This window comes from Salmo trutta, chromosome 12 (genome assembly GCF_901001165.1).
Source record: "Salmo trutta chromosome 12, fSalTru1.1, whole genome shotgun sequence".
NCBI lineage: Eukaryota > Metazoa > Chordata > Actinopteri > Salmoniformes > Salmonidae > Salmo > Salmo trutta.
Window position 1 is genome coordinate 73,299,835 of NC_042968.1, and position 72,089 is coordinate 73,371,923.

Below are 72,089 nucleotides of genomic sequence, written 5' to 3' on the forward strand. Positions count from 1 at the left end.
GAGATGATGAGACAGCAGAAGAGGTCATGCTGGGAGAAACAATTTGTCATGTGGTGTGGTAGAGCCAGGGTGTCACACGGAGTGGGATCTAGCACCTCTGTCTATTGGTCCGTGCTCCTGTGTCTCCCAGATTACTGCTGTGCTGGGTGCTATCTCTGTGGAGGGACTGTTCACTCCTCCCTGTCGAGCCGCTGGCATGTTTCCGACCGTTACAGTGTGGGGCAGCCATGATAAGACTATCACCCACCCACCATTGCCCGGCTTGCCCAGCAAGGCCTGCTGCATGGCCCCAGATTTCACCCTCTCTCTTTCCACCTCTTTCTCTCTCTCTTTTTAATTTTCACTCTCTTTCCTTGTTGACCCTGCTCAGTCCTTCTCACTCCTTTTTCATCTTCTCTCTCCTCTTCTCTCTCTCTCAATGCATCATGTGCAGTCAGAAGCCCATGCCTTGCAGCTGATTGTGTGGCGGTTGGAAAGGCAAAGCCATTTTTGGATGACGAACTGCCTCAGAGCTGCAGCGAAGATGGCTGCTGCCATTATTGTCATTCTGATCCACTACACTCTTCTCTCTGCTAACTGTCATTCAAATGGTATCACCAGCCCGCCACTGTCATGTGATCAGAGACCTACTTCCTGTGTCTAGGCAAATGGAAGAAAGCTGCCTCAGTTTGACTTCTTCTTTAGTCCACTAGTCCAGTAGCATTGAGATTCAAGGCTAAACATAAACATGTAAAAGTCAAATAAATTTAGCAAAAGGATGATATGAATGTTGTATTAGCAAAAGTAGAAAAAAATCAAGCTTCATGCCTCTTCAATGTTTTACCTCTTCAGCTTTCCCAGCTGGGTTCTGGAGAAGAGCATGACTTTACCTCTAATTTGATGCTTTACACAAACAAATAATCTACTCCCTGGATTTAAATAATGATTGCCTTTTATCTTCTCTTTGGTAATCTGTGTGTGTTAGACTTGGCCTGGTCACTCCTCTCCTTCTCTATGTCTCTTTTCTATCTCATACCATCCGGTACCTGGCTCTGAGGTCATAAACATGGATGATAGGGTTCTTTGTCCTTCAGTTGATTTGGAGTGGGGCAGTTCATGTAGTTGGGATGTGTAACTATTTAAAAATATATATACTGCTCAAAAAAATAAAGGGAACACTTAAACAACACAATGTAACTCCAAGTCAATCACACTTCTGTGAAATCAAACTGTCCACTTAGGAAACAACACTGATTGACAATACATTTCACATGCTGTTGTGCAAATGGAATAGACAACAGGTGGAAATTATAGGCAATTAGCAAGACACCCCCAATAAAGGAGTGGTTCTGCAGGTGGTAACCACAGACCACTTCTCAGTTCCTATGCTTCCTGGCTGATGTTTTGGTCACTTTTGAATGCTGGCGGTGCTTTCACTCTAGTGGTAGCATGAGACGGAATCTACAACCCACACAAGTGGCTCAGGTAGTGCAGCTCACCCAGGATGGCCCATCAATGCGAACTGTGGCAAGAAGGTTTGCTGTGTCTCAGCGTGTCCAGAGCATGGAGACAGGCCAGTACATCAGGAGACGTGGAGAAGGCCGTAGGAGGGCAACAACCCAGCAGCAGGACCGCTACCTCTGCCTTTGTGCAAGGAGGAGCAGGAGGAGCACTGCCAGAGCCCTGCAAAATGACCTCCAGCAGGCCACAAATGTGCATGTGTCTGCTCAAACGGTCAGAAACAGACTCCATGAGAGTGGTATGAGGGCCCGACGTCCACAGGTGGGGGTTGTGCTTACAGCCCAACACCGTGCAGGACGTTTGGCATTTGCCAGAGAACACCAAGATTGGCAAATTGGCCACTGGTGCCCTGTGCTCTTCACAGATGAAAGCAGGTTCACACTGAGCACATGTGACAGACGTGACAGTCTGGAGACGCCGTGGAGAACGTTCTGCTGCCTGCAACATCCTCCAGCATGACCGGTTTGGCGGTGGGTCAGTCATGGTGTGGGGTGGCATTTCTTTGGGGGGCCGCACAGCCCTCCATGTGCTCGCCAGAGGTAGCCTGACTGCCATTAGGTACCGAGATGAGATCCTCAGACCCCTTGTGAGACCATATGCTGGTGCGGTTGGCCCTGGGTTCCTCCTAATGCAAGACAATGCTAGACCTCATGTGGCTGGAGTGTGTCAGCAGTTCATGCAAGAGGAAGGCATTGATGCTATGGACTGGCCCGCCCGTTCCCCAGACCTGAATCCAATTGAGCACATCTGGGACATCATGTCTCGCTCCATCCACCAACGCCACGTTGCACCACAGACTGTCCAGGAGTTGGCGGATGCTTTAGTCCAGGTCTGGGAGGAGATCCCTCAGGAGACCATCCGCCACCTCATCAGGAGCATGCCCAGGTGTTGTAGGGAGGTCATACAGGCACGTGGAGGCCACACACACTACTGAGCCTCATTTTGACTTGTTTTAAGGACATTACATCAAAGTTGGATCAGCCTGTAGAGTGGTTTTCCACTTTAATTTTGAGTGTGACTCCAAATCCAGACCTCCATGGGTTGATAAATTGGATTTCCATTGATTATTTTTGTGTGATTTTGTTGTCAGCACATTCAACTATGTAAAGAAAAAAGTATTTAATAAGATTATTTCATTCATTCAGATCTAGGATGTGTTATTTTAGTGTTCCCTTTATTTGAGCAGTGTATATATTGTCAATTCATACTTTCCATGGCCTTTCTATGTCAAGCATTGCTAACTGTAAATATGATACTATATGTCTGTACATCGATGTTATGGCTTCCATTGCTTGAAACAGAGTAAATACTCAGTGTGTGCTAATTAAAGTACTACATAAAATAGTACATATTTCTTAAGATAGAGCAGCCCATGGGAGATATCCGTTCTTCAACATGTCTCCCCTAGCTTTTAGCCTTGGGCTGGCACACCTTTCCACCTTCCAACCCTTTACCAGGGCACAGACCAGGGATATTTTGCATACTCATTTGCAAGACAAATTCAATTCATTTCTGGCCTACTCTCTATGCGCGCGCGCGTGTGTGTGTGTGTGTGTGTGTGTGTGTGTGTGTGTGTGTGTGTGTGTGTGAGTGCTTGGTGTGGTTAGGTTAAGAGTGTGTGTTAAGAGTGTGTGCAGATGTGTGCCATGATTTTCTTGTGCTCTACAGGGTCTTGGCTGGGTGGAACAGATTTTGAGTTTTTTTCTTGTTTTCTGTTAATATGTTTGTCAGTGTTAAGTCGGTTTCTGGTATCTGATTCCTCCATAAACTTGCTGGAAAGGCAGTTTAGACAAATTAGTGCTGCACAATTGAAAAGAAAGCAGTTTGCTTTGTTGATTTCACCTTTTGTTTCATTATCTTGCAGTTGAAAAAATTCAATCAAATGAGGGGAAAATAATTTGTCTTGATTTAGCTTAAGTTTGTTGTTGAGCTGGAAGTGTTTAAGATGTTAATTTTAGCTTTACTTTGAGTGGACAGTTTAACATTGAAGTTCCAGAGAAACATACAGTTTAGTTCTTTGAAGGATTAGGATGCCACTGCACCCCAGGCCGGCACAGGAGATGCAAATGAAGAGGGGGAGGAGAGAGAGCATAAAAGCATACAATAATTAATATATGCTATTGAGACGTTACTATATTGTGTTGTTTTAATTAAAACCCTGCGTTGTGTTGTACTAAATGATAAAAATCACAGACACACCTGTATGCTAATGTTGAAAAGGGAAGTTCAGCTCAGGTGCATGTGGGTGGACCTGGTCCCCTAATTTCCCCAGTTTCCCCCAGGCTACAGTCTGGGCCCCACCCCTCCAATGCAGGACCCATGTCCTGTTTGTTTAGGCCCGTTCGTCCTGCTCCTCTCTCTGCCATTGGCTGCCTGTGCAGCATTTTGATTTGCTCTGTATCCTCACACCAGGATGCAACCCTAACTGTTTCTCCTGAGCACAACGGACCCTATTGCCTGGGTTATATAAACACTCATTTGCATGGCACCACAGATTTGTTTACCAACTGTACCAGACAGTGGACAGGCTGTATGTTTCATTCCGCACCTAGACACTGATTTCTGTAACAACCCCGCAACATATACTCATACTGCTGTTGTGACCATGTATGGGTGTTGTATTTTTCACCCACTGAAATTCCTTTCCTGCCAATTTCTCTGTGTGTGTTAACTTGGTGGTTAAACTCAGGTTGAAATCAGTTTTTTAGGCAAATCTGGAACCCTCCAACAAGGATTTCTGGAACACCAGGGAATTTATTGAAAGTTCATGGAATGCTGCTACCCTGTAGCATAAAGTGGGAATTTAATATATTTTTGTTAGAAATTAGCAAACAGTTGTGGACAGTGGTAGATCTAAAACCTCAAAACCTGATTTAACCCATACTTGTACTTGGCCAGCTACTTATACAGTATTTGATGACAGATTTTACTAAGAAAGGGTCTGATTTGACTGTAACAGCTTAAATGGCCTAACTGGATTTGGTGTTTGAGGAAGGTGTTGTGTCTTCATGAAAAGTGCAATGTGTATGTCAACGCAAACCCGTCAGAATGGATGGGTGTGGTACAGTATGGGGACAGGCTGTTTGAGTACACCATCCTCTGTCTGTCTGTTGTCATACAGTATATCCAATATCATAACACAGAGGGAATACACTTCTTCTTCCCACTTGAAGACCAACAGTGTGACTAACTAGAGATTAAGCTGAATGTGCAGACCTTTGCTTACGGGTGTGAAGAACTGCATCATACATGGGGAAGGCCTAAGCAGTTTGTATATTAGTGATTGAGATTTTGGAAGGATTGGGGGGATTGATCCTCCCTCTCCGCTCTTTAGTGAGCATGATGGCATGCATGGGCAGTCCATTCCTCTGTGTGACATTTGAAAACCTGGTGGACTTGAGATTTGCATGGTTTTCCAGGTATAGATTTGAATTAAGTCTGACACTATCTCTGACTGGTCATGCTAGAGATTTCAGCCCCAGATAACATGAGCTCAGCCTTGCAGAGGACTGCTACAGAGCCAGTACAGATGCACAATCGAGAGCATCCTGTCGGGCTGTATCACCGCCTGGTACGGCAGCTGCTCCGCCCATAACCGGAAGGCTCTCCAGAGGGTAGTGAGGTCTGCACAACGCATCACCGGGTGCAAACTACCTGCCCTCCAGGACACCTACACCACCTGATGTCATAGGAAGGCCAAAAAGATCATCAAGGACAGCAACCACCCGAGCCACTGCCTTTTCACCCCGCTAACATCCAGAAGGCAAGGTCAGTACAGGTGCATCAAAGCTGGAACCGAGAGACTGAAAAACAGCTTCTATCTCAAGGCCATCAGACTGTTAAACAGCCATCACTAACATTGAGTGGCTGCTGCCAACATACTGACTCAACTCAAGCCACTTTAATAATGGGAAAATTGATGTAATCAATTTATCACTTGCCACTTTATATTATTTATATTAGATAATGTTTACATAACCTACATTATTCATCTCATATGTATATATTGTACGCCATACCATCTACTGTATCTTGCCATCTTGATGTAATTAGATGTATCACTGGCCATTTTAAACAATGCCACTTTATATAATGTTTTCATAACCTACATTACTCATCTCATATGTATATACTGTACTCTATACCATCTACTGCATCTTGCCATCCTGATGTAATGTATCACTAGCCACCTTAAACAATGCTGCTTTATATGTTTTCATACCCTACAATACTCATCTCATATGTATATACTGTACTCCATACCATCTATTACATCTTGCCTATGCTGTTCGGCCATCACTCATTTATATATTTTTATGTACATATTCGTATTCATTCCTTTACACTTGTGTGTACAAGGTAGTTGTTGTGGAATTGGTAGATTACTTGTTAGATATTACTGCATGGCCGGAACTAGAAGCACAAGCATTTCGCTACACTTGCATTAACACCTGCTAACCATGTGTATGTGACAAATAAATTTGATTTGAGTTGGAAGACAGTCTGCATGCAATATGCGCCATGAGTAAACGGTCACACATAAAGGCTTACCATGAGCCATCTCATCTTACTAAGCTAACATACTGCTTGTATTTGACCTTTTGACAGTTTTCTTTCTTCTTCTTCACAATGTTTGTCAACTAGTCACATGACAGTGAATGTATGATTATGTTAAATATGGGCGGAGTGTGAGTTGTCTTTTCTCCGCAAACCACAATGATTACGAGGATTATAATAAAATCTCACCGTTATTTGGAGAGCATTTGTTCATTCATACCATTGCTTCCTTTTATTTGACATAAGATTCATTTATAACTATAGTTTGAATGGCACACGCACTCTTTGTGAACATATAAAGCTTTTTCTTAAATACATTATGCAACAAAATCATGAGACCTATCTCTCTTCACATTTTACTTTAAAGGCCTCTGTCATAAGTATACAACATCATAATGCACCCAAAAGATGCATATCAGTTGAAATAGATTTTATTCCAAAGGGCTGTTCCTCCTTAAGTGATAGCAAATACTTTATGAAAAATGTATCTTCATAACTTTCCTTGTCTAATTTCTGCTGGTTAGGTGCTGGCTAGCTGCTGGCTCTGATTAACTTAAAAATGCCTTTTCACTCTCAGGATAAGATTCAATACGATATGTGTAAAGCAAATTATTGTGTCTGTAGTGGCCATTTTGTGTCATGATGTACCATGATGCTCACCACTAAGGGACATGTTTGGTCTTTCTTTCTCTTTCTTTGCTATGATGTTTTGCTAAGGCACTCTTTCCTCTTCTTCTCTATCCATTGTTCTCAACCTCGTCACTTCAGGCCATGCTGGCTCTCGTGGTGTCTGCGGAGGTCCACCTTGCGTTGGAAGCCCTTGACACAGATCTCACAGCCGAAGGGCTTGAAGCCTGTGTGTTTACGACTGTGTGTGATGAGGTTGGAGCTCTGGCTGAACGCCTTGCCACACACCTGGCATTTGTGGGGCTTCTCACCTAAATAGACACATACAAAGACATGTTAAACTGTGGCATTATCAAATCTATCAGAATCAAATATCACAGTTTCATTTTGTATTGATGCGCTTGCTGTACATGAAGTATAAAAAGTATGAAAACAGATAACATGTAACGCATGAGGTATATCTGTGCTGTAAAGTCAGTATCAGTGACTGGGAGGAAAGAATCGTGCCATTGTTAAGATTTGTCAAACATTCATTGGAGACGTATTCCACCTGCACAGAGTTCCTTTCACAGAGGCCTTGGCGAAGTAGGAAAACCAGATATGCAAATCAGATGGACATTTGTTTAAGTTCATTTTTCTGATTCATCGGCAGTTATATTACTCTAGGAAACAATTCATGTTAACACCACCAAGAAAGCAGAGAACTACAGTGTGAGGCAATCACTAACGTTGCTTTTTAGTTTTCTGAGAAATTACAATACAATCAAATCACTGGTTGGATCCCTAACTTTGGTGCTCTGTGGATGCTCTTCTCTCCTCACCTGTGTGGATGTAGGTGTGTTTCTTCATGTCCGACTTCTGGTGGAACCTCTTTCCACAGTACTGACAGGGGTAGGGCCTGGTGTCGGAGTGGATGAGTAGATGGGTGGAGAGGGTGGAGGAGCGCTTGAATGTCTTTCCACACATCTTGCATTCAAAACTTCTTTCCTTTGTTTAAGGAAAGATGTACTTAATTTATCATCTCATCTCAAATATCATTGTCATGAAAGTATGTACCTTAGGCTACTTTTCTATGGAAGTATACACATAACTTAGGGCAATTTGGACAATGTGCCAGAGTACACATCTCTGGTTGTCTGTCTTGTCTCCTTAACCATCTCCAACAGGACACTGTGCATTGTGGGTACCTGTGAGTGAACGTTCATGTGTTGCTCCAGACTGACAGCATGGCCAAAGGTTTTCCTGCAGATGCTGCAACCGAATGGTCTGGTCCCACTGTGGGAGCGTCTGACATGCACCTCCAAACCATGAGGGGTTGAGAACACCTGCCGTGGCAGAGGAGGACAGGGAAGTTATCAACTAGCTAGGAGGAGCTTATCATGAAGTCACAATGTCAATGTGTAGTCTTTTAAACAAGTGTTCTGGCAGTCTAATTCTGTATAGGCCCATTAGTTATTGTCAGTTACACAGTGTAAAGAGAAAGCTATGACGCCACTCCTGCATATGTACCTTGTCACAGGTGATGCAGTGATAAGTTCCCGAGGTGGGGTAGTAGTGTGTGCTGCAGTCCAGAGGTTGCTGGGGCTCAGGGCTGTGGCTGACTTTAGCCCGAAACAGGCTGCTGGAGTGCTGCAGGAGGGAGGGGGGGAAGCCCATCGGACAAAGGTCATAGGGCACAGGTACAGAGTCCCAGGTGTAGGAGGGAATGTAGTATGCAGGGAGCTCTGCCATGTTAGCCTCTGAGGGTAGAAGTAATAAGAAAATTGACTCAATGAACACTTCCTCTGAAAAAACCTTTTGAATCATATGTTGTCCCATTTAGTACCAATAAGGTTCTATTATATTCTATTCCCAATGATTTTTGTCTCTTCACAACATCCCTGCCCAGTTGGAGGGTCTCTCACCTGATAAGTAGTATGGTGGTAGAGCAGGGGTAACAGAGTGTCCTGTTGGGTCAGGGTGAAAGGGGACTGGCCGTTCAGGCTCCTGTTCATTTTTCATGTAAGAATAGGGGTCAGGATGAGTGGGCTGACCCAGTGACTGAGGCCTGACTGGAGACTCTGGCCTCTTTGGTTCTGACAAGATCAAATCAAAAATAATGTTTTTTGTCACATGGACCGAATACAACAGGTATGGAGCCCTTTTCCAACAATGGAGAGTTAAAAAGTAATAAAATATTTTTTTATATATGAAAAACGTTTATCTGTGAAAATGTACATAAATGTACAGGTAACTGCGAAAATAAAGGAAACACTTGAGTAAATGATGAATAGAAGGTATATTAAAAGCAGGTTCTTCCACACAGATGTGGCTGTGGTTCCGGAGTTAATTGAGCAATTAAAACATTCCATTATGCTTAGGTTCATGTATAAAAATACACAGTTTCCCATTATGCTTAGGTTCATGTATAAAAATACACAGTTTCCCATTATGCTTAGGTTCATGTATAAAAATACACAGTTTCCCATTATGCTTAGGTTCATGTATAAAAATACACAGTTTCCCATTATGCTTAGGTTCATGTATAAAAATACACAGTTTCCCATTATGCTTAGGTTCATGTATAAAAATACACAGTTTCCCATTATGCTTAGGTTCATGTATAAAAATACACAGTTTCCCATTATGCTTAGGTTCATGTATAAAAATACACGGTTTCCCATTATGCTTAGGTTCATGTATAGAAATACACCGTTTCCCATTATGCTTAGGTTCATGTATAAAAATACACAGTTTCCCATTATGCTTAGGTTCATGTATAAAAATACACACAGTTTCCCATTATGCTTAGGTTCATGTATAAAAATACACAGTTTCCCATTATGCTTAGGTTCATGTATAAAAATACACGGTTTCCCATTATGCTTAGGTTCATGTATAAAAATACACAGTTTCCCATTATGCTTAGGTTCATGTATAAAAATACACAGTTTCCCATTATGCTTAGGTTCATGTAAAAAAATCCCAGTTTCCCATTATGTTGGCTATCATGGCTAGAAGAAGACATCTCAGTGGGCATGTCCTAATACCCATACTAGCATACTAAATAGTATGCAATAAAATACATTTTATAGTGTGCGAAATTTAGAAAATAGTATTCCCAATGCATCATCTAATGCGCGATTGCGTTGACTCCCGCCATTCGTTCATTTTGGTACAGTGCATCAATTTATCTGATTATCAGCAATTGTCAAACAGTTGAGTTGGAAAAGACAAGTGAATTAAATTAGATCAAACACCGAAATGAGTATGCAGGTTAATAAATCCTGTTAAGGATAGGGGGCAGTATTTTCACGGCCGGATGAAAAACGTACCCAAATTAAACTGGTTACTACTCTTGCCCAGAAACTAGAATATGCATATTATTAGTAGATTTGGATAGAAAACACTCTGAAGTTTCTAAAACTGTTTGAATGGTGTCTGTGAGTATAACAGAACTCATATGGCAGGCAAAAACCTGAGAGAAATTCAACCAGGAAGTGGAGGATCTGAGAATTGTAGTTCTTCTTTCTAGTCCCTTTCGAAACTACAGTATCTTTGGGGTCACGTTGCACTTCCTAAGGCTTCCATTGGCTGTCAAAAGCCTTCAGAAAGTTGTTTGAGCATTCTCCTGTCACTGGGCAGAGTATAGTAGCTCATTCACTGAGTGGACTGCCTGGGGACAAAGAGATTGGATATGTGCGGTCCCGAGAGCACGCTGTTACTTATTTTTCTCCTTGAATGAATACGCAATTGTCCGGTTGGAATATTATCGCAATTTTACATTAAAAATACCATAAAGATTGATTTTAAACAGCGTTTGACATGCTTCTAAGTACGGTAATGGAACATTTTGACTTTTTGTGTCTCGAATTGCGCTCGCGTGTTTGCCTTTGGACAGTGACCTGAACGCACAAACAAAATGGAGGTATTTGGACATAAATATGGATTATTTTGAACAAAAACAACATTTCTTGTGGAAGTAGCAGTCCTGGGAGTGCATTCTGACATAGATCAGCAAAGGTAAGAGCATATTTATAATACTAATTCTGAGTTTAGGTGACCCCGAACATGGCGGGTGTCTGTGTAGCTTGCTGTGATGGCGAGCTATGTACTCAGAATATTGAAAAATGTGCTTTCTCCGTAAAGCTATTTTACAATCTGACACAGCGGTTATAAAGGGGTACTGTATCGATAATTCTTAAAATAATTGTTATGTATTTTGTCAACGTTTATGATGAGTATTTTTGTAAATTCACCGGAAGTTTTTGGTGGGAATACATTTTCTGAATATCACGCGCCAATGTAAAATGCTGTTTTTGGATATAAATATGAACTTTATCGAACAAAACATACATGTATTGTGTAACATGATGTCCTAGGAGTGTCATCTGATGAAGATCGTCAAAGGTTAGTGCTTCAATGTGGTTGGATTAAGGAGAAGTGTATCTTTAAAATGGTGTAAAATAGTCGTATGTTTGAGAAATTGAAATTATTAGATTTTGAGGTTTTGTATTTCGCGCCATGCTGTTCCATTGGATATTGGCTAGGCGTTCCGCTAGCGGAACGTCTGTCTTCAACAGGTATGTACACTGAACATACCTGTCTTCAACAGGTATGTACACTGAACTAAAATATAAACGCAGCATGTAAAGTGTTGGTCCCATTCTGATTGGTGGGTGGGCCCGGCTGTCCCGGTGGGTGGGCCCGGCTGTCAAGTGGGTGGGCCTATGCCCTCTCAGGCCCACCCATGGCTGCACCCCTGCCCAGTCATGTGAATTCCATAGATTAGGGCCTAATACATGTATTTCAATGAACTGATTTCCTTATATGAACTGTAACTCAGTAAAGCATTTGGAAATGTTGCGTTTATATTTTTCTTCAGTATAGTACACTAGTATGGGTATTCGGACACGGCAAATTCATTTGAAACAGGGGTCTCAAAGGGTTTAAAGTGTGTGTGTGTGTGTGTCACCAGATCTCAAGCTAATGGAACACTATGGGAGATTCTGAAGTGGCGCCTGAGACAGAGTTTTCCACCACCAACAAAACACAAAATGATGGTATTTCTCGTGAAAGAATGGTGTCGCATCCCTCCAATAGAGATCCAGACACGTGTACAATCTATGCCAAAGAGCATTGAAGCTGTTCTGGCGGTTCGTGGTGGCCCAACTCCCCATTAAAACGCTTTATGTTGTGTTTCCTTTATTTTGGCAGTTACCTGTACAGCGCATACTCTGACGGCTATTCTTCCGAATAATTTATCTTTTGCATATCCGTGAAACCAGCCCTAACCGCTCAGTTTCAATGGGCGAATTCAGATGAATTCAAAGAATTCAGTGAAATGTGAACGCACTGACAAACCCGACCATCAATAACAGTCGGAGCATATTTCCCTTGCTTTGGACGATACTTCGTCTAATAGTCCAACAGGTGTAGCCTCTGTCCTCAATTGTATTTCTTTTCTATGATGATGTTTAACATACATTTATAAAAGTCCCACTACATGCTGCAACTCATCATTATGGATTCACTTTCCTCAAGTCAAATAAATGTCATTTGTTTTTCATTTTTTTGCAATAGCCTATATTAGCGCAGATAATAAAGAAAATTACTGACGTCTGTGATCCAGAGGGGTGTGAATAAAGGAAATGTAAACTTGTCATTGTCAATTGATGAATTATAAACTGGCAATGCATGAAATAACTGGCAAATCATTATACACTTCTCATTATACACTTGTAAAAGTATTGATGTGTCTCCATGACAATCTTGACATTCTAACTAACCTGTAAATACAGGGTCCCTTGTGCACCTCTTGTTTTTCACCAAAAAGGATCGTGGCATGACGACGCTGTTGGAAAAAATAATTATGGCAAATGCTTATAGGCAACTCAAAATAGTTGAGGTATTATGCAGGACTAGGCCTAACATGTTATAATGCAGTTTACGAGTCTGTGAACTTTCAACATTTTTAGGTGGGCTGATATAGCATTTCTGAAGGAGCGAGTTTGAGCGAGGGAAACAATGGGCTAAATAAATTATGATATGTTTAGGTAGGTTGTTTGACTTTATGCTAACACTAATGTTTTAAATGTAGGCTAAATAAACTGTAGTCCTACATGAATTGTACATTTAAAATAACCAAGCCATACCAACTAATTCCCAGAATATGCCACAAATAAATATGCTGTCAAGTCCAGTACAACAGAATGATCAATCAGTATTGGAGTTACCTATTTAAGTATGTAGGCTTATCATGAAATAACGCTGTAAAAGACTGAAAAAAAGCATATGATAGGCCTGTGATGTTTAAAATAATAATAATACATTACTGACTTGGATAGGCTAATTGTAAAATGCATTAATGTATTTATAACCTAAATGAATCTATCGTAATTTTCTTTATTCGAATTATCAATACAAATTGACATAAATTATGCTACGGGAAAAAATCGTTATATAATATGCACTTGCTGCACTTACCGTTAGTTTATAACAAGTAGGCTAGGTAGGATAGCGGTCGTATTACTGTATATTGGCAATGGCTTGCTTACTTATTAAAACAATATCCAATCAGTCGAAATAAAAATAATTCCTAAAATCCTTTCGCAAAACTCATAATCCAAACCACTGTAAGACATCGCACTTTTTGCTGTTTCTTTTGCTCCCCTCCCTGATTTTCAATCAGATAGTGTTGTGTTGGAATCTGACTGTGGTTTCAACCAATGAGAGCCCCAACTCACAGGTGGACATTTGCGTAGAAAAACATACGAACGTAGACACAGCTCCTCGAACTGTTACAAACGATTTTAAGTTTCAAAGAGTTCACAAATAAATTGAAATAATTATTGAACATCATGTGTCTCACGTGATTATATTTTGTTTGGCATATAATGGTTTTCAAATTGGAAGGAACAAAGGTAATTTCACCAATTACAGAATAATTTACAACTATTAAAATTGATTAGAGAAACAAAAATAAATCCAATCCAAAAGTTTCACTCATTAGCCTACAACTTGCAATATTTGATTTACAAGATTTACAGTAGTCGTTACATTCTCTGTGTTGTGAAAATAAAATTGCCAATACATAGTCTTGGGTGACTAAGATTTAAATAAGCAAAACTAGACACTAGCTCCTCCATAGATACACACACCAAACCAGTCTCCGATTATTCATGTTTACACAGTCTTGTTTGCACTGGACTGTATTTTGTGTACCTGTCCATCAGTTACTGACATAGCCTAGATTTTTTTTCTCATAATTTTTGTCAGACAGTAGGTCTACTCTATCCAAACTGTGATAAATATGTATCTTAATGGATCAGTGCGTTGAAAAATGTACGAACATATTATTTTGAATAAAACAAATACAATTAAGTTATTTTGTGTTACAATAACAGTAAAACAATGAATGTCATCTTTGTAAACTACACTAATATACTGAATCTTGCCAAGACGAGTATTTTAAGGGCATGAACTGACACCGTAATGAAGTGCAGAGGCACACTTGCGACATCACGTGGCAGTTTCTTGTCAATACATTTTTCTTATGCAGTAGCCTCACATAGAGAATTACACAGATATCATGTTTGTTTTTGTCCCACTATGGCGTCTGTGAGCGCACGGGGAGCGCCATTGAGGGAATCTCCTTGTCGAAGTAGTCAATTTTCTGCTACTTCTGAGTTGGCAAATAAACTGAAAGAGTGCCTAGTGTTTGCTGACTAGTATAATTAATTGGCTGATCCCTCCTAATGACCCGGATGGAATCATGTGATCCTGCCTTAACCCAAAGGAAGTCCCACCCAGTTGACTACTTTAAAATGCTTGAAGCCCTCAATGGCGACGTCCATTCCAGAATAGGTTTTATCCATCTAAAGCCCTCTATCTAACTCTATAGAGCCTTAACAAGTCCCTAGTCTAGCGTCTAGATCACCAGTGGTGGTAGTTTGTTAGCTTTCATTCTTGAAAGAACAGCCAGCTGCCACCCGATATAAGCCCATGCAGGGTAAATGCACTCTGCGAATTCCGATATAGGTCAAGGTTTAATTAGAGCAACCACTCAACTTCAGGAGACAAATTAAATATAAGGAGAAATAACATCAGCAGAGCTATGGCACCAAACTCTAGACTGAAGAGCTATTGATTATTAATCATATATGATATATGTGGAATACACAGTGCAACGAAATGCTTACCTGCATCTTTACCTCTTGACAATGCAACAACAGTAGAATAGTAGGCTAATTAAGTGAATAAAAAAGTACAACATTTTTTTATGCTCAATGGATAGAAATAGGATTAAAATGAGCTCAAATATAATACAAGAAGGCACTCAAATGAATTGAAGTAAGATATTTACACATGCCAAGGAATTGTGCAATAGATTGTGCAATATTAAATAGACATAGTGTTGTAAAATAAATAGGTGTCCAGTTGCAGCATTCATGTGGTATGTGTGTGTTCGTGCTTATGTGTGAGGGAGTGCATGTGTGTAAAATGCAGGGAGTCAGTGCAAGAGACTGTTGTGCCTGTGGTCAGTCCTGGTTCAACAGCAACTGCTATCAAAATAAAAGTCATCCAATTACAGCTTACATTTGTCCTGTTACACATAATTGTGTAGTGTAAATGTCTTTCTTGCATATCCAAACTCCCCCAGAGATACCCACAGAGAGTGGGGTCACAGCCAGGGTCCCCATTGTCCACCGCCCCTGGAGCAATTGGGGTTTGATGCCTTGCTCAAGGGCACAGTGACAGATTTTTTTCACCTTGTCAGCGCCAGGATTTGAACCAGCAACCTTTTGGTTACTTGCCCAATGGTTACAAGAAAAACTTTCTAACCTCAAGAAAATGTTTGTGGTTGCTTATGTTTTTCCTATATCACACACATATGTATTATACATATCCCAGTGGGGTCAAAGCCAGGGTCTACCTGAAGCAATTTGGGTTAAGTGCGTTGCTCAAAGGGCCAAGAGCAGCTCAACAGATTTTTCACCTTGTCGGCTAGGATATTGCAAACTAGCAACCTTTCGATCACTGGCCCAACGCTCTAACTGCTACCTGTCATCTCATACTGCCATTGTTCGTTCCATAACACGTGTAGACTGCAGCAACCCTAATAGGTAAACAGGACTGTGTATTTTATCCCTTGCCTACTTTGCACTTTTCAGGACACAATTTAGTTAATAAAATGAAGTGTCTATAAAAAGCTAGTAGAAAGAGGCTAGAAAGAGGGGAGGCATGGTTTACGGGCGGCAGGTAGCCTAGTTGTTAGAGCGTTGTGCCAGTAACTGAAAAGTTCCTGGATCGAATCCCAGAGCTGACAAGATAAAAATCTGTCCTTCTGCCACTGAACAAGGCAGTTAACCCACTGTTTTCTGGTAGGCTGTCTTTGTAAATAAGAATTTGTTCTTAACTGACTTGCCTAGTTAAATATAAACATAAAACCATGTCTTCTCTCTTTCCAGCTATTTTTGGGTTGTGAAATAGGGGCCCCTTGTGAAATAGGTTGGGAACTCCTGAATTAGATTGATGTTCACAAATTTTTCTTAATCATATCTTTAGTAACTGTAGTCAAGGAAATCATATTGATGGGCCCCTAAAAGTAGTTAAACTACTTTGAGTGGAATGCTTGGTTTATGTTGGGTAATGTTTGATCTGTATAAATATGCCTATGTAGGCTAATAACACCATCAGCTAACATTTAGAAAATATTTCTGTGTTGCATAATTCAATTTGTGAGGTGAGAATGGGATATGATATTGGAGTTATTCAATATAGTGCTCCAGATAATGTGTCCATTATGTTGAGCGCATGCGCTCACTACATGAGTCACGCGAAAACGCATTACTTTTTAAACTCATCCCTCCACCTGAGAAAAACAATGCTTAATTTCTCGTAGAGTGAGGAAATTAGTAGTTTGGTGCACTAAAATATGATTACAGCAGAATGGAACAATTTGAATAAGCGTAGCTGTAGCGTTATTTAGATAAATAGACTAGGCAGTATGCAACTGCAGAGTCTGAATGTCTCAGGGATTACTTTGCGTGCGAGTCAGCGGAGGCTGCTTGCAGAGGAAGGGGCTGTGAGGTGTTCAAGATGGCGGCGCCCTGTGGAGTGCAGCGTCTCTGACAGGTAAACAGGTCCATGTATTGAGGTACTTAAATATATAATGGTGAATTTCAGATGTTAAAATGTCATTAATATAAGGCGTGGGCATTATGTGTTTCTGATGCTCTTTCATGACTGTCAAATGCACGTTTTGTTTCCCTTCGCCGTAGCTGTTTATAATGACTTGTTTTTTTGGACTCTCAGCTAACGTTAATTCTATTTCTGTAGACGCTGACAATAATGGTTTGAGTCATAACTAGCTAGCTACTTTCATGACCATGCATCTGTTGAAATAGTTTTCAGCTTGTCAAGATTAACTAATGTAAGATACTCGGATACAACAATCCGAGCCCTGTCCATTGTTCCCCCTGAGTTGTTTACGACAGTAAGTAGTCGTTCCAGATAACGTTAGCTAGCTACAGTAGTCTGCTTGTTGGCGACACATCTAGCTAGCGTTTAGCCAATAATTCTCAACTCCTCGATACTGTAGTTGAGAATTCTTGGCTCGTTTGCGTTTGACTGCATAGTGATTTTACATGGTCAGTTACAGGTGAATGATGTAACGTTCGCAAGCTAGCTATATTTGTTGTATTCAGCTGCAACTTCTTGCAATGTTGCAGCTGCTTTCTGCATCACATTTTGAGCAAAGCTTGAGGCGTAGGCGTCATAGGTACTAATTTAGCTAGCTAACGTTATATCTCATTGCATTTAATATTACAGCTACAGTACATTCCTACTTGTAGGCATATTCTGTTGTATAACTAGATGGCCATAGGTAATTCATCACATGCAACCGTAAATAAAAATGAATAACATTATCATAGTGTATTTGGTATCTAGCTACTGTACTATTTTAAATTATGATACAAGTTGCATTACTAGGCTAGATGGGGTGTCCCTTTGCAGTTGGCTATTTAGTGCAATAGACTAACTCATTATCCTCCCTCCTGAGCACTAGCATCGAATAGCCCCTGCGATATGCAACTTTTCAGGGAAGTCAGGAACCAATATACAGTTAGGAAAGCTAAGGCTAGCTTTTTCAAACAGAAATTTGCATCCTGCAGCACTAATTCCAAAAAGTTTTGGGACACTGTAAAGTCCACCCCGCATCAACTGGCCCAAGCCCCCCCAGCTTCTCCTTCACCCAAATCCAGACAGCTGATGTTCTAAAAAAGCGGGAAAATCTGGATCCCTACAAATCAGCTGGGCTAGACAATCTGGACCCTCTCTTCCTAAAATTATCCGCTGCCATTGTTTGTCTGTTCAACCTCTCTTTCGTATCGTCTGAGATTCCTAAAGATTGGAAAGCAGCAGCGGTCATCCAACTCTTCAAAGGGATTGACACTCTAGACCCAAACTGTTACAGACCTATATCGATCCTGCCCTGCCTTTCTAAAGTCTTTGAAAGCCAAGTGAACAAACAGATCACTGACCATTTCAAATCTCATCTTACCTTCTCCGCTATGCAAATCCAGTTTCCGAGCTGGTCACGGGTGCTCCTCGGCCACCCTCAAGGTCCAAAACGATATCATAACTGCCATCGATAAAAGAGAGTACTGTGCAGCCGTCTTCATCGACCTGGCCAAGGCTTTCGACTCGGTCAATCACCGTATTCTTATCGGCAGACTCAATAGCCTTGATTTCTCAAATGACTGCCTCGCCTGGATCACTAACTACTTCTCAACTCGAGTTCAGTGTGTCAAATCGGAGGGTCTGTTGTCCGGATCTCTGGCAGTCTCTATGGGGGTACCACAGGGTTCAATTCTCAGGCCGACTCTTTTCTCTGTATATATCAATGATGTCGCTCTTAATGCGGGTGATTCCTTGATCCACCTCTATGCAGACGACACCATTCTGTTTACATCTGGCCCTTCTTTGGACACTGTTAACAAACCTCCAAATGAGCTACAATGCCATACAACACTCCTTCCGTGGCCTCCAACTGCTCTTAAACGCTAGTAAAACGAAATGCAAGCTCTTCAACCGATCGCTGCCTGCACCCGCCCGACTAGCATCACTACTCTGGACGGTTCTGACTTAGAATATGTGAACAACTACAAATACCTAGGTGACTGGTTAGACTGTAAACTCTCCTTCCAGACTCACATTAAGCATCTCCAATCAAAAATTAAATATAGAATAGGCTTCCTATTTCGCAACAAAGCATCCTTCACTCATGCTGCCAAACACACCCTTGTAAAACTGACTATCCTACCGATCCTCAACTTCGGCGATGTCATTTACAAAATAGCCTCCAACACTCTACTCAGCAAACTGGATGCAGTCTATCACTGTGCCATCTGTTTTGTCACCAAAGCCCCAGATACCACCCACCACTGCGACCTGTATGCTCTCGTTGGCTGGTCCTCGCTACATATTCGTCGCCAAACCCACTGGCTCCAGGTCATCTAAGTCTTTGCTAGGTAAAGCTCCGCCTTATCTCAGCTCACTGGTCATTATAGCAACACCCACCCGTAGCACGCGCTCCAGCAGGTATATTTCACTGGTCATCCCTAAAGCCAACACCTCCTTTGGCTGCTTTTCCTTCCAGTTCTCTGCTGCCAATGACTGGAACGAATTGCAAAAATCACTCAAGTTGAAGACTTCTATCTCCCTCACTAACTTTAAGCTTCAGCTGCCAGAGCAGCTTACCGATGGCTGTGTACAGCTGCAGCAAATCTGTAAATAGCCCAACCAACTACCTACCTCATCCCCATATTTGTTTTAGATTTTCTGCTCTTTTGCACACCGGTATTTTTACTTGCACATCCTCATCTGCACATATCACTCCAGTGTAAATTGGTAAATTGTAATTACTTTGCCACTATGGCCTATTTATTGCTTTACCTCCTTACATCATTTGCACACACTGTATACAGATGTTTCTATTGTGTTATTGACTGTATGTTTGTTTATCCCATGTGTAACTCTGTTTTTGTCGCACTGCTTTGCTTTATCTTGGTCAGGTCGCAGTTGTAAATGAGAACTTGTTCTCAACTGGCCTACCTGGTTAAATAAAGGTGAATTGTTTTTTAAATCGGGTCCATTGTTGCAGGTTGTGGAGAGAACTAGGGAACAATGACAGTATTATTATAAAATCCTAGTCCAGTTGAGTCCATAGATCTAGCCTAAGGCTTCAAATGGATTTTGTTTGTGAAATGATTTGTGAGAGAATGAGGGTGGTGCTTAACGGCTTGCACACAGCCAAATGTAATTTCCAGTGTTTACATGGAAGTGCATGGGGCTGCATAAAGGCTCTTTGTGTTCTCCTGACTGCTCCAGAGCTGCTGCTTCTTGAGGTCACTCTGAGGGTTGTTCCTGGTTGTGCCACTGACTGTGGCCCTGGTCCTGCAAGTTTGAAAACACCCTAATTCAATTCAACACACCCGTTAGGCTCCCGAGTGGCGCAGCATCTCAGTGCTAGAGGCGTCACTACAGACACCCTGGTTCGAATCCAGGCTGTATCACAACCAGCCATGATTGGGAGTCCCATAGGGCGGTGCACAATTGGCCCTGCGTTGTCCGGGTTTGGCCGGTGTAGGCCAACATTGTAAATAATCATTTGTTCTCAATTGACTTGCCTAGTTAAATAAAGTAAAACAAAAAAAAATATTAAAACCCTAGACCAATGCTAAGACCAAGGAGCTAATTGATACCTTGGGAGACTAGTGAGGGAGAGCCTCAGAGTAGTCTATAGGCTAACAGTTGTGCCTGCCTGTCAACCTTTCTTCTCAGCAGGGCCACGCACTGACACCATAAAGATTAAAACGGGAGTAGCCTAGTTTCAAGATGGAGTGTCAGAAATAGGCTAGGCCTATAGCCTTCCCCCTCTAAGGTAATGCTGTCATTGGAATGGGAGTAGGAGTTAAGAAAACAATAACATGCTTGCTGTTTCTCTCCAACATATAGGAAGAAGGGGATACCTAGTCATTTGTACAACTGAAATGTGTCTTCCGCATTTAACCCAACCCCTCTGAATCAGAGAGGTGCGGTGGCTGCCTTAATCCACATCTTCAGCGCCTGGGGAACAGTGGGTTAACTGCCTTGCTCAGGGGCAGAACGACAGATTTTTACCTTGTCAGCTCGGGGATTCGATCCAGCAACCTTTTAGGTTACTGGCCCAACGCTCCTACCCACCAGGGACCATGGGTGATTGACATCCGGGTGATATTGACCTGCCTATCATAATTATTTATGCCCACTTGTCAGCTGGAGATTTGGATGCCTCCTTTGGCCTCTTTTCATTTGAAAGGTTGAGTCGCTGAGACGGAGAGGGATTCTGTGAACACTCAGAATATGACAAACCACTGTTGGCTGGAGAGGATCATTTTCTGTCTTGTATTAAGCATGGTTGTGGGCACAGAGATTGTGTTTTTGTCTGTTCTATTGGGCCAAGTGTGGTCAGAGAAATTAATTTGAATTTGTCAGTGTTTCACTGCTTTCAAACTATTGTGCTAGATTTCTCATGGCTATATTAAAAGCACACTGTGTACCTATTGGTGGCCTTATTTATACCCTTAGCAATTAGGAGCTGCATTGTAACAAGCCTAATCATAGCCTACTGTAGCTGATACATATTGGTAAGTTCCATTAATAACATTGCTAATTTCCTACATTTTGTCTGTGCACTGTATGACTTTTTTTTTAGATTAGGCTTTACGAGGGTCATAATCATATGTTAATACAACTGATGCTTTTCTAGAATCCCAGCGGTGTTAAGTTGTATCTAATAACCTACATATCACTGAAGTTCTCTGACTTGTGTTGAGTCAGGTTTGACCCTGTTGCTTGCCCTGTCCTGTAGTGGTGCCTGGAGACTGTATTGGCCGGAGGCTCAGGGAGCCCTCCAGGCAGGGCAGCAGGACACTGAGAGACACGACTGGGACACCACTGTCACCATGGCGAGAGAGCAGCCCAACATAGGGGACCTTCTCCCTCTCCTGGAGTCCTCCGACATCCACCAACTAGAGGAGATTAAAGGCCTTATCAATGAGCATCTCAGCACTGGTGAGAACTTGGCTTTTTAATAAGTTGTTTTTGCCATTTCAATTATGCAGCCATATTGTGGACCATAATGTGGATGTTGGGACTATGTTAATTATTCCCTCCTCTCTGTGTAGAGCGAGGGGCCGTGCTGCTGAATGGACTGGTGGACTACTTCCTGGAGACTAATTCGGCCCAGGCCATTCATATTCTCTCCTCAGTCAGAGAGCCACATGATAAGGTGAGATCTGCCGAACCCCACCATCACCTTATATTGCAAGAGACTGTAACCCCATTTTTCATCAATGTTAATTCAATAACTTATACTCATGCATTGTGAAACAATGAATACATATGATTGTCTTATAGCTCATTGTTTTTCATTTACCCACCACAGCACCTACTGGACAAGATGAACGAGTGTATGACCAAACAGGCCTGCCGGCTGCCTACCCTCACCCTGCTAGGCCACGTGGTCCGCAAGCAGCCTTCCTGGATCCACAAGATCGCCCGCTACCCACTGCTTCTCTCACTGCTTAAATGCCTCAAGGTAAGAGGGAAAGATGGGCTATTAGCCACAGAGGTCTCCTATATAGACAGCTTTTGTTTAAAAAAAATAATACTTGGAAACACAAGTTTATTAAATCATGTGTCCTGGACATCTTTCCTATGTATGCTAATGTTGACTGTTTTTCTTCCCGTTGTGTACAGACGGATTTAGACGTGATGGTCCTCATAACTGGAGTCCTGGTGTTGATCACTCTGCTCCCCATGATCCCCCAGGCTGGCAAACAACACCTGTATGAGTTCTTTGACATCTTTGGTCGCCTGGCTTCCTGGAACCTGAAGAACCCAGGTAATCCCTGAGAAAAGTCTCCGAGGAGCTATTTTATTAAGATGGAAGACAATAAAAATATTGGGAATGGTTGAGAGCCAGGCATGGTTTAAGATGGACTGTTTTTGTTCACACTGCCTCTGACCTGACATAATGTTCCTCTTGCTTCCCCCAGGGCACATCTCCGAGGTGTTCCTCATTCACCTGCACGCCAGTATCTACTCGCTCTTCCACCGTCTCTACGGCATGTACCCATGCAACTTTGTGTCCTACCTGCGCTCCCACTACAACATGAAGGAGAACGTGGACACCTTTGAGGAAGTGGTGAAGGTGAGAGACTTGAGATTTTGCATTTGAGCAATCTTTAATTTAGATTTTTATTCTATTGATTTTGGCTTCAGGAAGATGTTCTACCCATAGAAATTGATCTAATCCTTTGTGCTTTCCCCAATTTTTTTTATGTGTTTTTTTGCAGCCAATGCTGGAACATGTCCGTATACATCCAGAACTAGTGACTGGAACGAAAGACCATGAGCTTGATCCCACCAGGTCAGTCAATCACAGCTCTCCAGCTTCACTTGTTTATGCACCATATTCTGTCAACCAATAAAAGAGCTTATCTGCTGACAAATTAGAGATTATTATTATTACATAGTTTTCCTCAATGTGATTGACCATGCTGGACCTCTGCAGGTGGAAGAAGTTTGAGATTCATGACATCGTTATAGAGTGTGCCAAAGTGTCTCTGGACCCCAAGGAGGCGTCGTGTGAGGAGGGCTATGCGACCATGCCCGGGAACTTCTACCCCCACCCGGAGCTCCGCCCACAAGAGTCCGTATCCAGCCCCTACACAGACTTCCACAGCAGCTACGGTGAGAACACACCCCCTCCCTCACCTCCCATTGGTGGATAGGAATGTCATAAGTTTGATTGGTGTTCTCACTGTTCATGTCTAAAATGTGTTCTGTTTTTTTTCACTGAGTCACGTGAATTCTCAGACTATCAATCATCTGAAATGTGTCTGTTTGGCTGCCAGACGCGTTTGTTGGATTGTAATTATGACTTGTGATGATGGTGTTGTTGATAACAATGGTGAATGAATGGAAGATTTAACACATGGATATGGGTGTCAGTGAGTCAGACTGATTTGATTATTTTCCTCTCCACCCCACAGGAAGCTCCTCTTCAACACCTTTCTCTACCCCCCGCCAGCCACTGCCACCTCCCCTGGCCCCTCTCCCGGGGACGCAGTCCTTGTATCGCAGCCCCCAGACCTCCAGAAGTCAGGTAACACAGTCACACAGCATTTCTGTTGCACAACATTTCACTGCACTGACCTATGGTAATTGTGTCCAGATTAGTCCCTAGATGGAAACAGGGTTTGTTGAAGAGTGGGCAGCCACTGCTATCTACTGCTTCTTCTCTATTCACTTCTTGTTTTGCAGAGTTTGTTTACACTTCATATATTGGCTGTGTCAGATGCTGGTTAGTCAATTGTCCCTGATCCCCCTCCTCCTATCCGGGCCGATGAATCGCCCCCTTTATTTCAGAGATGAGTGGTGGGAGGGAGTGCTTCAGAGTGGGGGGGGGGGGGGGGTGCTTTGAATCATCGGCGCAGGCGGTGGTGTCAGGCCTTAGAAAGCAGAAAACACGCCCCCGCCCTGTCACTCCACTGTGGTTTGTCACAGGGGCTGGTTGCCCTGGCGACACTGTCTGTCCCTCTCTTTGTGAGCCGCCCATGCAGGGGGTTCTGGTGTTGTTCAGCACTCTGGGTCTGTCTGAGGATTCTTCGGTAGGAAACTGAGATCCTGGAAAACACTAGCCTAATTTCCAGATACAATTTTATAGTATATTACATCTGTTATTTATCAAACATTTAAGCGTAATTATCACTTAACCTGTAACATTGTGAATGTCTTCCTATAGAACTCTAGCTGTGAACTCGACTCCACCTGTGGTGTACAGGAACTTTGGAGTCCCTCCTCCCTGTGTGGCATGGCCACTCCCCCTTCCTCTAGGGGCATGTCACCCAACCAAGAGCTCTCCCATAGTGCCTCTCACCTCCCAGGCCACCGCGTCCACAGCACATCAGGTGACAAGGGATCATTCAACTATTACAACATAGTCAGGTCCATCATTATTTGCACCCTTGATGAAGAGGAGCAAAAAATACTTACAAAATAGCTCAGTATTTGTATTATTTATGTACTTTTTTGGTTTAACGAGTAATAATAAAAAAGATATGGGTCGAAATGATTGCCTCTCCTGCTTTCAGTAATCTAGCACCCTCCCCTTGCAATACATGTTTTATTAGATTGGAGAACACATTGGGAGGGATATTAGACTGTTCCTCCATACAGAATCTTTCCAGATCTTTGATATCCTTCGTCTGCTCTTATGGACTGCCCTCTTCAATTCAAACCACAGGTTTTAAATGGGTTTCAAGTCCGGAGACTGAGATGGCCATTGTTGATTTTTGTGGACAGTTAACCATTTCTTTGGATTTTGATTAGTGCTTGGGATGATTGTCTTGTTGAAAGATTCACTTGCGGCCAAGTGTCATCTTCCTGGCAGAGGCAACCAGGTTTTTGGCTACATGGTAAAGTTCATAATGCTGTTGACCTTAATAAGGGGCCCCCCCAGGACCAATGGTCTAATATCCCTCCCAATGTGTTCTCAAATCTCATAAGATTTTAGAAAATGGCTGTCTTTACCCTCGCAGGGTGTATTGAAAACGGGTGCCAATAAGTTTGACCCTTATCTTTTTTTGATAGTAATTGTTAAACAAAATATTTCTCTGAGCAGTTGTGTTAGCATAAAATATAATTTTCCCCTTTTTTTTGCATACAAAATAGCTCAGTATTTATTTTTTGCTCATCTTTATCAGGTCGATAACTAATGGTTCCCTTGACTGAATTAAGTGTTGTGGGATTGAATAAACAATATTGATTTGTATGATGTAACATGCTGTAGAAAATGATCCTAACATGCGTCTTTACACGTATGATCTGTCTTCAACTTTTCTGTTTACACTATTTGTATTGATTAAGGATCCCCATTAGTTCCTGCCAAGGCAGCACCTACTCATCCTGGGATCCTGCAACATTAAGGCAGTTATACAGTTTAAAATATTATGACATTTCATAACTTTACCCAATACATTTAATGTGTTCCCTCAGGCCACTACTATAGGGTGGCAGGTAGCCTAGTGGTTAGAGCATTGGACTAGTAACCGAAAGGTTGCAAGATCAGCTCGGGGATTCGACAAGATAAAAATTGGTCGTTCTGCCCCTGAACAAGGCAGTTAACCCACTGTTCCTAGGCCGTCATTGAAAATAAGAATTTGTTCTTAACTGACTTGCCTAGTTAAATAAAGGTAAAATAAAATAAAATACCCCACGATCACATATTTACAATACAACATCCGTGTGTGTCTAATCCTGTGTCCACAGTCCCCGCTTTTCCATAAGGTGTATTTAAAACAATTTTTTTTTTAATGTTTTTAAAATCTGATTCTACTGCTTGCATCAGTTACCAGATGTGGAATAGAGTTCCATGGCTCTATGTAGTACTGTGTACCTCCCATAGTCTGTTGTCTTGTGGGGTATGCATGGGTGTCCAAGCTGTGTGCTAGTAGTTTAAACAGACACCTTGGTGCATTCAGTATGTCAACACTTCATACAAAAACAAGTAGTGATGAAGTCAATCTCTCCTCCACTTTGAGCCATGAGAGATTTTAAATGCATATTATTGTTAGCTTTCCGTGTACATTTAAGGGCCAGCAATGCTGCCCTGTTCTGAGCCAATTGTAATGTTCCGACTTCTCTCCATCTCAGCTACCTTTGTATCAACATGTTCTGACCATGACAGTACACAATCCAGGTTTACTCCAAGTGGTTCAGTCCCCTCATCTTGCTCAATTTCCAAATTATTTATTACAAGATTGTTGTGGTTTAGTGAATGATTTGTCCCAAATACAATGCTTTTAGTTTTTTAAATATTTAGGTTTAACTTATTCCTTGCCACTCATTCTAAAACTAACTGCAGCTCTTAAGTGTTGCAGTGATTTCACTCGCTGTAGTAGCTGATGTGCATAGTGTGGTAATCTACATGCGTAGACACACTGGCTTTACTCAATGCCAGTGGTATGTATTTAGTTAAGTTTTGAAAAAAGTAAGGGGCCTAGACAGCTGCCCTGGGGAATTCCAGACTCTACCTGGATTATGTTGGAGAGGCTTCCATTAAATAACACCCTCTGTGTTTTGTTAGACACTACCCTTAAATTAGCCACCTTCACACTTTTATGCGTGTCTGCACCATTAGAAATAGACTGGCATTGGAAAGCAATTGTCTTTACCCCCTCTGAATGGTACAGTGTAATGTGGTGTAGGAGTGTCCCACACTACCTCGAAGTGGCTTGGGAATGTCAGATTTGATACCAGAACCATCTCTTTACACTTCAAAAATGTGTTGTGTAACCAGTTTCTCTATTAAACCGGTTTAAAGCTGGAATAGTCTAAAAAGGCATATTACCACATTGTGTTGTGTGCTTTATAGAGATTTGCTGGGGGGGGGGGGGTAAAAGTCGTTGTGATTAATACTAGAACTGCTGGGCCTCGATTGGAGCCCCCCCAGCTAATGAGCAGTCTGCACCATTCTTGTCATGTTGGATGTATACTAATGTCTCTGTAATGAGATTTGTCTTCCTTGTGGCTCAGTTGGTAGAGCATGGTGTTTGCACCGCCAGGGTTGTGGGTTCGATTCCCATGGGGGGAAGGGAAAAACAATGTATGAAATGTATGCATTCACTACTGTAAGTCGCTCTGGTTAAGAGCGTCTGCTAAATGACTAAAATGTAAAAAATGTAATTAATATATTTCATATACTGTAGCAAAATGAATCATTTGGTTGTTTATGAAGGCCTTGGGTAACATTAGAATACTTTTTTTTTCTTAAGTAATACAATAGGATTATGTTACTCTAGGCTATATGTAAAAGCAAAACCGTTTCAATCAGGTGTTCAACAAAACATTTTTGTGGAGTGTGTTTTGTTCCAACTTGAAGGCATATGTGTTGGAACACGGTAACACATTTATTTTTATAAATAAAATACCCCAACCACCAAGATGCACGGTCCAAAGGATTGAATGTTCATTTCTTTACCGTAAGCTGCCTCCAATGTTGTTTTAGCCATCGAAGGTGGCTAAGGCTCACCTTTGATGGCCAGTGGCACGCGGGTGAAGTATGCTCTTCACGGATGAATCCAGGTTTTCAACTGTGGCAGTGTGAAAGGCATGTGGGCCAGCGGTTTGCTGATAACGTTGTGAACCGAGTGCCCCATGGTGGGGTTGTGATGTGGGCAGGCATAAGCTACGGACAACAAATATAAAAAAAATCTATGCACATGACAAGATCCTGAGGCCCATTGTTGTGCCATTCATCTGCCGCAATCACCTCATGTTTCAGCATGATAATGCACAACCCCATTTCAAGGGTCTGTATATTATTCCTGGAAGCTGAAAATGTTAGTTATTGCATGGCCTGGCATACTCACCAGACATGTCACCCGTTGACCATGTTTGGCTTGCTCTGGATCGACGTGTAAGACAGCGTGTTCCTGTTCCCGCCAATATCCAGCAACTTCGCACAGCCATTTGAAGAGGAGTGGGACAACATTCCACAATCAACAGCCTGATCAACTCTGCAAAGGAAATGTCGTGCTGCGTGAGGCAAATGGTGGTCACACCAAATACTGACTGGTTTTCTGATTTACGCCCCTACTTTATAAAAAAAACATTGCATATCTGTTTCTTATTCATGTGAAACCCATAGATTAGGGCCTAATGAATTTGTCAATTGACGGATTTCCTTTCATATGAACTGTAACTCAGTAAAGTCTTTATTGTAACATGTTGCTGTTTATTTTTGTTTAGTGTAATTTCAATGGATCAATACAATAGAATTGCCCGCCCTGTTCTTCATTCACAATTGGTGATTTACATAATTAGGCATCGTTCGCTTTCTCTCTCTCATCCATTCTCCCCCATCATACTTTACTTAATATTTTTCATCTGTTATGTGTGAAATTAATTTCGGTATAGTTTCTGTTCAGTTTCGAGGCTGTTATCAGGGTGATTATCAGCTGGGCACTTTCAACTGTTGGAACAAGGAGCTGAGCAGGCCCTATTTTTTTTTTTTTTTTTTTTTTTTTTACTTTTTGGAGGAGGCTCAACGTGGAAAAACCATTTAACAAAAATTGCATGCCCTCCTAAAACTGCTTCTAACTTTATTAATATACTGACAGTATGTAGGCTTATTCAGGGAAAAGCCAAGGATGGAGGGGAACTTAAAAAAGGACGGTGTAAAAAAAAAAAGAAGAAATTAATGAGCAGTGAAAATGACTGCTTTAGCAGTTCTAGTGTTAATCCTACATTACATTTTGGTTGTTTATTTTCTCCTAATTACTGGGTTCTGTCAGCAGGTGGCAAAGGCACTCCTGCCACCTCCACCCCGCCCCACACCCCCTCTGATTTCACTATCATCACCCTGCTCTCCAACACCACCAGTCCACCACAGAAGGTACAGTATGACATCAATTTCCACAATGGGCATTCTGGCCTTTTGTAGTGTAGTAAGTAGAGAACTTGGGAGGACTTCCTTGTTAAATAAAAACTTGTGAATAACACTTTCAGGATGGTCACCCTGTAGAAGCAGCCAAACCCAGCCTGGTGAGGCAGGAACCAATCAGAGATCCTGAAAAAGGGGAAGAAGTCATCAACAGAGGTCAGTCGTCCAAAAAAAAAAATGTGGAAATAGATATTACAATTTGTATGCTTTTTACAAAGTCCTTGGTTTTTAAACATTGTCAGTCCATGTTCTGTTTTACATAAAACAATGTTTTTATTGGCTGTCTTTTGCCTACTAGATGTTGGTGGTGAGACCGTTTCCATGATGCTGTCAGTCTTTATGAAGGAGCATCAGCAGAGGACAGAGAAGGAGAGGGAAGAGAGTGAGTACAAGGATTGGGAGTGAGCTGGTCTAAATGAGGTTGACATAACATTTCAGTTGAATGAGAGTGAACCATATACACTACATGACCAAAAGTATGTGGACACCTGCTCGTCGACCATCTCATTCCAAAATCATGGGCATTTTAATATGTAGGCGCGCCCGCCCCCCCCTTGCTGCTATAACAGCCTCCACTCTTATGGGAAGGCAGACCCCCCCCTCCCCCCGCTGCAATAACAGCCTCCACTCTTATGGGAAGGCTTTTCACTAGATGTTGGGACATTGCTGCGGGGACTTGCTTACATTCAGCCATGAGCATTCGTGAGGTCGTTTACTGATATTAGGCCTGGCTTACAGTCAGCGTTCCAATTCATGGGTGGCCCCATGTTTGATGGTGCCACCTTGTAGAAGCAGCCAAGGTCAGGGCTCTTTGCAGGCCAGTCAAGTTCTTCCACACTGAACTCGACAAACCATTTCTGTATGGAACTCGCTTTGTGCACAGGGGAATTGTCATTCTGAAACAGGAAAGTACCTTCCCCAAACTTTTGCCAACAAGTTGCTCCAGAGTCCAATCTTCTAGAATGTCATTGTGTGCTGTAGAGCTAAGATTTATCTTTACTGGAACTCAGGGGCCTGGACCCAGACCATTATTCCTCCTCCACCAAACTTGACAGTTGGCACTATGCATTGGGGAAGGTAGTGTTCTGGCATCTGCCAAACCCAGATTCGTCTGTCGGACTGCCAGATGGTGAACCGTGGTTCAACACTCCAGAGATCGCGCTTTCACTGCTCCAGAGTCCAAGCTTTACACCACTCCAGCTGACGCTTGGCATTGCACATGGTTATCTTAGGCTTGTGTGTGGCTGCTCGGCCATGGAAACCCATCTCATGAAGCTCCCAATGAACAGTTCTTGTGCTGACGTTGCTTCCAGAGGCCGTTTGGAACTCGGTGTGTTGCAACCAAGGACAGACAATTTTTACACGCTTCAGCACTCGGCGGTCCTGTTCTGTGAGCTTGTGTGGCCAACCACTTCGCGACTGAGCCGTTGTTGCCTCTAGATGTTTCCCCTCCACAATAACAGCACTTACAGTTGACCGGGGCAGCTCTAGCAGGGCAGAAATTTGACGAACTGACCTGTTGGAAAGGGGGCATCCAATGACGGTGCCATGTTGAAAGTCACAAAGCTCTTCACTGAGGCCATTCTATTGCCAATGTTTGTCTATGGAGATTGTGTGCATGTGTGCTCGATTTTATACACCTGTCAGTAACTGGTGTGGCTGAACTAGCCGAATACACTAATTTGAAGCGGTGTCCATATACTTTTGTGTGTACATTTCATAGAAATAGTCACCAATGACTCAAAAGCCTGTTTCACTACAAGCCTCATGTCTCCCGTTTTACTTATCCAAAAACTCACCAGCTGCCAACTCAGAGGAGCTCCTGAAAATCACGGAGGACAAGCGGGACTTGGCCGGCCTAAGGAGCTTTGATTCCCCGTTCTACCACACCACCGAGACCCTGACAGGTACCCAGGAGAAGCCCCTGCCCAACCCCCCACTGGGAGGCCCCGTGCCGCCCCGGGACCCCCACATTGCTGTGCCGACCTCAGACGATGCACTGGAGAATACCCAGGGGGCTATTGGTGGAGATGGGGACAGTAGTAGGGGCTCGGCCCTGGACCAGTCCTGGTCTTTTGAACCTGTGTGTCCTTTCAGCCCCATCCAACACCCTCTCCACCACAGCCTCTCTGCCCTGGAGGACGAGGTGGCCAAGTTCGGTGGCCTTTTCTCGCCAAGCCGACAAATGAAGAACCCATCCCTGCCCTACGAGGCCCTGTTTGACCTGGCTCTGCCCCGGGCTGCATCCCTCTTCGTTGGGAGGAGGACGTCGGAAGCCCGGGGCAGAGCTGCTCTGGAGAGGCTGTGCCAGCGGCAGGAGGGACTGGAGGAGGAGGGCGAGGGGATGGTGTCAGCTTCCCCCCTGGAGGTGCTAGATCACCTTGTTCAGCAGGGCAGCGACACCCACGACAAGGTGCTCAAGAGGTGAGGGGCCCAGCTTTTAATATCTATCAGGTCACAACTGTCTGATCAACTTTATGCCAATCAGTCTATCAAAACCATTAATAATGGGTTGTCTTAGTATCTAGTCCAAGAACATGGGTTTCTGTGTGCTGTATGTGTTGGAGGCAAGGGGAAGACGGAGTGTATGTGATGTGAACCTCACTGTGTGGAATTGGGCTGGGTTCTTTCCAGTCCATTGCCCTAGCCCAAAGGAAATGCTCAGTGGAGAACTACAGGCATTGTCTGACACTCTCCACTCCCCTCCTACACACACACACACACACACACACACACACACACACACACACCCCGTCCTCGCTCCTAAGCCAATAATACAACAGCAGAGACCGTGTCAGCAGAGTTGGCGTTCTGTGCAGAACGATCTGGCTTTGCAGGTTTCCCCCCCACCTCTTTAGTATCTTCTCCAAAGATGAATGGCAGGCCATGCCCTGTTTGAGGGATGTAATTCACTGGGACAGAGGGCCTACACACACAAAAGTGTGTCTCCAAGCCCAGATGGGTCGAGAAGGCCGGGATCTACCATTCAGGTCTTTTATATGGGGTCTGATGTACTGTCCCAATGCTGCCCCTGTTTTTTTGTTCTCTTACAGATTACCTTTGCCCAGCAAGTCGGCTGACTGGACACATTTTGGAGGTAAAGAACCAGCACCACAGGAACACTGGACTAGCTAGTGCAACAGGGGAACGCTGAAAGCTTTCAGGTTATTTAGGCCTCATGATGCGTTTACCATACAATGACTACAATGTCGTTTTCGTACATCATCCAGAAACAGAGGGCATTTGACAATATGCTCACACTTTTCTTCCATTGAAATCCTTTGGTGGGCTTCTGAAACGTTTATTTTATTATACATTTTCGGGATGGAAACGCTTTGAGCCTCTCGTCCCGTAAGCGGGATCAACATCCAGCAAAAAACTCCTAGCGACATTAGCATAACGAAATTTAATATATATATTTTCAAATATAGGACTCTCATATCGTTTTATAGATACACCTCTTCTGAATCGACCCACGTCGTCCGATTTCAAAAAGGTTTTACAGGAAAAACAAAACATTAGATTATGTTAGAGGAGTACATGGTAAAAGTAGCAACAAGGCCATTTTCCGACCAACCACATGCATCACAAATAACCAAAAAAAAGCTAAATGCAGCACTAACCTTTTTACAAACTTCATCAGATGACACACCTAGGACATCATGTTACACAATGCATGCATTCTTATGTTCAATAAAGTTCATATTTATATATAAAAACAGCATTTTACATCGGCGCCTGACGTTGACTAACTATTTTCCCTCAAATGCATCCCGGGAAACAGTGCTACAATTTACTCAATTACTATTCAAAAACATTTTTAAAATGTAATATTGTCATTCTAAGATTTATAGATGAATATCTCTTGAAAGCACCTGTCATACCAGATTTAAAAATAACTTTACTGGGTAATCACACTTTGCGATAAAAGGGGATGCGATACTCAGAAAATTAGCTAGTAATTCCAGCTCGGCGCCATCTTGGAACAATCGCATATCACATCTAATCTTGTATACTATTGTCAATAATCCCTTACCTTTAGTTGTCTTCATCAGAAAGCACTTCCAGGAATCCCAGGTCCACAACAAATGTATTTTCGGACGAAAAAGTCCATCCTTTATGTTCCATTAGCTTGCTGTTGTTAGCACGTCTGAAGGCTGTATCCAAATGCTCCGTCGGGCGTGGGACAGCGGTTTCGAAAAATAACATTTTTTTTCCCCCATTTAGGTTCGTTCAAACATGTCAAACGTTGTATAACATAAATCTTCAGGGCCTGTTTCAACAAGAGAGCCAATAAGATTCGAGGGGGACGATTGTATTGTGTTTCAAAACGTTTCGAAAGGAGGGGGTAGACGGCCGCCGACGTCACAATGGTGATGGCCCTCCTCCTGTGACCAATTTCCACAGCGTCTCATTCATTCAGTTTCGACAGTAGAAGGCTCAAAACACTTTGTAGAGACTGGGGACATCTAGTGGAAGCAATAGAGTGCTCAATGAACAATAGCTCACGGTGTGATTTAATAGGCAAAGATGTGAAGTTGAGTCCACAATTCAGAATTCCACTTCCTGTTTCAATCGGTCTCGGGGTTTTGACTGCCATATGAGTTCTGTTATACTCACAGACACCATTCAAACAGTTTTAGAAACTTTAGGGTGTTTTCTATGCACAGGTATTAATTATATGCATATCCTAGCTTCTGAGTTTGATTATTAGGCCGTTGAAAATGGGCCCGATTTTTTTTTTTTTTTTTTTTTTTTTTTTTTTTTTTTTTTTTTCTTTTTTTTCAAAATGTGCTGTGGCGCCCCCTATCCTAGGGTAAGTCCAAGAAGTTAAACAACTAAAACCTGATATAACGTATGTAGAAAAGATAATGGACTTATTTTTATTTTTTATTTTTTTCTCTCCATCTTTGGGAACTAACGATCACCAAAGTAAAAGCTGGACAGTCATGGAGTATTATTATTATTATTATTATTTTTTTTATTTTTTTTAAGAATAAAATATTCCAAAAACACGGCATCCAGCTCAGCCCCTTTTTGATCCTGGAAAAACCTGGACTCATTAAGTACCTTGGAGATATAATAACAAAAATAAAGACTAGCAGAGTTCACATGATCCTAGATGCTATATGAGAATCAGATCCTCTCTGGATGGGTACAAGGGGCTCTGTTTTAACCATCTCCAGCTGCTGATCACTGTATAACGGCCTTGTCTGGGCCAAAACTCCCTCTCCGCTTGCCAAATATTGGAATTGAATAAGATCCCCTGGTTATACAATTTATAGAAGTAATGTATAAGTGATTGTGAAGCCAACTCCACCAAGAGCTTATGTAAGCTCCCGGAATGACTGAGAGGCCTCGGTGTAAAATTCTCATACATGTTATCTGCCAGTTTATTTTATGTACACCTACTCAGTTCCCTCTGTTAGTTTGACTACATATGCACTAGTCATACAGCTTTCATTCATTAATAAAAGATGAAGAATCAATGTTCAAGATATTTTAGCCCAGAATAGCATTTGACGGAGAGATGGAACTGTGATTAGAAATAAGTTCAGAAATACAATCAAGCAACTCAATATTAGGTGTTCTTAATGTTTGGTACACTCAGACAGATAAATCAGGATAGACTGTATTTCCACTATGACCGCACCATTTTCCTGGTCATTAACCCTCTGTGTGCCTGCCCTCCCTGCCCCAGGCTCTGCTCCACTGGACGAACTGCACACGTTACGTAGCCAGCTGCTCCTGCTGCACAGCCAGCTGCTGTACGAGCGCTACAAAAGGGAGCAGCACGCCGTCCGCAACCGACGCCTACTGCGCCGCGTCATCAACGCCACTGCACTGGAAGAGCAGAACAACGCTATGGTAACGAACGCTCCTCCCTTCCCTGGATTTGTCCCGTAGCTTCTCCGAACCAGCGCAAATCTGTTTGGAGATTCCAACGTCCTTAACTGTCAAAGCGGTGATCAAATCAAAGAATCCGAAAGAAGCAGGAGCCTGCTCTTGATCCATTTCACTCGCCAACTGTTATACTCACTCACACATGGATGTGAGGGTTCACTAGAGTATTGTAGCTTTTCCTCTGTGTTGCACATGGTGGAGGAAAAAAAACATGTTTTATTAAATCATATGACATTTGTAGATTACTTCAGAAACAGTGAGTGGTGTGTCATCCTGGCTCCCTGTTTTGTGTGTCCGCCTGAAGAAGGACCAGCTGAACCTGCAGAGTGTGGACGTCGTGACTCTGAAGGAGAGTCTGCAGGTGGAGCAGCAGCGCTGCAGACAGCTGTGGGACGACAGAGAGACCGTGGTCACCAGACTACACAGCCAGGTCCGCCAGCTACAGCAGGGCCGGGACGACTACTACACCAAGAACCAGGAACTGCAGGTAGACGCATGACCACATTTACACACACACACACACACACACACACACACACACACAGAATACCCTATATCAAATCGTCCATGCACTGTGTTGAATTCTGTCTGATCTGGAATGTCCTCTCCAGAGTCAGTTGAATGAATATCAGAAGAAGATGAATGACCTGGAGGCAGATCTCCAGAGAGCCAACAACAAGGTGTGTCACACAGGGCACCTTCTCAACCAGATGACCATCAAGGTGAGGCACCTCACCTAGCTCTACTTGCTCTGCTCTGTAAAATATCAGTCAGATGCTTTATGTGCATAGATTAAAGGACTAAGAAGCTCGTTTTTTGTGTGTGTGTTTCCATAAATTAACCAAACAGAGGGCTTTGTGGGGTTTGTCTCCCTTCTGAATGGTTATGTGTGTTCTTCAGCTGAGCACCAGTGAGAGCACCCAGCAACAGATGAGTTTCCTGAACAAGCAGCTGCTGCTCCTGGGGGAGGCCCACAAGCTGGATGTACTGCAGCAGCAGCACACGGGCTCAGACAACACCAAGGTAGGGGGGCCAAGGGCCACAGACAGAGGAACTGTGGGGGGGGGGGGGGAATAACTGACTCCATAGTATAGCATGTGTAGAATCTGAATCAATGAAAAGTTGCTATGGATTTCTTTCTGTAACCACCATGAGAGAATACCCGTGTTCCATTGTAGTAAAAGTTGTCTGAGACCTGTTCCCATACGTATGTATTGGGGAAAGAACAACAACCTATACATACCAGAGACAATACCTCTCAGGGAGGCCACTGACCAAACTAGTTTTAACAGTCCCCTGCCACCACCACCATCTCTCTATCCCTGCAGGAGGCCCAGATGGTTCAGGTGTCCTGGGGGAAGGAGGTTGAGAGGCTGAGGCAGAGCCTGCTGCAGCAGGGCCAGAAGCTGGAGGCAGCGCAGCAGAGGGTGTGTGAGCTGGAGACTCAGCTCACCAAGAAGGAACACCTCATCGTGGAGCAGAAGAAGTTCCTGGAGGATGTCAAGGGCCAGGCCAAGTATGTGCACTCTGGGTTTAGAGGTGGAAAAGGCCTCAGACTTATTTGGATCAAAGCAGTTGGATTGTGTTTTTCTGTACAAATATATTTGTTAGCATAACAGCTTGTCTCTAAGTGTGTGATATGAACATATCCATCTGTCTCTGTGCAGGGGTGAGCTACAGGCGTCAGAGAACAGGTACCAGGCCCAGAGGAGAGCGACACAGCTCCTGCAAACGGAGCTGCTGCACCTCTATAGCAGACTGGAGATGGAGGGTCATGCCTGCCTTACCACAGCCTCAGCAGCAGGGGGCAGCAGTACCGATCCTGGCCCTCCTATAGACTCTAGGTGAGATGGCAGTCAAACTGTTAAAGTTACATTTTCTTACTTTATTGCTGTGAATGCACATGTAGAAATGTGTGTTTGTGCCATTGGAAGCCAAATGTATATTAAAGTAATCACCCTCCATGTTTTCCTTTGTCGCTATGGTAATGGCAGTATCATGGAACCAGATGGACCTGTCACATTGGGGACCAATGAGTGGTCTGACAGCAGACCATCTCAGTCCCCACGGGGCAATGGCAGCACTTTATTGCCAGGGCAACCAAAGGCAAACAACCCACCCAAAGCGCCCCCTGTCAACTCCGCCAGCAGCACCCAGGACATCCCCCCACCTCTCCTTGTGGAGCCCTCTTTTTCCTGTCCCCATGCCCCCCATGCCATCCCGCTGCCTCCTGACGCTGCCCCCCTCACCGTTGGCTCCTTCCCCAGCGCCAACAGCTTCCTGGGCATGAGGGCGCGGGAGCTGTTCCGGAACAAGAGCGAAAGCCAGTGTGACAAGGAGCCCCCCCACCTGGCCGGCCTTTCACAGGGCCTGAAGACTGAGCTGTGTGTGGAGCCCTTATTTCCCCCACTGGGGAATGCTCTGACATGTCCTGTCTCTGCCCCTGTCCCTACCCTTGCCCCCGTCCCTGCCTCTATACTAGGGGCCCCTCTCACTGTGCCTGCCAAGGAGCACCCGCCTGAAACCAGGCAAAGCGCTATCAAGCAGGAGAGTCCTAGGAGGAAAATGGGAGGAGCAAGGGGAGGGGGAGCGGCAGCGGCCAGCGCAGCACAACCCAGACAGCAACAGCAATTTAGGATCATGGACTACAACGAAACACAACAAGAGCACAGTTAGAGAGACACCGAACTGAGAGAGAAGAGGTTGTCTGGAGCAAGAGCTTCAAGCAGTAGAACCATAAGAGTTGAAGACAAAGCTCTGTTAAATTCAGTGTTATCCCATTCCCTCAAGTGGACAACAGGATTTGAACCACTGATTTGATTTAATCCCAGATGTAAAGATGGGAATGAAGGTTTAAATAAGGTAATTTTACAATCTACCAGCAGAGACCACATTATATATCTGGTCTGATTGCAGTTATACTTAAGACATTTATATACCTAGACATTTGGGAGTTATTTTTTCCAGAACCAATTTCATATAAATGGAGACCCTATTTCCAAATGTGTTGTTTGAAGTTATAAGAATACGCCATATTGGGTTCAAAACGACTTGGACAAGTATAAAACACTAAGAAAGTATGAGAGAGGGCCTTTTCATTCGTATGTATTAGTCTTGTAGGGTGTGAAGGATGGTTATGAAAGCCTGGTTTTGGTTGGCTATTGTCTTGAGCACCTGTTCTGATGGTGGGTTGGGGTGTGATCCTCAAGGCTCGGGGAGGAGCTGTGCCAAGTATGAGATTGTTGTCAATGATTCCAACTCCTCTGCTATGCTTGGGGAGGAACCTGGGAGTTTCATTGTAGATACAAATATAGGAGGAGGATTGCTTTTTCCATGCTGGTTTCATTATGTTCCTGACAGAAATGACCTTTAGTATGTGTTGAAGAGGGAGAGTGTGTATGCATGCATGCAAGTGTATGTTTAAGTCATGTTGCAATCATTTAGAAATGCTTTTTTATGAGTAGTGACAAATATGATACTTAAAGTACTTGTAACTTTCTGCAACCAATGTTGCTCATGATAACCACTTATCTTGACTTTAAATCAGACTTGTTATGTTAATTCTGACAAATCATTTGCAATACATCAACCTGTGTGAAGCAGTGTTTTCTGTTTGAGTTCACTAACCGAAAGTGTACAGAAAGACGGTGCCAAACATTTACCAGATATTGAATACAACCATTTCAAAATGACTCATTGACCTCACCAAGTGCTCCTATTCTAGTTCGGTATCTGGGTGTCTCTCAAAAGGGCTGATTGCTGTATAAAAGGTTTGCATGTGTCATCCTCTTGTTATAGCTACAGTGAGTCTGAAAAGGAAAAAAAAAGGTTCTGCCAATTGATTCTTATTGGTCCTACTGACCTATGACAGTCAGAATTGCCTCTTTCTTTTGGGTTCTTCCATGTGTTTAAATGGTCATAAATCCTGTTGTCCACTCTGAACTTCAGCTGTTATTCCCTCTGCCTTGCTATCTAAAGCATGTTCAACAATCCACTTTAATGCCAACAGTATAGTAGTAGGAACTACAACAAACCCAAGATGGAAGGTACAATCAAGCGTGGACTGAATGGAAAGCTTGAACTGGGATTTTTGAAAAAAGGCAAAAAAACAAAGTTCTTAAAAGCAGTTGCTTGTGTTTAACTGTGAACAATAAAAATCGTCTTCAATGTTTTGCACTACAGATCCTCTGAATGTTTTTCATTTCATTTTCTATAGTCACACAACTCGACTTCAAGGCTCAAACTGACCCCTAAACAATGTTCTGTCTCATTCCCCACTAGAGAGCACTGTTGTTCTAAATACTCAGCCTTTTCCTGCAGTGGAAATCAACAGGTAAGCCAGTCTGGTAGATTGGAGCGAACAAGTCCATAGACAATTATTGTTAAGGTCAAATACTGTCAGTGGGCGCTACAGGATGTATTTGTGTAAATACTATATATAAAATGTGCAATTATGTTATCTGTTGCATTATTACTTGTCAAATATATGAAATGGTTACTGGTACAAAAAGACAGCTTAGAATGTAATAGTCATGTATCAAACCAGCTCAATCATAACACTTCAACCTTGCTGAAATATACAGATCAAAAATATAACTGCATCATGCAACTTTTTAAATATATTTTTTTACTGGGTTACAGTTCATTTGAGAAAATCAGTCAATTGAAATACATTTTATTAGGCCCTAATCTATCGATTTCAAATGACTGGGAATACAGATATGCATTTGTTGGGCACAGATACCTTAACAATTTGAGTGTCAGGGTCTCATCACGGTATTGTTGTGCATTCAAATTGCCATTGATAAAACACAACTGTGTTTGTTGTCCGTAGCTTATGCCTGCCCATACTATAACCCTACCGCCACCATGGGGCACTCTGTTCACAACTTTGACATAAGCAAACCGCTCGAACACACGAAGCTGTACACTTGTCTGCGGTTGTGAGGCTGTTTGGAAGTACTGCCAAATTCTCTAAAATGACGGAGGCGGCTTGTGGTAGAGAAATTAACATTCAATTATCTGGCAACAGCTCTGGTGAACATTCTTGCAGTCAGCATGCCAATTGGACATTCCCTCAACTTGAGACATCTGTGGCATTGTGTTGTAACAAAACTGCACATTTTAGAGTGGCCTTTAATTGTACCCAGCACAAGGTGCACCTGTGTAGTGATCATGCTTTTTAATCAGCTTCTTCATATGCCACACCTGTCAGGTGGATGGATTATCTTGGCAAAGTAGAAATGTTCACTAACAGGGATGTAAACAAATTTGTTCACAAAATGTAAGAGAAATAAGCTTTTTGTGCTTATGGAACATTTCTGGGATATTTTATTTCAGCTCATGAAACATGGGAACAACATTTTGTTGCGTTTATATTTTTGTTCAGTGTAGTCTGACTATTTCCGAAGCATCAAATAGTTCTAAACTCCTCTCCTTCCTATTACCTGAAACTGTTTTTTATTTAGTACATTTCTAACCCATATGAATATATTGGGCAAAGCCATAAAATGAATAGTGACCGTTTTATGCAGATATTGTGTGTGTGTGTCGTCGACAACGCTCAGTTCCCTGGGTTAATACTACTTGGTTCTATATCAGTTTGTGAAAGGAAAGAAATCATTGTGGGTATAACTGAGCAAGTATGATTAGTTTATCAAACATGTGCCTATGTATTTCATGAGTGAGTAAAAAAAGGTGGTATGATTAATTCACCAGTCCTCCATGGGGTCAGGGAAATTGATGCAGGATAATTGGGCACAGAGGGAATCCTTGGCAATTTGTGATTTCAAATTTCTTGAGAAATTCGATGTCAGTGCAAATGTGAAATTGCTCCTCAATGTTCTCATAGATTCCATGAACATTTTAATATAAATCTAAAGTATTTCCAGCAAAGGGATTCTTCTCTCTTTGCCAACTTGAAATGAAGCCCTGTGAAAATGATCTGAATGAGGAAAAGAGTTGCAGAGAAAAAGACAGCAGGCTATGCAAAGTTAGAATTGGGCTCTAAGGAGAATGTCTATCTCTTGCCAACAGTAAAGCCCTGTGGATAATATTTTTTTGAGAGACAAAAATAGTAAAGTTTGAATTATTTCATAACAATTTTCAGAAATACACCTGTAATGCAGAGTATTACTTTGCTACATTGATTCTTACACAGTTACATTTGAGTCATTTAGCAAACATTCTTATCCAGAATGACTTTTCAAGAGCAATTAGGGTTAATTGCCTTGCTCAAGGGTACATCATCAGTTTTTCCCCCCTAGTCAGCTCGGGGATTGTAACCAGCGACCTTTCGGTTTCTGGCCCCACACACTTAACCGCTAGGCTACCTGCCACCCTTAATTTCCAAACCTCAATTATACACTACATTGCAGATTTTTCAAAATAAGTTAATATAGGGGTGCTAGTTTAAGCAACACAAAATATTTATGTATAAAATTGCAAGCAGACATAGTTGCATTTACACGGGAAGCCCAATTCTGATCTTTTTTCCACTAGTTGGTATTTTTTCATATCAGATCTTTTTCAGAGCTGATCTGATTGGTCAAAATACCAATTAGTGAAAAAAAGATCAGAATGGGCTGCCTTGTGTAAATGCAGCCCGTTAATCTATACATACAGGCGAACATATCTCTCTCTTTTACAGCAACTATCTCCTGAATAATATCCACATTTTTCAATGAACTGGAGCATCTGTTACATTCATGTGGCCAGTAAAGTTTTTAACTTTTCAATACTTAATGTCCTCCTTTTCCTAATAATATCATAATGACATATTTAATGACCAGGAAATATTCTTTGAAGTTGTCCAGAAGAAGGGTTTCCTCAAGATAAGACTGTTTGAAAGTCTATAGGCACTTGACAACATTCTATCCTATTAATATAATGAGTTTGAAATTGCTCTTTCTGTCAATTGCACTGGACATCAAACTCAGAGTTTTATTAATTCAAGATGTTCCCTTAAATTATTGCAATAATCTACATTAATTGAAATCTAATTTAGAGACAGAAAATACCGTGCAGCTGTTAAGTATCATGATTTGAATTTGATAAGAATTTATAGGAGAAATATTTAAGATAAGGAATTTATGCAGGATCAAGTTAAAATCATGATCATTTTAAGTCTCCCTTTCAAAAGCCTAGTTCTATTTAAATGTTTGTGTTTATTCCACATGGTCACACACTGGATGAAAAATGCAAAACAAGAACATTTTTGGTAAGCATACTACATACTGACACTGTGGAAAACGGCTTCATTTGTCCTCATTAAAAGCTTAAAAGTCCATGAATAAATAATCATTAAAGAATATACTTTTTCCTTTTTTTAATACGAGGCCTTATGCAAAACACCCTAAAATAGACTAAATAAATATGCACTATAAAGTCTGTTTAGAACATGTGCCCTTCCCCCCTATCACATTTAGACAGCTGACATGCACCTCTGCATCAGACTCTACATTGGTTGCTGTTTTTGGATGAAAAAATTGGACCTCTGAGAGGAGAGTTAATGCAATTAAACGAGGGTGGTGAGTCTCTCTCTCTCTCTCTCTTTTTCTCTCTCTCTCTCTCTTGAATCAGTAAGCAAAGCAGATTCAAAACTTAAAAAAGGAGAGAAGAAAAGAAAAGAGAGAGAGAGAGAAGAGGAGCATGCACAGGCCAATCCCTATGGTTTAATTATTTTAATTATCTTTCCTCTTTCAGCTTTCCTAAAAAAGAGGCCATTAAAGGATGCCCGTTTGGGTTAATGTGATTTAAAAAAACAAGATGGAGGGAAAGATGAAAGGCTGCAGATGTCAGAGCTAATCAGGGGAGTTAAAACTGCTATTTGTGAACTGGGACGGTTTTTAAAGTGGGTAGAAAGATTTTTTGATTTTATTTCCTCACTTCAAAACACCTCTTTCCTCATTCTCTGTTAAACTTCCCTCATACCCGAGAAGCTCTCTTCATTCTCTCGCAGCACACTGCAGTGTAATGACTGACACAGTGCTTGATATTCTGGTGTGCTCTACAACACTGAGTCTTGGCAGGAGGGAGGGACATGGGAAGATTGCTAAAAGATTTTGAAAGGATGTGTTTTTCCCCTAATGATACTGACTTTTCATTAAAAAAAAGCAATTATATGGGCAAGTGAGTAACATTAGCTTAGCAATTAGCATCACTGAAATAGATTTAGTTTATGATAGCAGTATTATCAAATGGAGTGTACACCCCTTAATTCAAGTTATCTCCAACTAATAAGTACACTGAACAAAAATATAAACGCAACATGTAAAGTGTTGGTCCCATGTTTCATGAGCTGAAATAAAATACATTTTATAAACGCACAAAAAACGTATTTCTCTCAAATTTTGTGCACAAATTTGTTTACATCCCTGTTAGTGAGCATTTTTACTTTGCCAAAATAATCCATCCACCTGACAGGTGAGGCATATAAAGAAGCTGATTAAACAGCATGATCACTACACAGGTGCACCTTGTGCTGGGTACAATTAAAGGCCACTCTAAAATGTGCAGTTTTGTTACACAACACAATGCCACAGATGTCTCAAATTTTGAGGGAATGTGCAATTGGTATGCTGACTGCAGGAATGTCCACCAGAGCTTTTGCCAGATAATTGAATGTTAATTTCTCTACCATAAACCAACCGCCTCCAACATCGTTTTAGAGTATTTCGTATTAGGTTCGACCGGCCTCACAACCGCAGACTACGTGTGCGGTGCTGTGTGGTTGAGCGGTTTGCTGATGTCAACATTGTGAACAGAGTGCCCCATGGTGGCGGTGGGGTTATGGTATGGGCAGGCATAAGCTACGGACAACGAACACAATTGCATTTTATCGATGGCAATTTCAATGCACAGAGATACCGTGACGAAATCCTGAGGCCCATTGTCGTGCTATTAATTTGCCGCCATCACCTCATGTTTCAGCACGATAATGCATGGCCCTATGTCGCAAGGATCTGTACACAATTCCTGGAAGCTGAAAATGTCCCAGTTCTTCCATGGCCTGCATACTCACTAGACATGTCACCCTTTGAGCATATTTGGGATGCTCTGGATCAACGTGTACGACAGCGTGTTCCTGCCAATATTCAGCAACTTCGTACAGCCACATGCCACATGCCACAATCAACAACCTGATCAACTCAATGTGAAGGAGATGTCTCGCTGCTTGAGGCATAAGGTGGTCACACCAGATACTGACTGGTTTTCTGATCCAACGCCCTACCTTTTTTTTTAAGGTATCTGTGACCAACAGATGCATATCTGTATTCCCAGTCATCTGAAATCCATAGATTAGGGCCTAAAGAATTTATTTAATTTGACTCATTTCCTTATATAACTCAGTAAAATCTTTGAAATTGTTGCATGTGTAACCGATGTGAAATGGCTAGTAGTTAGCGGTGGTGCGCGCTAATAGTATTTCAATCAGTGACGTCACTCGCTCTGAGACCTGAAGTAGGGTTTCCCCTTGCGTTGCTAGGGCCGTGGCTCTTGTGGCGCGATGGGTAACGGTGCTTCGGTGGGTGTCAGTTGTTGATGTGTGCAAGGGTGCCTGGTTCGAGCCCGGGTTGGGGCGAAGAGAGGGACGGAACCTACACTGTTACACATGGACCAAGCAGACACCATTAACATAGACGGGGAGGGTAGAGAGTGGGGCGGGTAGAGAGTGGAGCGGGTAGAGAGTTTCAAGTTCCTTGGTGTCCACATCACCTCGTTATTGTTATGTCATTTTCTTGTGTTACTTAAAAAAATATATATATACTAGTTAGTTTAGTAAATATTTTCTTAACTCTATTTCTTGAACTGCATTGTTGGTTAAGGGCTTGTAAGTAAGCATGTGATAAATAACATTTGATTTGATTTGAATTGATGTAGCGTTTACATTTCTGTTCAGTATAATTTTCTAGTCCGTTATGTTGCCTTTGTTGCCAGCTTACATGTTTGGTTCAAGCCTACTTTCTTGTAGAAATACTGTACATCTATTGATCAGAATATAAGCGCCTAGTCATACATTATTGACCATTTGGTGTTATGCTGAATGATATTATGCCTTACTAAATATATTCCGTTTTGAGAGCTTGACATTTGTTCAGGCCAGGGTGGACACAGAACCAGCACAGGTGTTGAGCCACAGCATGGCGATGAGAAAAACCCCAAAGATCTACTTTCAAACTAAATCAAGCAGAAGGAATGTTCTATGTGTGTAGAGAGATGGACGGGAGCCCATGTAATATTAAAACGGAGTGTCTGGCAATGCCAACAGTGCCACTCCTTTCCACGGCTCCCGCCCTCCCTGCTTCCCGGCCATCGGCTCTTCCCTCAAGGTGACACTTCAAAGCAGGCACACAGACGTGGCAGGCCTGGTTGCCGGCATGGAGCCAGCCCCCACGACTTCGCCTCGCTCCTTTCTGCCCACCTCTATCTTCCCCCCTCCTCAAAGACGCAGCGAGTACCCCCGCTGGGCTAGGTCAGCGCCAAGAATCACACCGCTTTGCACTCTGGAGCCCCTGTCAAAAACTCTACCCACAACCTTAATTAATAACAGCCCATTCCTATTGCAAACACTTGGAATCTAGCTGCATCTTATGGGGAATTCTGGAGCCTCTTCAACAGAAGGCAGGCAAGGGAAAGGGGGATGGTTGGAGGGATGGCTCCAAATCATTATAATTTTTATGATTGGATTTCATATGCATTATTCTCAGTATTTCCATGGCCTATTTTAGATATCTTTCCCTCTAGTCATTCTCTTTGGGGTGTCTGTGTCTGGATGATTGGAACATATTGGGTAGCAGCATCTGAGACACACACACACACACACACACACACACACACACACCACTGTCTGCATCAGCTGGGCCTGGGTCTATAATCACCTCTCAAACCTGGAGGGAGAATTTTACGGAGCACACCATGATCGATCTTTGAGGATCCGTCCTCCCACATCAACCCCAAATAAAAGGGGAGAGCAGGAGACAGGGCAGTGGAGGGAGGTCGCTGGGAGGTCTGTCACGGCCTGTTTGATGTTTGTGCTCATCAGTCCTCACCTTGGCTGTGCAGGAAACAGCGGGTCATCCCTGTGTCACGCCGCCCAGCGCACGGCTGATGGTATCACTGTCGGGGCGGGTGGATTGGTTTTTCCACGACAGGAAAACATGTATCCTTACGGCAAGCTGCATTCCAGGTTTATTAGGGCCTGGGCTCCAACACCTTGCAGGTCGCTCTGCTCATTGCTCAGTTCAGACCTGCAGGTTGATGAGGATGAGAGCTCGTACAGTTTGGGCTGCTTGTAACCTGGAATCTGCAGCCAAACCTTGGCTCGTGTTGTTACTGTGTTTTTATTCACTGCATGCAGCTCAGCTACCTGGAAATTCTTATTTCATTGCATTTTTTGAGGCTCCATTGCAAGGTTCAATGGAAGTGGTGCTCATGTGAATCAATAGCCATGGTTAATTGTGCTATGACCTATAGACGGGGGCGGACTGGGACCGGAAATTGGCCCTTGCATTTCTAACACATTTGACCGAAATGCCAGATGGCCAATCTGCCCATGACTATAGAGGCCTTTTCACATGATAACCAAAAGGTTGACCATGAGATAATTTATGGTATTTAGGGCAGGATGATGGGCATATAGACACCTTAGCTAATGTCTAATTAGCTAAGGTGTCTATAAGGTGTCCCCCATAGGACACTTCCACAGCCATTCAGCCTATCAGTCTGCATTCTCAGCTCTTCCCAAAAGCCCCAGCCCTTAAATTAGTTCCTCTAGCTAGTGCAGACAAACAGTGGAGACTATAGTAGACCCATATCACTGCAATTAGTACACTTACTTCACAGCTAGGGCTGGCAGGACAGAGAGCCAGATGCACTCCTGTACTGCAGTGTCTTTTATAGTAGTCCCATTTTAGCCAGCATGAACACTTAGAAAACTATTGACTTAATTCGCTTTTTGCTTTGTCTGTTTTGAATGTACGCTGTGTTCTCAGAAATAGTATACTGTATTTACAGTATAATTTCATATCGTTCTCTCTCATCGTCCCGCATATACATTTTCATAATATTCCTATCCGTTATTTGATTTTCTTCTACCTGGCATGCATGTGGATGAGAGGCGGCGTACTGAATCAGCCATGGAGTTGGAATAAACACAGTTTAACCTACAGACATCCATCCACCATTAGGATCCATGTTGAGCAAGAGACGTAAGCTACGGCCATTGATTCATGGGGCTCATCCCATATTGGAGGGAAAGAGGGGAGCCCATAGATTTATGATCAGGCACGGTGACAAACGGGAGGAAGAGAGCGTGCATATGTTAATCCTCTGACTGAACGATGATCAAAGTCTGGAACAAGCTGGGCCCCGCTGATTGCCTCGGGGCAAACAATGCTCCTCTCCTGCAGCTGGGAGGGAGTGGAGGCCTACGAGGAGTAAACAGATAGTTATCAGAATCAATATGTGACGTTTGGGACCGCAGCAAGGGTGAAGGTCAAAAGGGGAGGGGGGAGAGGGCTGGAGGCCCAGGGCAATTTACTAGTCAATTTAGGGGGAGTTATGTGTTTAAGTGAAACTGCACTGGGTTTAGAGATATGAGAGTTGAAGCTTTCCTGGTCAGTTTATTGCAGGAAAAAAATATATACGAGCTGCCACGTTACAGTTTCCACCAAGTGGATTAACTCTAATGGCGCAATGCGTAGGGTGTTTGCCTTTCACGTTAACAACCCAGGTTCACTTCCCTTCCACTTTGTTCACTACATTGGTGTCAGAAATGGGATGGTGGCCGTGAGGCCATCGGAATGTATGGTCTGGACATCTGAGGGGGCTTTGGTAGGTCAAAACACAGGGATGTGTGTTCGCAGAGGGCAATGTAGCAATCCTTGCTATATACGCCACGTTACAATTCCCACCAACTGGGTTGCCGTGATAGTGGTGTTTTTTCCTTTCATGCCAGCGACTTGGGCTCGCTGTCCTGCTGTTCGCTGCAATACATTATCTGTTTCAAAGGCAAAACATGTGTGAAAGGACTACAATCCGAGTGCAGTCCAACGGCAGTTCAGCGGGTTTTGATTACTACACATCTTAGTTATTGGACGGGAGACTATTGGCTCATTTGAATTTCAAAGAAAATGGGATTTATTTGAAAATGTTGCGCACTGTATGGGATTCAATTTATTCCCTGTCTGTTTTCTCTTGCATTCTTCTGTAGCATTCCCTCCAGAATACCACCTCTGGTTTCTTCACTGGTAGGCTGCTCGGGGAATAAGGACTGTCCCTGTGGGTAGGTTTTGGGCAGGTTTTGTAGTCCACCCCTCAAATATGACGCGCCTGAAACCACAGTAATGGCATGATGGATAGGTGTTCTGCCAGTAGCACTAATCTGTCATCAAGAATAATCATCATCCGTCTGGTGTCTAACTGTTTCTGTTTAAAGAATTTGCTGTCATTCAATTCTGCCCATGATGCTTTTCGTGGTTCCCTAATGAATTCAGGGCATTGCTTTGTCCCAGAGTTAAATAATTAAGACGGTTAAGACAATTTACTTTTTCTACTTTTGAAGATGATTGTTTTGTTTAATCTAGAAGTGATGCTATTGCCTCAGGCTAAAAGCCTGATAGTAGTTATCTGTTTATTTAATTTTAAAGTCTTTATCTACATAAAGGCATGGAGCTCCACCAGGAAACCTCTCTGATGTCTCTTTGTACTTGTCAATCACAACAGGCAACTCTCAGAGCGATGGCTGAATCTGACCTGTTATCTCCTTATCAGAGCAGAGGTCTGCCTGACAGTACCCACCCACCTCCTCCCTTTCCTATTACACACTGAGGGAGAGATTGAACACCACTTAATTATCACAACAAATCAACCTTAATACACTACAAGTACTAGTAACTGAATCTATGAGAAGCTCTTAGCAATGTTCAGTTGAGGGAATGTATATTATTTATAATGAGGGATACCTGGAGAAAATGTAATCTCTCTGGAATTGAAATGGATTGCCCTCCCTCCAGTAAAATGTATTTTTACCCAACCCTCCCTGAATGCTTAAAAAAAAGTGACACTCCCTTATACCCAAAAGAATCATTAAAACGTAAAGTGGATAGCAGAGAACATGCCTACCATTTACCCTCACTCCTAGGACTGACCAGAGCCTTAGATATGCAGTTTAGAAACTGTTCTTCATTTTGTAAGCATTACATGGCGAAGTAGCCAGAAGGTTGTGGATTTGCAGACCACTGCAGTCAAGGGGGATGAAAAGACTTCCATTGGAATAAAAGTGCTGTATGAATCATCTTTCTTAGAAATCTAACTTTGCCCTGTGCTTCTCCAAGCATGCCCTTCATATAGAATAGGCCTATAGCCTGTAGTATAGGCTATGGATCAATATGATGTTTAATCGATCACAAATTACATGACCCTCCCCCATTTTCCTCCAGGTAACTATTGTGTAAATGTCAATCTCTCTTAGAGAATATATTGACTGAGGAAAGTCTTCCAACTTCAGACGTGAGGAGTGAGGAGAATTTACATTAGCCTATATACTGTAGCTTAAATGTAACTGACTAGCCCTCCTTCCTGACAAGCAGCCTAGTCATTAGTAAATCCCCAGAATGTTGTCAGGGACCTGTTATTTAGTGTGGTGCTGCAAGCCACTAGCCCAGCCTCTGGTAATTTCATGTACATTTTTCCAAATAAAGTGAATGGGAAATATCAACAGTGACTGATAAAAAATGCATGGAGTGGTGGTGGACTGACTCGCAATGCACTCGCTACCTTCCTCCGTGGTGAGGAAGTTATCTCTCATTACCCACACTGTAATAATGTGCCATAGTGCCCTTACCAGCTATATGTTGCTGTATCTAATAAAGGTTGCGGCCCACAATACACATACACTTGCACTTGTTCACCATATGTGCTGGTTTGTTATTGAGGAGAAAGATAGTGTCTACAACAACGATTAATTATCTCTCTGAGGTTTGATGCTTTTCTTGATAGTTAAGAATCACTGCTTCAATGTTTTATTCATGGTTCAATGGTAAATGTAATATGTATACAAATGTGTACGCATATAGCCCCTTACTGTATGCCAATATTTCCTAATTACACCACCTCTGAAACAATGTTTTTGACAAACAACCACCATACTTTCAACCATGAGTATTGTGCTCTGTCCTCTTGTTGATATGTTATCTCACCTGAGCAAATGCTAGACCTCTGTCCTCCTCCTATCCCTCTCCTCTGTGTGAGAAGAACAAACCATTATTTATTCTGCCATGGAAAACAGCTGTTTGGAGCCAGCGCTTCGCTGTATGACAAAATAAATGTGAATGGTAATGAGGACAACACAACGGCTGTCTCTGCGTGCACCGTGGGGGGCCACAACTCCACCAGACAAATACAGAAAACAAAACAAACACAATCGGGAGAGGAGGATAGAGGATGGTGTTGTGGCAAAGTTGAACATTCTTTGTAATTTCATCTGTGGAGGAGAGATGAGGAGAAATGGAGGGATGGAGGGAAGAGAATGGAAGGGGGGATATTTGGCTGGTCTCTCTGGCTCAGACCTTTGGGGAAAGGTCAGTCAAGCAGGTTTGCCCTTCATTCCCATTGAGCAGCCTGGCCCGGGCTTCCCAAACTTTCAGGATTAGATACAGTAGCCTGCTATCCTCTGTAAACAAGTGGGCTCAGAGCCTAAGCATTCCCATCATGAGCCCAGAAATGGTAGCTGCGAAATCTAAACTGAATCACGTAGCAAGATTTAGTTTAGCTATAGAAGTGTGAACATTTTGGGAACTCGTTCAGTAGAAGAGGCATAGAAAGAAAAACTCACTCCAGACCAAAGGCTTGTGGTTATTTCTGAAAACAATGCCCCCCGCTCATCTCAGTCAAACTTCTTCTCTGTCCTGGTCCCCAGATGGTGGAACAAGCTTTCCCCTAACGTCGGGACAGCTAAGTCCCTGCCAATCTTCCAAAAACGTCTGAAAGCCTACCTCTTAGAACCTACCTTTGCCTTTCTTGCTCTAACACTTGCACTTGTCTTTTCTTACTAGCACTGACAACGTGAAACTCACCACTGGTGTGCATGGATAAGAGCTCTCTTTTCATGTCATCCAACAAATGTAAATGCCTGGAGTTTGCTAAAAGACATTGGCACTTGGATTACAACCGATGCTATGGTCAGATGACATGAAAATAGAGCTATTTGGCCATTCACACCATTGGAAGGTTGCCGTTGAAAGGATACATATGCAGAAAATAACCCCATACCTACTGTAAAATATGGTGGTGGATCTTTGATGTTAATGGTCTGATTTCCTTCCACCGGTCCTGGGGACCTTGTTAAGGTCAACCGCATCATGAACTTTACCCAGTACAAGGACATTTTTGCCAAAATCCTGGTTGCCTGCCAGGAGACTGAAACTTAGCTGCAAGTAGATCTTCCAGCAAAACCAAGAATACACAATGTACTTTTTTTTTTTAAATAAACATTTGGGAATCTATCTGAACCAATGTAAAGCCTGCAGTGTTGCCTTCAAAAGGAAAACAAGCTATTTGAAATATTTTTTTTGGAGCATACAATATAGCTCAGTATTTGTATTATTTATTTTATGGTCTTTTTTGCTCATCTTTATCAAGGGTGCCAATAATTTTGGAACTGACTGTATTTTCAACAGAGCCCTTTGATGACTCATTGACAGTGAGCGCTCCTGATTGCCACTTGTTCTAAGTGGGGAAATGCCAGTGTTGCAAAGGGCAGATCAAATTCAACCCACCTCAGCTCTGGGGTTGAGGCCAGGAGGAGGAAACAGTCCTGGGGTTAATGGATGTGAGAGCCACTCTGACCCTTTCCAAAGATGAGTCTCTCTGTCACAATTAAAGGGTGGCCTTTAGCCTTCCCTGTGGCCTTATAGCCTTCCCTGTAGCTCAGTTGGTAGAGCATGGTGTTTGCAACACCAGGGTTGTGGGTTCGATTCCCACGGGGGGCCAGCACAGAAAAAAAAAAAAAAAATGTATGAAATGTATGCATTCACTACTGTAAGTCGCTCTGGGTAAGAGCGTCTGCTAAATGACTTAAATGTAATGTAATGTAATGATATGTGCTGGTGGATCAGAGTGTTGGCTCTCTCTATGCCACAGGAAGTGCTGAGACAAAGGCCCTGCATACCTCTATCTCTGTTCTGCTACCTCTGTGTCCCCACAACGCAGCTCCGCGACAGGAACCACACCACCTCTGTGTCCCCACAGTGCAGCTCTGCGACAGGAACCCCACCACCTCCGTGTCCCCACACCGCATCTCCGCAACAGGAAAAGGAAAGGACCCCCACCCTCAGGGAGCACCCATGGAGGACAAGGCTTTTGTAATAGAAAAAACACACTGATAATGATTATCTTATTAGCACTGGGGTGACTAATTATCTAATTAGACTGTCAAAGGGGGCAGAGGGAGAGGGGCCTTGCTGGAGGGCCAGTAGGGGAGGGGTGTATGTGACAGGACTGGGGGGTTCTCTCTACCCCTCTCTCTCTCCTCTCTCTTTCTCTAGACTTGGCTAGAGGTGGGTGGGTGGTGACAGTCCCTCTCGCTCTCCCTGCGGCCTACCCCTAACCTGCTGTTCAGGTCCCTGTGACATCTGCTCTGCACTCGCCGTACCCCACCCCCCCCTTCAGAGGCCGGTGTCCCCCACACACCTCCCTGTGCAGATGTTGTTGTCCCTGGGTCCGGCCCGCACGGCGCAAAGAGCGTCAGGCCTGTTTGATGTGTGATGAAACGGAATGGAGCGAGCCGCTCAGAGGCTCAGGGAGCTGTGGGGGGTGTAGAGAGAGAGTCATGTTGAAATGGTGCGGCAGAGACGGGGGTACATGGGGATGTAGAGGGGATACTGGAACTAGGGATCAGGGTTGGGATGCCCCTGCACTGCAGGCCAGGATCCTGGGTCCCCCTGGGGAAGACGAGAGAGAGGTGTGAGGAGAGGAGCTGGCCACCACTCTACTTCTCTCAAGCTCTTCATCTCTGACTCTCCGAAGTCTTTCTCTTCCATCTCTCTCCTCTTCTGTCTGTTCGCACAGAACAGTATCTCCCTGGGTCTCCATACAGTATGCTAATGAATTTTGAGGAAGCAAGCAAGGAAAATAATAATGTTAATGATGATGATAATGATTACCAATTAGGGCAGCAGTGCCATGGCATGCTAAAAAGTCGGATATAGGAGGAAGTGGGTGAAGCGTTATCAGGGGATCAGGTGAAACGATGGATAGGTTAGGAGTTAAATATCAAAGTGAAAAACAAAGGCAGATTTCAAACGGGCTTGGAGAGCTTGGAGATACTTACATCTATAAATGTTTTTTTATTTTTATTTTTTATTCCCTTATTTATTTTTAAAGTTATTCATCGCCATAATAATTTGGGCCTAACAAGCACTTGAGGGAGACGGTTTCCTTTTGCATCTTTCTCCCCCATTTCTTTATTTCCCGCTCCATGGTGCAAGGAGCTTGGGGATTTGGGGGCACTATTAGAAAGAAAGTCTTTTATTTGCTGCTAATGAATGATATGCATGCTATTTTCTTTTTTCTTGTGTACTTTATGAGGGTAACTGCAAGAATTGAGGAAGGAGCTAGAGAATTAGACTAGGTTTTGTTCATTTAACTCGCATCCTGCCTTCCCTGTGAGTGCATAAGGTTGTTATCGTCATTACAGTTTGTCATTGTTTGTCTATTTTATTGTTGTGGTTGAAAATATTTCTGAGATTGAACCCATGGGTCCAGTGTTGTGTTTGAGACCATGTAAAGTGAGACCGATTCAAGACCAAGACCGGCGCAAATCGAGTCCGAGTCAAGTCCAAGACCGGAGGGACTGAGTCTATACTGAGATCGGGAGGGGGACAAGGGATGCGAGACCAGGTCAAGACCAAGACCAGAAAAATGCGAGTCCAATTCAAGACCATGATTGTAATTTTGTCAAATCACCACCATAATAAGAGTTTAAAATGTCCAGTATTTCTGTGTTCATATTTCAGAACAACATATGGATCCTTTACACATTCAGAACAAATGCATGCTGAGGGAAAATAGAGCCACTCTACAAATTATTACTAATCCAAACACAGTGGGGAACCATGGGCCTTCTCCGCCTTCAGAGAAGGGCTAAGGATTTATAAAATGATTATAATAATATAATAATAATGATGATAATATTTACATGATTATTTTCAATGATGTTCTGATTTAATCTCTTCAGTTTTTGTTGGAAAGGAAAGGGTTAACACTAAAGAGAAAAAAAGATCCAATCAGGATTTTTTTTTGCTGTCTCTGGGGAGATAAATCTAGCTAGCTAAGTCAGCCATTGGCTAGGCCATCAGAAGCTAGATAAAGGCATCTGCCATTCAACTGTATTAGGGCAACATTTTGGAGTGGCAGTGGAATCAACCAATCTCATTTTGACTTATTAATGGGTGGGATCGTTTTTACAAAAAGTAAGGAAACTTCTGCCTTCTTGAAGGCCAACAGGTCAGTAGTTTTCCTACGGTCTAGCTAGCTAGCTTTTGTTGTCGAGTAGTTTGTAGCAGCTGTAGCAGTAGTTATCAAAGGATATTGTTGCTAATTTGTTAGCTTCTCCCTTTTCAAGAATAACTTTCAACAAGAAGTTAAGTTGATCACCATCAAATGATCACCATGAGTGGAACTTTGTTTTTTATTGCAGTGCGCTTGCTGTTGTTAGCCATCTCTTCGTAAATAACCTACTATGTGTGTGAAACATGGTAGCATTTAACTGGCAGCTTTTTAGAAACATGCAATATTATTCAAATCTGTTCATATGCACCCCCGGGAAAAATATGACACTTAAATACTTTAGATCATTAGAACGCAATTGACAAAAGCCACAAAATAAACCTGTATGGATTTCTGCAAATATGTAAACACCACAGGAGTCCTCTTACATTTGAGAACTTTACAGTCCTATTGATCAAATAACCATGAAAAGGTAGGCTCTCTCTCCCTCAGTTATGCACATTAGGAACAACAACATCAACAACTAATGCTAGCCAGAGCAAGATGAGCGCAAATCTAACGAAAGAACCTCTGAAACTTTTTCAGCTAGCTGGTTGTCGAAATTGCACTGAGAAATGATGGGGAATTGTAGCTTCCTTATCCTTCTGCAGCTTGCCTGCCAATGCATGCTTGTCCCAACCAAGCACCCAAGCTAACTGGCTAAAGTTTCCCAGCTTGCTAGCTAGTTACTTTCAGACACAAATAAGAGAACGCCTCACTCTGACCATTCTACTCGCAGTAACAGAGGTGGTTAGGCTGTTTACATGTTATCTAGAGCGTTCTTGACTAACTATTACTTTTTTTGCCTACGTTTACTGACACGGTAATATTCAGCGGGTGTTGCGTGTTCGTATATTCATAAGTTATTTTGCACTCTGGCACACTCAGACGAGAGTCCTCTGATGTCGGGGGTAGATAGCCAGAGTGAATTTGCGAACGCAAGAGATCTGTTAACTAGATAACAGTTGTTCAAGTTCTTGCTGGCTAATAAAATGACACCTGCGTCTCTAGCTGAGTAGCCACCAAAAAACCAAATGAGGGGAAAAGTCAGTCACTCACCCTCCAATGGCATGACATGACATCCTCCTAGCAGCTAGCTAGCTAACATTAGGTTCAGTGTTTTTAGCATGCTACATAAATATATATACTAGCCTATTAGCCACGTTATGACTGACTTGTGATCATTGACCTTGCTAGTTTGATTGTATTGACATTCCCAGCCTTAGTTACATTCGTCCGTATTTGTCCAGAATATTGAGTCATTGAAACTGAAACAGTGCATCCCGAATGGAGGCAGCAAACAATGTACCAGGCCAGCTGTGATTTACAACCTGATAGTAATATTTATTGGTCTACCAAGAAATGTATTGGTGAATTATATGAATCATGCATTGAACTGCATCCATCTATTCTGCCTACAATGCCTTAGTGTATGTCATGGAACGTTGAGTCAAATATAAGCTATTTCTAAAATCTCTTATAAAGTATTTTTTTTTTGTTGCATAAACTGGGAATTTTATATTATGATTGTCTGTTTGTTTCATATCATCAAAGTATGTTAAAACGCTGTCAGTTCCACTTTAAACTTTAGGTCACAGGTTACTTTGTGTGCTAAAAGTAAAATGCTTGTTGCAATAGGAAGTAATAGTTGTACATTTTGATAATGGGTAATGCTTAACGGTTGTGTTTTTGTATTCTTATGATTGGGACCTACTAGCTTATTATGTTTAAGTTTATGAACAGCTTATCCTTTAACATCATGCTGTGTGTGACTGCTGTCTTTCCATCGGCCCTCTGCAGTGGTGTAGTGGTGCCTGGAGAAGTGGGTATACTGTCATTTTGCCAGAAAGTTCCCAAACGGCCCGCCCAGCAAAGAAAAGGCAACCTGTGTCAAAAATCATGTTTTCCTATGGTTTGTTATTAGTTTTCCTATACATTTCACTCTCAAAATCACACTTTTTTGTATAGAAAAAATACAAACATTTGATGGTCTAGACCCACAACAACGCTTAAAACACATTGGAGGTATTTGATGAAAGTCTGTGATAAATACGCCATTTGAAGTGTCTTGTAGAATAATGCCTTTATTTAATTGATGTCAATTATCTGTGTATAGCATCCCTAACTGAGCAATACTAACCTACCTGCATTTCATTGTATAGTATGACATTGTTCAAGTACAATTCTCACTAACTTTGAGACATTTAGCCTGACTCTCCATGAATGGACACTCCCCTGCTCTGCCCTGCAAGAGGAAAAACCATAATCATCTCTCATACAGTCATCCTCTGTGTCTACTATGGCTCACTCAGTACTACCAACAAAAACCACAGCTATAGCAACAACACACACACCACAACATAAGGTATTTTGACTGCAAGGGATGTATATGGAAGCGGGAAATTCCAAATGTTAAAACAGCAACAGACATCAGTGCTTAGACGTAAACATAGCCCGGTAATGACCTCCCAGCTGAATAGAGAGTGCTGCTCCCGGCGTGTCCCTCCACTGTGATGTATGTGGACCTGAACCCGGGGCCCTAACTTTGAAGTTTCCTCCCTGCCATCTCTGTGTAAATAGGGTGCTTAAGTGAGAGAGCCTGAAAGCTGGAGAGGCAGCATTGTCTCCCTTTGGAACACACTGCAGGAGAGCGGTGTAATGAATGTTTGAGCAGCAGTGATAAAGAGGCAGTTTTCCCCTGTTGAGAGTCATGCCAGAGGCGCCACACACCAGTGGCGTGTATCCATGGATGCCAAGGGAAGCCAGGCCTCCTAAAAAATGGACCAATAAAAAAACCATCTAAAATAATCCATCTTTTTTCTCCCTGTGTTTCATAATTTTCCTTCATTTCACAAGAGGCTGAAAGCATCCGAGCATCTCTGTATGTGTAGCCCATCTATCTGATGCTGTCTAATCAAAAATAATATGATATTGTTGCTACCCATAGCATTGAATGCAAAGGAAGCCAGCAGGAATTTGTCCTCCCTTGATAAAAATATGAAATTATAGCGAATCAGCGTTGAGCTAAACTGAGTGAGCTTGAGCTGTGAATGGTGCTGGCACATCAAAAAAAAGTGTCAAGGGAAGTCCGTTTGGATTTTGCTTCACACCAATCACATCACATCAAAAGCCAAACGTCATTACTGACAAAAAATAAATAATTGTTGCAAATTGTGTGTTGTGCTAGCTAAAATGGACCCTTTCCTAAATTAGTCCTGGATGAAGATAGGGATATGGACTTGTGGTTTAACTTAATTCTCCGTACTGGCCAATGATTATAACGACGCTTCTGATCCAACCATTAATTCATACATTGTGCTCCTGGCCTAAGAAGGTGAAAGTTCAATATGATCAAGCATTTTATCCAGGTAGTCTAGGACAACAAAAACTAAAAGCGTGTACTGTATGACAGAGTCATAGACTGTTTAGGCAACATGAAAGAGAGGAGGATGGCATTGGTGTTTCTCTACAAGTAGGGTGAGTCAACATGTTTTTTCTACTTGCATACACACACACACACACACACACACAAATCATTACCATGGACAGCAACATCATATGTAGCTTATGTTGATTGGACTAAATTGTTTTTGGTATCTTTCAGTTGTCACTGTATTAGACTAAGCATCAGTGATTTGATGATGCTGAAATAGTGCTGGAATAGTGGAGACAGCTCCTGTTTTCTTTGCGACTTGCGGCAACTCTCGTGGTTCTAAATCAAGAGTTGTTTAGTGGTCCTAAAATGTCTGAAACATTAACTTGCTTGAACATGCTGTAGGTCATGTAACTGTTTGTTACGTTCAATATGCTTTGTGGACTTCACTGGAAAGATGTTGCTCTCCGGTTTTGTGATGAAACAAAGGTGTAGTTGAATTTATTCTGCCACTGTGTCTTGTTATTGCCTCGGCCTTAGGCCTATATCATGGTCGCAAGGCATATGAACTAACGGCTTGTAGAGCAAACAACGCAATTTTCACAACACATAGGTTGTAATATGGATATTTTTCCTGGCTTGGCTTCCCCAGTGATTTAACCCACGCACCGCTACTTCCACACACAGATCCAGGGCCCAGTCAGGAGGGGAGAGCTGGGGCAGACCCCTCTAATCTGCACCTCATAGGGTTGGAAGGTTGGAGGGGTTAGGGGGCAGCCCCCTCTGATCTGCACCTCATAGGGTTGGAAGGTTGGAGGGGTTAGGGGGCAGCCCCCTCTGATCTGCACCTCATAGGGTAGGAAGGTTGGAGGGGTTAGGGGGCGGCCCCCTCTGATCTGCACCTCATAGGGTCGGAAGGTTGGAGGAGTTAGGGGGCGGCCCCCTCTGATCTGCACCTCATAGGGTCGGAAGGTTGGAGGGGTTAGGGGGCGGCCCCCTCTGATCTGCACCTCATAAGATTGGAGGGGTTAGGGGGCAGCCCCCTCTGATCTGCACCTCATAGGGTCGGAAGGTTGGAGGAGTTAGGGGGCGGCCCCCTCTGATCTGCACCTCATAGGGTCAGAAGGTTGGAGGGGTTAGGGGGCGGCCCCCTCTGATCTGCACCTCATAGGGTAGGAAGGTTGGAGGGGTTAGGGGGCGGCCCCCTCTGATCTGCACCTCATAGGGTTGGAAGGTTGGAGGGGTTAGGGGGCAGCCCCCTCTGATCTGCACCTCATAGGGTTGGAAGGTTGGAGGGGTTAGGGGGCAGCCACCTCTGATCTGCACCTCATAGGGTTGGAATGTTGGAGGGGTTAGGGGGCAGCCCCCTCTGATCTGCACCTCATAGGGTTGGAAGGTTGGAGGGGTTAGGGGGCAGCTCCATCTGATCTGCACCTCATAGGGTAGGAAGGTTGGAGGGGTTAGGGGGAGGCCCCCTCTGATCTGCACCTCATAGGGTTGGAAGGTTGGAGGGGTAGGGGGCAGCAGTGTACAAGTCCAAAACAGACATAGTCAAAGAGAGTGGACTTTATAAACGTGTGTGTGTGTGTGTGTGTGTGTGTGTGTGTGTGTGTGTGTGTGTGTGTGTGTGTGTGTGTGTGTGTGTGTGTGTGTGTGTGTGTGTGTGTGTGTGTGTGTGTGTGTGTGTAAATACACGTGCGGTCACACAAATAGACACACGCCTATGGTTTGCCCTGCACACGCACATGAATACTGTACTTTAAACATGCATCGAGTTAAGAGGCAGACACAAATTCATTTTTAATTAATGTCTGTAAATGACCAAGGCTTCTCCATGTTGCATGTGAAAACATTTTCCTTTGAATCTTGCAGGGTGAGTGTAAACAAGTCATTTTGTTTCACAAAAATATTGCTCTTGTTTGCTTGGGATATGTTTTTATTTTAGTTTGATTGTGAAAACATTTTGTTGAAGTACATAATGTCTCAGTTCTTTCTGTTTTGATGTCTTCCATTGAAAATGAATAGCGTCAAATCACAGTGTCTTTATTTGTACATGCCACAGCTTGTTGCTCCCCATACCATAACATCTGTGCGGAGGAGGAGGGAGGGGGGTTGATGGCAGCCCTCATGGGGGGGCCCTCTGCCTCCCTCAGTCTGTCAGCCCACCTGACTGCTGCTGTGGCAGGCCTGCCCAAGGCAAGACCACAGGCTAGGAGAGGAGGGCCTCCTGTGGTCCTTCACCAGGTCCCGGCAGCCTCCCCAAGCCTATTAGAGCACCCCCTCCTACCCCTACGCCCTCCCAGACACCCCACTACGCCCCCCCACCCCTTCAGCTCTCTGCCCTGGGACGCCACCGCTCAGTCCCACTCTGCACCAGGAAATAACTCTATTGTTTCCAGCGAGTGTGTTATCCAGTTAGGAGGGGTTGGGGGGCATGGTTTTTTGGGGGGCTTGTCCTCAGGCAGCGTGGTTTGAGATGGGCTCCTGCATAGCTCCTCTTTGGTGTAAAGAGTATTTTTTATTGGGAACAAATCCCAAGTAGGCAGTTTTCCAGTCAAACCTGGTTTCCCTCTCTCTCTCCTTCGCTCTCTCTCTCCTTCGCTCTCTCTCACTCTCTCTCTGTCCTGGACAAAGAGGAAGAACCTGGGAATGTTGTTGTTGTATTTTCTCTCAATTAATTTCTCTCCCCTTCTGTTTTTTTTCTGTCGTTCGCCGATCAGCTTTAATGAGATATGCTCGGCATGGGACACGGGTACATTCTCAAAGGCAAGGTGAGGAGGAAATGATCAGATATGCTGTAAATCATCTGATTCTGTGTTTATTGGAGTCTTTTTGATCTAAATGAAACTACAGGGCGCTGCAGAATCCTAATGGCCCCTGAATGTGACTCGGCCAGGCCCAGGGAACTCTGTTCTGCTCTGGCAGCAGAACTACCAGGAGAGCACATCTATCTACAACCCAGTTATGGATGTAATTTGTGAACGTTAGATCCTGAAGCACGCTGCTATAATGGTTCAATTTATAATTAATCATATCTGATTTGCCTGATTGCCATAAACTTGGGAAATATACATTGGGGGGGGGGCCGTGCAGCAGACTTTTTTTAGGCATTAAGTATTTATGATGCTTGATAGACGTATAAACTGTGATAAAAGCATCGCCTTGAATATTGATTATTGCTAATTAAAGTTGCTTCCTCTGGACAGCCCTCCTTTTCACAACTCTCCTATTTATGCCTCCTCGTGGCATTTCTCTGCTTGTGGTTCGGTCTACCAATTAGCTGTGGGGAGCTTAACAAGCCAGTCATTAGTTGTAATTAGGAAGTGGTTAATTGCGATGCATTAAAGGCGAGGCCCATCACGGTGAAGGAGGGTTGTTGTCGCCACTACTGGAAACAGCTGTTGACTTTCTTGACAGGGTCATGCTCACAACAAATACTCCCCTGGTGCAGAGGAGAGAGAGAGAGAGAGAGAGAGAAAGTGCCACTGTTTTTGTCTTGGTGTTTATAGTGCCTTCTCTCCCTCTTTGGTCATTTTAGGGCCTCCATTTTTTATTAACTTCTAGCTGAAGCTCTTCTGTGTTAGAAACCCTCTCTAATACAATCATTGAGCCTCCACAGATCTCATTAGACTGAGGCTGGAGTCTAGAATATTGGCCATACAGCTGCTTCACTGGGGTGCAGTGTGGAAGGAGGGTACACGTGCAACAGAGAGAAACAGAAAGTGATAAAGAAACACTTAGACTGAAATCATTCAGTGAGTCTCTCAACTTGCAATTGGGGCTCTGCATACATCGTAGTAGATTATGGAGTCTGTGTTCTCGTGGCTGATATTTTACATGAGAGTGAATGAGGTAATATACCATACTCAAGGGTACACAGGCTCTGCTACAGTACCACCTGAGTTTTGAACCCAACACTAACCTTGTGCTCAGTCTCTAGTGTGCCGTGGTACAGTGGAGCAGGTCAGACAAAGAAATTAAAGATGGCAGTTTACAGGGAAACACCAGCTTCTCCGGGTAACACAACTCTAAGAGAATTTGACAAATTGATTTAAAAGCATGAAATACGTTCCCCAATCCACAAACAGTCCCCTCACCTTTTAAAACATATTTATCTCCTTGTCTCTCTCCATCTGTCTCTTTGTGTGTGTGTGTGTGTATGTGTGTGTGTGTGTGTGTGTGTGTGTGTGTGTGTGTGTGTGTGTGTGTGTGTGTGTGTGTGTTTGTGTTTGTGTGTTGATGTATTCAGTATTTCTCCATGCATTTTTTATGTTGCAACAGCGCTTTCATCGACTGCTGCTATCAATTGGTTCATTTCTTAGATTTTTTTTGCACTGGCTTGTTTGGTGTGTGAGTGTGTGTGTTACTAAATTGCTCCATCCCCCATGTACAAAGTATGTGTTTGTTCAAAGGGAGACTGTGGCTATTCCTTTGTTGCTCTCCGCTGTCCCACATTAGGAATCAGACGTTATTCCCCAGGCAGCCCAGGGTTTCAGACGCAACACTAATTGGCTGTAATCCCCTTTTTAGATGTGAAAGCCCGCTAGCCTCCAGTCTCACAGTTTACAAGCAATTAATGCATGGAACACCAATATCGCTGGTCACAACTGGTGTCTCAATATTCTGATCTCGGCCCATTTCTGGGGCGGTTGACTCTTTCAACGTCATGGACCCAGTGTAAACAGACATGCAGCGGGGCCTGGTGGGGGTGAAGTTTGGAGGAGGGATTTGGTCAGAATTGTCAAGTGTCCGTGGAGACGTGGGCTTTTGGATTGTTCCTAGGCACTGATGAAATAATAATGCACACAGAGTTTGGAGGGGCTGAAATTTGCACATGAAAATCGTCTCTCTTCGCGCTCCTTGCGTATAATGTGCCGCCGATGACAATCCCTGCCGCTCACAGTTTATATGCAAATGACTTCCCTCTCTGCTTCTCCTCCCCCTCCTCCTCCCCCTCCTCCTCCTCCTCCTCCTCCTCCTCCTCAGGGAGTCGCCAGCCGAGAGAGATAGAAGAGAAAAAGAGATAAAGTGGATGAGACAGAAAAGAGGGGCTTTTTTGTTGTGTTTTGTTTTCGTTTGTCTTGTTTATTTTTAAAAGTATTTTTAAGAGATGATAATATATAAAAATGTTACCATTTGTTTTTCCCGAAAGGAGATATGCAGGGTCTCTGTACATTTTGGAAATTAGAGACTTTTCCTTTGTGTTTAATTGGAACATATCGCTGGGCAAAAAATATATATAATAAAATCTGTTGTGTAAAGTAAATGTTAAGTAATAATTATATTATTTTAGTCTACAAACATCTCTCCACCTCTGAAGTCAATTTTTTATTTATCTTCTGTCCACCTGTACTTTGTCTTACCCTCTCTGGTCTCTCCATTCTCTATCCTCCTTCCTCTGTCCCTACATCCACTGCCCTCAGCCTCCCGCTTGGCCTTCCTGTAGAGTTCTAAGGCCTGCTCCTCTCAGACGAAAGAGAATAGGAGAGGAGGATAGAGGCAGGACAAGATTGGGGGGGGGGTGAAAAGAGAGGAGGCATGTCAGCCTGCTCTCCTCAGGCACGGACAGTTAGTTAAAGCAAACACGGGTGGGCCCCCGAGAGACCGCGGGGTGGCAGGGAGTGCCAATCACGGCCAAGCCCAGGGCATTCCTGAGTACTGCACGCCTTAAGCAACTTTTTATTAATTTAATAAACATCCCAGAGAGACTGCGTGGTATGGACGCCTCTGTTTCTGTATGATATGTTAGATTAAAGAATAAAGACAGACACAAATGTCAAGTTCAATAGCCTTGTTCAAGCGTTGTACAAGTCCCTACATACGGGGTCCAGGGAACAGCCCAGCTAGTCGATTACCTATCAACTAGACTCTGTAACAACCTCCTCCCCTCTGACACCACCCACCAGCCATTACCCACCAACCACCAACCACCAACCACCAGCCACCAACCTCCAGCCACCAGCCTCCAGCCACCAGCCACTAGCCTCCAGCCACCAGCCACCAGCCTCCAGCCACCAGCCTCCAGCCACCAGCCTCCAGCCACCAGCCACCAACCTCCAGCCACCAGCCACCAGCCACCAGCCTCCAGCCACCAGCCTCCAGCCACCAGCCACCAACCTCCAGCCACCAGCCACCAGCCTCCAGCCACCAGCCACCAGCCACCAACCTCCAGCCTCCAGCCTCCAGCCACCAGCCTCCAGCCACCAGCCACCAGCCTCCAGCCACCAGCCACCAACCTCCAGCCACCAGCCACCAGCCACCAGCCTCCAGCCACCAGCCTCCAGCCACCAGCCTCCAGCCACCAGCCACCAGCCACCAACCACCAGCCACCAACCTCCAGCCACCAGCCACTCATTTTCTTCCACATACACACACATTTACTGAGGTAGTAGGCCGAAATAAACTCATTTATTTATTCTAAACCTCAGACCGTATTGATTATAATTCTGTGGGCATTGTGTTATGCACCGGGGGTCCGACAGAGAGCATGTAACATTAGGAAAATAATAATAATCTCTCTTTTATGATTGTTTCTTCTTGCTCTGGCTGCTTTTGGTGGGCGGCAATGGGAGTCATTATAGTTTTTTTTGTATCGCTTTGGAGCAATTTCAACAAGTATGTGGTGAATTTTCAAAACCATTAGTACACAACTCAAAACAAATCATAGCTATTTCAAAACGAATCACATTTTCTATTTACTAAGTGCAACACAAAATCATACAGTCACTTTTCACCAAACTTAATCAGTGTTTCATCCTGAAATACATATTTCACATTGCAATACATGTTCATATACAGTAATTCCCATTCACAATGCAATGTTCACATTACATTTGATATGATTCTCTTCTCCTTTGTTGAAATACATTTGACTATGAGTTCATCCGACTGCTCTTAATTGATGATCACTTAAACCTATAGATTTGACATATAAACTGGTTTGTCTCCTAAAACATTTGAGAACTATAATGAACATGTACAGTTGAAGTTTACATACACCTTACACTCAATTAGTATTTGGTAGCATTGCCTTTAAATTGTTTAACTTGGGGCAAACATTTCGGGTAGCCTTCCACAAGCTTCCCACAATGAGTTGGGTGAATTTTGGACCATTCCTCCTGACAGAGCTGGTGTAACTGAGTCAGGTTTGTAGGCCTCCTTTCTCGCACACGCTTTTTCAGTTCTGCCCACAAATATATAGGACTGAGGTCAGGGCTTTGTGATGGCCACTCCAATACCTTGACTTTGTTGTCCTTAAGCCATTTTGCCACAACTTTGGAAGTATGCTTGGGGTCATTGTCCATTTGGAAGACCCATTTGCGACCAAGCTTTAACTTCCTGACTGATGTCTTGAGATGTTGCTTTAATATATCCACATAATTTTCCTGCCTCATGATTTCATCTATTTTGTGAAGTGCACCAGTCCCTCCTGCAGCAAAGCACCCCCACAACATGATACTGCCACCCCCGTGCTTCACAGTTGGGATGGTTTTCTTCAGCTTGCAAACCTCCCCCTTTTTCCTCCAAACATAACGATGGTCATTATGGCCAAACAGTTCTATTTTTGTTTCATCAGACCAGAGGACAAAGGGCAAAGAGGCACTGAGTTTGCAGGTAGGTGTCACGACACCTACGGAAGGTGGCGCCCCTCCTCGCCCGGGCGGTGCTCGGCGGTCGTCGTCGCCGGCCTACTAGCTGCCACCGATCCTCTGTTTCACGTTCTGTTAGTTAGGTCTAGGTCTGTGTGTATATATTAAAGAAGTATTCATGGAATCATCTGTCTCCTACGCTTGACTCTACCTCTCATGCTTCCTTGAGCCACACCTTGTGACAGTAGGCCTTGAAATACATACATAGGTGCACCTCCAATTGACTCAAATTATGTCAATTAGCCTAACAGAAGCTTCTAAAGCCATGAGATAATTTTCTGGAATTTTCCAAGCTGTTAAAGGCACAGTCAACTTAGTCTATGTAAACTTCTGACCCACTGAAATTGTGATACAGTGAATTAGAAGTGAAATAATCTGTCTGTAAACAATTGTTGTAAAAATTACTTGTGTCATGCACAAAGTAGATGTCCTAACCGACTTGCCAAAACTATAGTTTGTTAACAAGAAATTTGGGGAGTGTTTGAAAAACGGGTTTTAAGGACTCCAACCTTAGTGTATGTAAACTTCCGACTTCAACTGTATATCTGTAAAGTAGAAACATAAAAAGCATGATATATATTCAAATCTAGTACTATGATGATGACTATTATGATTTTACTTCACAGTAAATACATTTTTTTATCTGATATTGACAAGATCAGATATGTATGTAACAAATAAAATAAACGTTTATTGGTCGCATACCTAGATGTTACATCTGCTTGTGTTTTTAGCTCCAACAGTGCTGTAATACAATATCAATACAATACCAATATGCAAATAATCCATATATTCCAAAACAAGAAAGAAATGCGTCCCCCATACATTAAACATGTATCCAAAATGAAGTTGCAGGGGTCTTTTTGATGCATTGGCCAATACAGTACTATAACACCATAATACGGAGGTATATACCATTTACGTAGCAGACACTTTTATCCAGACTGACAACAGTGGGAATCAATTTAAAAAATAAATAAATAATGTATTCACATTTTCGAACTGTCCATTTATATTTTCCAATGGGGCTATACATTTGGGTGAGGTTTTTTTCTCGCCTGAGTTGCCTCGTTTCACTGCCAAAAATAAAATGAAACCATCTAGTGTTCAGCGAAATAACAACACAATGTCAAACACAGGTAGCCTAGTCAAATAATTAACATCCAATCACATTAACCATTACTCTCTCGCGAGAATTAGCCAAACATAGCTGCTGCTCATGTTGGTATCTGTACTGATGGCGCAAATGCCATGACAGGGAGAAAGAGGCTCTTGCTGCCAAGGGAATGCCTGACAGCTTGAAAGATGTTTTGGACACTACAGTGAAAATGGTCAACTTTGTTAAAGCAAGGCCACTGAACTCTCGTGTATTTTCTGCACTACGCAATGATATGGGCAGCGACTATGTAACGCTTTTACAATATATAGAAGTGCGCTGGTTTTCAAGGGGCAAAGTATTGATCCGTTTTTTTTAAATTGAGAGACGAGCTTAGAGTTTTCTTTACTGACCATCATTTTCACTTGTCTGACCGCTTGCATGATGACGAGTTTCTCACACGACTGGCCTATCTGGGTGATGTTTTTTCTCGCCTGAAAGATCTGAATCTAGAATTACAGGGACTCTCCGCAACTATGTTCAATGTGCGGGACAAAATTGAGGCTATGATTAAGAAGTTGGAGCTCTTCTCTGTCTGCATTAACACGGACAACACACAGGTCTTTCCATCATTGTATGATTTTTTGTGTGCAAATGAACTCAAGCTTACGGACAATGTCAAATGTGATATAGCAAAGCACCTGAGTGAGTTGGATGCGCAATTACGCAGGTACTTTCCAGAAACCGATGACACAAACATCTGGATTCTCGTTATCCCTTTCATGTCCTCCCTCCAGTCCACTTACCGATATCTGAACAAGAGAGCCTCATCAAAATTGTAACAAGCGGTTCTGTGAAAATGTAATTTAATCAGAAGCCAATGATAGATTTCTGGATTGGGCTGCGCTCAGAGTTTCCTGCCTTGGCAAGTCGCGCTGCTAAGGCACTGATGCCCTTTGCAACCACGTACCTATGTGAGAGTGGATTCTCGGACCTCACCAGCATGAAAACTAAATACAGGTTCAGACTGTGTGTGGAAAATTATTTAAGACTGAGACTCTCTCCAATACAACCCAACATTGCAGAGTTATGTGTGCATCCTTTCAAGCACATCCTTCTCATTAACATGTGGTGAGTTATTCACAATTTTCAATGAACAAATAAGGTTTTATATGTAAGATGGTGAAATAAAGAGCACAATTATTATATTATTATATTATTATTTGTGCCCTGGTCCTATAGGAGCTCTTTGTCACTTCCCACGTGCCGGGTTGTGACAAAAACTCACACTCATTCTTATGTTTAATAAATGTATAGTGTGTGTGTGGCAGTCTTACAATGTTGGCAAAACACAACATTTGAGAGTGCGCTGACCCTGGTGCTAGAGGGGGTACGCAGCTGGAGGTTGAATGTTTGAAGGGGTATGTGGAACTATAAAAAGTTTGGGAACCACTGCTCTAATGAATTGAGCCACGTACAGGACCTCTACATGACATAAGTATAATACAATACTCTAAAATACAATACATGATTACAATACAGGTGGAAGATGTATGATTGCCATCCCCATGAGCGTACCACCCTCCTTCAGGCCATGGATGAGGCATGCAATGATTTCAATCCAGACCTATATCAGGCATGAATTCGCCATACCAAAAGGTTTTTCGCCAGGTGCATGAACAAGTAGGATATTTACTGTGATTTCAATGAGAACCTATGTCCAAATGCTCAAGACAGGCTTGAGGCAAATTAGTGCCTGCTAAACATTACGTTTCTTTCATTTCTATAATTTTATGATATTTGAAGGCTTTCTTCAATGATCACACCTTGATTTGATGTTCAGTCAATTTTAATGAGTCGTGCAAGTGTATTGCCTAATGTGAAAACAGTGTAATGTACTGTAATTTACACTACTGTAGCATACTACATTCAAGATTTTTTTTATTGCTATTTTATTAACTGGTTGAGAAGATATCAACGGTGGTTAAACCAATATACTCATTATATTTCACAGTAAACTTATATTTTGGATCAATGGTTGTGCGGTGAAAGATGTCTACAAACAAAATGAACGCACAATGAAAGATTCTGAATGGAAAAATGGCTGTGTCACAAGCGTTACCAGTTTGAAGTGTTGTACTAAGGGTTTAGAAAATTCACCACATGCTTGTGAAACTAGCGACCAAAGCGATGAAAAAGACTGTTAGGAGGTAACACATCTCTCAGCTGATGAGATGTGCTGGAGCAGAGGACCACAGGTGTGTGAGGATACAGCAAGCTAACTAACAACCAGCACGGCAGCACACATATGTACAGAGAAGACATAGCCAGGCCATTGTCAAACACTGGAGGTGCCCATTCCCCCTGTATTATGACTGTGTGTGTGTGTGTGTGTGTGTGTGTGTGTGTGTGTGTGTGTGTGTGTGTGTGTGTGTGTGTGTGTGTGTGTGTGTGTGTGCGTGTGCATGTGCGTGTGTGTTGCCATCTACATTTCTTATTTTTGCACTCCATGGCCCTCTGTCAATATCTCTGTTTTTCTCTTTCTCCTCTCTCTCTCTCTTTCACCATTTCTCACTGTATCACTCCATATATTCATGAATTCCTGTTTGTGATGAAAACTTATGCATGAAAACAGAGGGTGGAAAAACAAACAGAGAGTGAATGGTGACGGAGGTTTGTCTGGCCTGGGCACCGCGTGTAGCAGCAGACGCAGGGTGGTCCTGAGGGACATGCCAATGCGGGAGACTATGATTCCATCTCTCTCTCTCCATCTCCTTTCCCCTCTCTTTCTTCCTTTCCACCCACCCACCTTTCATCCCCATCTTTCTCTCATTCCCCCACCTTCCCCCCCTTTCTCCTCTCTCCCCTCTCTCTCTCTCCCTTGCAGTGTCAAAGCGAGTTACAGGCAGAAGAGCACTCCCTCTTAAATAATTCACAAGTTGATTAATAGACTCACAAGGGTATAATTAGACAGGGGAGAGACAGTGGCTAGTGTAACCAGTACAGTGCTTAGGGGAATTAGAGAGGGAGCGGGGTTACTGAGGAAATAGAGAATACGGAGGGGGTGGAGGGAGGTGGAGGGGGCACCTTTCTGAGGCTAGGCGGTGTGTGAAGCAGCCTCTCCAGGAGCATTGAGCCAGGGTTTGTTTGATGTGTAAATTGGACAGTTTGAATCCGTCTCCTTTAATTTTCACAACGTACAGGGCCCCCCTGGGTACTCCACCACTAAAATAAAATTGTCCTCTCATCTTCTCACTTTTTAAACCCCTTTTCTTTTTTATTAGCTGTATCATCTCCATACTTTTCAGTTATCCTCCTCCGATCAGAGCATTGGGTTTCACCTGTATTCGTGTCATGCAGCCATCAGCATGAAAATGCACTTACACTGCGTCTAAGGCATCTTTTGTATTCTGAAAGGGATGTGCTTTCCACTGCTAGACCCGTCTTCAAAACAAACAAACAAACAGAACAATGAAACAATAGATCTCACTTTTCAACCCAGACATCATTTCGGTTGTTGCTGATCTCTGTCTGCTTCACTTCCACTGTTAAAACAACAACAACAACAAATCTACTGAAATACATCCAGACAGATACACAGACGCCGTGTCTTTTCTGGGCTTTTCTCCCCTTCTGCAAAGTCACTTCTGACTGAGTTATGATATCGGGGCACATATTGTTCTTCCTCCCCGTTCTCTCATTCTTTGGTGTTTCATTGTCGATTTCTCAGATTGCTTTCTGCAGACAGACAGACAGTCCTCTGTGTGTGTGGTTTCACAGATGAGGATTGGAAATGTGGTATCCAAACAGGCCCGATGTGTCCATCCAGCCCTGGGCTCTGATGTGCTGCGTGTCTGGCCGCATGTCGGCTTGTCAGCTCTAATTTATCCCTCTCTGTTCTTTCTATTTTCTCTCGTCTGTCTCCTCCAGATGTTGCGCCCGGTGTCAAAATGGATCTCTAGATTTTCCACTGTTGAAAAAGTGGGAGAACATATTCTTCTGTTTGTACAAGCTGATAGATACACTTTGAAATTCAATTCCGTTTTCTTTCATGCCACAAGACAGGCAGGATGAGATGAGCCCAATTTGCTGAGATCTGCTGCGCCCTTGATGCCGCTGGCGCTTTCTATCCTAGGTTATTTCTTTAGGTGTGTTGACTCATTTATTTGACTTGATTGTCCCCTCAAAAAATGGTATCCAGTGCTCTACCTCTCTGAGTCTATTGCCTTTTATAATTATGCTTCGTTATTGATTATGTACAATGTCATTGGCCCTTTCTTCGTTGTCCCCTCTAGCAATACCAACTAACGATGTTCTGGCACCAAAAAGCCCTGGTCCTTGTTGTTCTCCTGCCACGCCACCAGGAGGCGCTGAGAGGAGCAGTAGCCCCTGTATGTGTTGATTTATTTATCTGTGATGGATTAAAGCCTGTATACCTGATAAAGGGGATGTCAGAACAGCTTTGACAGCCACAGAGGCGGCAGAGTGTGCACGATTTGGTCGCCGTGCGGTGCCGGCAGATACAAGGAGCATCTCTGGCATCTTTGAAGTCTTGACAGACGAGAGTCTCTGAACATCCCCTTAATCTTGCCTTCCCTCAGAGAAGCAGTGCCAGCCAGGTATATGAGCGTGCTCACTTCTCTGTTTGCCTTGTTCTCTTAATGACACAAACCATTCAGCGACCATGCATGATAGCATTTCATCTAGCATAATGTATGGTGGCTGCTTTCTTCAAATGCCCCAGTGCCTCTCTCTGCATAAGCCAGCTGGAGATAGCAGTAGACACAGACAGGCCTTTGGCACACTGGGATATTGTGTGATGTGTACGCTGTTTGATTGTGCCTCATTGTTTTTGTGAGCCCACTAAAAGCAAATACAAGGAAACTGCCGTGTAGGATTGTCTGGAAAGCAGATCATTGGAGATGTGCTTTGTACCTGGATGGCTGTGTGTGTGTCTGTAATGGCCTGTAGTAGATATCGACAACATGTATGTACTTATCATCATGACAGTGCTAATGGAGAGCACTGAACCTTTAACCATCATTACCATGCTACTACTTCAACACCTACTGTATACCCCATGTCTCATACTGCACCTGGAGGATATATTCAACCATAAGTGAAGGATATAGTATTGATACCCTTTACATGTCCTTCTCTTTGATTGTTCTCTACCATATCTATCTTTTCTCCACGTTGATCCTCTCTCTCATCTCATTCCCATGACTTGCAGTTCCCCCTTTCTCTCTCTCTCTCCTTCCCTGTGGTTGAGTCTGGAACCAGGGCTGTGTAGAGCAG

General features: G+C 43.1%; 2 protein-coding genes across 6 annotated transcripts; one reads left to right on the forward strand and one right to left on the reverse strand.

The window, feature by feature from the left end:
* Positions 1 to 6,262: 6,262 nt before the first annotated feature.
* On the reverse strand, positions 6,263 to 13,592 carry LOC115204135 (zinc finger protein Gfi-1b). Of its 2 annotated transcripts, none has more exons than XM_029769474.1 (7): positions 13,150 to 13,592; positions 12,453 to 12,517; positions 8,589 to 8,759; positions 8,194 to 8,423; positions 7,872 to 8,009; positions 7,506 to 7,671; positions 6,263 to 6,995 (listed from the first exon to the last, which is right to left on the reverse strand). In XM_029769474.1, exons 2-7 carry the CDS (start codon positions 12,508 to 12,510, stop codon positions 6,817 to 6,819), a joined length of 942 nt encoding a protein of 313 aa, XP_029625334.1. In that variant the 5' UTR covers positions 12,511 to 12,517; positions 13,150 to 13,592; the 3' UTR covers positions 6,263 to 6,816. The 2 variants fall into 2 exon arrangements, with proteins under 2 accessions (XP_029625334.1, XP_029625335.1); XM_029769475.1 differs by having other exon boundaries at positions 8,589 to 8,670; positions 13,150 to 13,585.
* A 2,960-nt stretch (positions 13,593 to 16,552) lies between these two features.
* Positions 16,553 to 39,306, forward strand: LOC115204136 (hamartin). 4 transcript variants are annotated; one of them, XM_029769479.1, is made up of 22 exons: positions 16,553 to 16,800; positions 21,581 to 21,783; positions 21,897 to 22,000; positions 22,157 to 22,309; positions 22,471 to 22,615; positions 22,770 to 22,924; positions 23,070 to 23,143; positions 23,288 to 23,466; positions 23,769 to 23,881; positions 24,521 to 24,686; positions 29,073 to 29,173; positions 29,287 to 29,377; positions 29,520 to 29,594; positions 31,024 to 31,645; positions 32,275 to 32,318; positions 34,923 to 35,089; positions 35,430 to 35,612; positions 35,737 to 35,847; positions 36,026 to 36,148; positions 36,454 to 36,641; positions 36,793 to 36,969; positions 37,111 to 39,306. In XM_029769479.1, the coding sequence occupies exons 1-22, from the start codon at positions 16,673 to 16,675 to the stop codon at positions 37,799 to 37,801; spliced, it is 3,993 nt and encodes a 1,330-aa protein (XP_029625339.1). In that variant the 5' UTR covers positions 16,553 to 16,672; the 3' UTR covers positions 37,802 to 39,306. The 4 variants fall into 4 exon arrangements, with proteins under 4 accessions (XP_029625339.1, XP_029625336.1, XP_029625337.1 ...); XM_029769476.1 differs by having other exon boundaries at positions 16,554 to 16,800; positions 29,520 to 29,603; XM_029769477.1 differs by having other exon boundaries at positions 16,555 to 16,800; positions 29,076 to 29,173; positions 29,520 to 29,603.
* Positions 39,307 to 72,089: the final 32,783 nt, after the last annotated feature.

Excerpts from the sequence above, each read along its gene's own strand:
- LOC115204135 (XM_029769474.1), bottom strand. The coding sequence starts at position 12,510 with ATGCCACGATCCTTTTTGGTGAAAAACAAGAGGTGCACAAGGGACCCT. Across the intron at positions 8,424-8,588 it reads ACCACCATACTACTTATCAG|AGGCTAACATGGCAGAGCTC; the intron begins GTGAGAGACCCT and ends TTCTACCCTCAG. Across the intron at positions 6,996-7,505 it reads ACACACCTACATCCACACAG|GTGAGAAGCCCCACAAATGC; the intron begins GTGAGGAGAGAA and ends GTGTCTATTTAG.
- LOC115204136 (XM_029769476.1), top strand. The coding sequence starts at position 16,673 with ATGCAACTGCAGAGTCTGAATGTCTCAGGGATTACTTTGCGTGCGAGT. Across the intron at positions 21,784-21,896 it reads CAATGAGCATCTCAGCACTG|AGCGAGGGGCCGTGCTGCTG; the intron begins GTGAGAACTTGG and ends CTCTCTGTGTAG. Across the intron at positions 31,646-32,274 it reads CACGACAAGGTGCTCAAGAG|ATTACCTTTGCCCAGCAAGT; the intron begins GTGAGGGGCCCA and ends GTTCTCTTACAG.